The sequence below is a fragment of the Phasianus colchicus genome, chromosome 5 (assembly GCF_987193195.1).
Source record: "Phasianus colchicus chromosome 5, bPhaCol1.hap1.1, whole genome shotgun sequence".
In the NCBI taxonomy this organism is placed as follows: Eukaryota; Metazoa; Chordata; class Aves; order Galliformes; family Phasianidae; genus Phasianus; species Phasianus colchicus.
Window position 1 is genome coordinate 5700436 of NC_143440.1, and position 72089 is coordinate 5772524.

Here is a 72089-nt window from a genome sequence, read left to right on the forward strand (position 1 = left end):
AAAAGCATCCGGCTGAAGTTGCTCTTTCTCGGCATGCGAGAGAGACGAGACCGCTGCTGAAGGCACAAAGCGGCATTCGGGGAGAACCGCGATTTCTCGGCCAGCAACTGCAAACTCTCCGATGCGGTTAACAGAGAGTGGCGCTGTCAACCCACGAGAGCGAAATAGCGAAATTGCTATGCCGAGAACGTGCGATTTCAGAATACTGCATTTCCTGAAAACAGGGGGTTTTTTCTCCGCAGGAAAGAATCCGCATCTCTCCACTTTCTGTAACGTCCTCTCTGAAAGCACAACGTGTGTCGCTCCTGGAACTTCTAGCTGCCTTCTTAGAGGGGCTTTTCCCTTCTACTCTGTTCGTCACAGAATGCTGAAGTGTAGCATCGGAAAAACAGAGAAAAACGAAATGTCGCTAGGAATAAAAGGAAAGGCATAAGAATGAGAGAGAAGCGTAGTGCAGAATGCATGGACACAAGGAGAAGACAGAACCGCTCCTTTGCGATGTGCGCAGAAGAAGCCGCTCGTCCAAGAAAAGCATCCGGCTGAAGTCGCTCTTTCTCGGCATGCGAGAGAGACGAGACCGCTGCTGAAGGCACACAGCGGCATTCGGGGAGAACCGCGATTTCTCGGCCAGCAACTGCAAACTCTCCGATGCGGTTAACAGAGAGTGGCGCTGTCAACCCACGAGAGCGAAATAGCGAAATTGCTATGCCAAGAACGTGCGATTTCAGAATACTGCATTTCCTGAAAACAGGGGGTTTTTTCTCCGCAGGAAAGAATCCGCATCTCTCCACTTTCTGTAACGTCCTCTCTGAAAGCACAACGTGTGTCGCTCCTGGAACTTCTAGCTGCCTTCTTAGAGGGGCTTTTCCCTTCCACTCTGTTCGTCACAGAATGCTGAAGTGTAGCATCGGAAAAACAGAGAAAAACGAAATGTCGCTAGGAATCAAGGGTCAAGAATGAGAGAGAAGCGTGGTGCAGAATGCATGGACACAAGGAGAAGACAGAACCGCTCCTTTGCGATGTGCGCAGAAGAAGCCGCTCGTCCGAGAAAAGCATCCGGCTGAAGTTGCTCTTTCTCGGCATGCGAGAGAGACGAGACCGCTGCTGAAGGCACAAAGCGGCATTCGGGGAGAACCGCGATTTCTCGGCCAGCAACTGCAAACTCTCCGAAGCGGTTAAGAGAGAGTAGCGCTGTCAACCCACGAGAGCGAAATAGCGAAATTGCTATGCCGAGAACGTGCGATTTCAGAATACTGCATTTCCTGAAAACAGGGGGTTTTTTCTCCGCAGGAAAGAATCCACATCTCTCGACTTTCTGTAACGTCCTCTCTGAAAGCACAACGTGTGTCGCTCCTGGAACTTCTAGCTGCCTTCTTAGAGGGGCTTTTCCCTTCCACTCTGTTCGTCACAGAATGCTGAAGTGTAGCATCGGAAAAACAGAGAAAAACGAAATGTCGCTAGGAATCAAGGGTCAAGAATGAGAGAGAAGCGTAGTGCAGAATGCATGGACACAAGGAGAAGACAGAACCGCTCCTTTGCGATGTGCGCAGAAGAAGCCGCTCGTCCGAGAAAAGCATCCGGCTGAAGTTGCTCTTTCTCGGCATGCGAGAGAGACGAGACCGCTGCTGAAGGCACAAAGCGGCATTCGGGGAGAACCGCGATTTCTCGGCCAGCAACTGCAAACTCTCCGATGCGGTTAACAGAGAGTGGCGCTGTCAACCCACGAGAGCGAAATAGCGAAATTGCTATGCCGAGAACGTGCGATTTCAGAATACTGCATTTCCTGAAAACAGGGGGTTTTTTCTCCGCAGGAAAGGATCCGCATCTCTCCACTTTCTGTAACGTCCTCTCTGAAAGCACAACGTGTGTCGCTCCTGGAACTTCTAGCTGCCTTCTTAGAGGGGCTTTTCCCTTCTACTCTGTTCGTCACAGAATGCTGAAGTGTAGGATCAGAAAAACAGAGAAAAACGAAATGTCGCTAGGAATAAGAGAAAAGGTATAAGAATGAGAGAGAAGCGTAGTGCAGAATGCATGGACACAAGGAGAAGACAGAACCGCTCCTTTGCGATGTGCGCAGAAGAAGCCGCTCGTCCGAGAAAAGCATCCGGCTGAAGTCGCTCTTTCTCGGCATGCGAGAGAGACGTGACCGCTGCTGAAGGCACAAAGCGGCATTCGGGGAGAACCGCGATTTCTCGGCCAGCAACTGCAAACTCTCCGAAGCGGTTCACCGCGGGAGCCGCTTTAGACGTGCGTGAGCGAAATAACGGAAGTATGATGCCGATAACGTGCGATTTCAGAATACTGCATTTCCTGAAAACAGGGGGTTTTTTCTCCGCAGAAAAGAATCCACATCTCTCCACTTTCTGTAACGTCCTCTCTGAAAGCACAACGTGTGTCGCTCCTGGAACTTCTAGCTGCCTTCTTAGAGGGGCTTTTCCCTTCTACTCTGTTCGTCACAGAATGCTGAAGTGTAGCATCGGAAAAACAGAGAAAAACGAAATGTCGCTAGGAATCAAGGGTCAAGAATGAGAGAGAAGCGTAGTGCAGAATGCATGGACACAAGGAGAAGACAGAACCGCTCCTTTGCGATGTGCGCAGAAGAAGCCGCTCGTCCAAGAAAAGCATCCGGCTGAAGTTGCTCTTTCTCGGCATGCGAGAGAGACGAGACCGCTGCTGAAGGCACAAAGCGGCATTCGGGGAGAACCGCGATTTCTCGGCCAGCAACTGCAAACTCTCCGATGCGGTTAACAGAGAGTGGCGCTGTCAACCCACGAGAGCGAAATAGCGAAATTGCTATGCCGAGAACGTGCGATTTCAGAATACTGCATTTCCTGAAAACAGGGGGTTTTTTCTCCGCAGGAAAGAATCCGCATCTCTCCACTTTCTGTAACGTCCTCTCTGAAAGCACAACGTGTGTCGCTCCTGGAACTTCTAGCTGCCTTCTTAGAGGGGCTTTTCCCTTCTACTCTGTTCGTCACAGAATGCTGAAGTGTAGGATCAGAAAAACAGAGAAAAACGAAATGTCGCTAGGAATAAGAGAAAAGGGATAAGAATGAGAGAGAAGCGTAGTGCAGAATGCATGGACACAAGGAGAAGACAGAACCGCTCCTTTGCGATGTGCGCAGAAGAAGCCGCTCGTCCGAGAAAAGCATCCGGCTGAAGTCGCTCTTTCTCGGCATGCGAGAGAGACGAGACCGCTGCTGAAGGCACAAAGCGGCATTCGGGGAGAACCGCGATTTCTCGGCCAGCAACTGCAAACTCTCCGATGCGGTTAACAGAGAGTGGCGCTGTCAACCCACGAGAGCGAAATAGCGAAATTGCTATGCCGAGAACGTGCGATTTCAGAATACTGCATTTCCTGAAAACAGGGGGTTTTTTCTCCGCAGGAAAGAATCCGCATCTCTCCACTTTCTGTAACGTCCTCTCTGAAAGCACAACGTGTGTCGCTCCTGGAACTTCTAGCTGCCTTCTTAGAGGGGCTTTTCCCTTCTACTCTGTTCGTCACAGAATGCTGAAGTGTAGGATCAGAAAAACAGAGAAAAACGAAATGTCGCTAGGAATAAGAGAAAAGGTATAAGAATGAGAGAGAAGCGTAGTGCAGAATGCATGGACACAAGGAGAAGACAGAACCGCTCCTTTGCGATGTGCGCAGAAGAAGCCGCTCGTCCGAGAAAAGCACCCGACTGAAGTCGCTCTTTCTCGGCATGCGAGAGAGACGTGACCGCTGCTGAAGGCACAAAGCGGCATTCGGGGAGAACCGCGATTTCTCGGCCAGCAACTGCAAACTCTCCGAAGCGGTTCACCGCGGGAGCCGCTTTAGACGTGCGTGAGCGAAATAACGGAAGTATGATGCCGATAACGTGCGATTTCAGAATACTGCATTTCCTGAAAACAGGGGGTTTTTTCTCCGCAGAAAAGAATCCACATCTCTCCACTTTCTGTAACGTCCTCTCTGAAAGCACAACGTGTGTCGCTCCTGGAACTTCTAGCTGCCTTATTAGAGGGGCTTTTCCCTTCTACTCTGTTCGTCACAGAATGCTGAAGTGTAGCATCGGAAAAACAGAGAAAAACGAAATGTCGCTAGGAATCAAGGGTCAAGAATGAGAGAGAAGCGTAGTGCAGAATGCATGGACACAAGGAGAAGACAGAACCGCTCCTTTGCGATGTGCGCAGAAGAAGCCGCTCGTCCAAGAAAAGCATCCGGCTGAAGTTGCTCTTTCTCGGCATGCGAGAGAGACGAGACCGCTGCTGAAGGCACAAAGCGGCATTCGGGGAGAACCGCGATTTCTCGGCCAGCAACTGCAAACTCTCCGATGCGGTTAACAGAGAGTGGCGCTGTCAACCCACGAGAGCGAAATAGCGAAATTGCTATGCCGAGAACGTGCGATTTCAGAATACTGCATTTCCTGAAAACAGGGGGTTTTTTCTCCGCAGGAAAGAATCCGCATCTCTCCACTTTCTGTAACGTCCTCTCTGAAAGCACAACGTGTGTCGCTCCTGGAACTTCTAGCTGCCTTCTTAGAGGGGCTTTTCCCTTCTACTCTGTTCGTCACAGAATGCTGAAGTGTAGGATCAGAAAAACAGAGAAAAACGAAATGTCGCTAGGAATAAGAGAAAAGGGATAAGAATGAGAGAGAAGCGTAGTGCAGAATGCATGGACACAAGGAGAAGACAGAACCGCTCCTTTGCGATGTGCGCAGAAGAAGCCGCTCGTCCGAGAAAAGCATCCGGCTGAAGTCGCTCTTTCTCGGCATGCGAGAGAGACGAGACCGCTGCTGAAGGCACACAGCGGCATTCGGGGAGAACCGCGATTTCTCGGCCAGCAACTGCAAACTCTCCGATGCGGTTAACAGAGAGTGGCGCTGTCAACCCACGAGAGCGAAATAGCGAAATTGCTATGCCGAGAACATGCGATTTCAGAATACTGCATTTCCTGAAAACAGGGGGTTTTTTCTCCGCAGGAAAGAATCCGCATCTCTCCACTTTCTGTAACGTCCTCTCTGAAAGCACAACGTGTGTCGCTCCTGGAACTTCTAGCTGCCTTCTTAGAGGGGCTTTTCCCTTCTACTCTGTTCGTCACAGAATGCTGAAGTGTAGCATCGGAAAAACAGAGAAAAACGAAATGTCGCTAGGAATAAGAGAAAAGGTATAAGAATGAGAGAGAAGCGTAGTGCAGAATGCATGGACACAAGGAGAAGACAGAACCGCTCCTTTGCGATGTGCGCAGAAGAAGCCGCTCGTCCGAGAAAAGCACCCGACTGAAGTCGCTCTTTCTCGGCATGCGAGAGAGACGTGACCGCTGCTGAAGGCACAAAGCGGCATTCGGGGAGAACCGCGATTTCTCGGCCAGCAACTGCAAACTCTCCGAAGCGGTTCACCGCGGGAGCCGCTTTAGACGTGCGTGAGCGAAATAACGGAAGTATGATGCCGATACCGTGCGATTTCAGAATACTGCATTGCCTGAAAACAGGGGGTTTTTTCTCCGCAGAAAAGAATCCACATCTCTCCACTTTCTGTAACGTCCTCTCTGAAAGCACAACGTGTTTCGCTCCTGGAACTTCTAGCTGCCTTCTTAGAGGGGCTTTTCCCTTCTACTCTGTTCGTCACAGAATGCTGAAGTGTAGCATCGGAAAAACAGAGAAAAACGAAATGTCGCTAGGAATCAAGGGTCAAGAATGAGAGAGAAGCGTAGTGCAGAATGCATGGACACAAGGAGAAGACAGAACCGCTCCTTTGCGATGTGCGCAGAAGAAGCCGCTCGTCCAAGAAAAGCATCCGGCTGAAGTTGCTCTTTCTCGGCATGCGAGAGAGACGAGACCGCTGCTGAAGGCACAAAGCGGCATTCGGGGAGAACCGCGATTTCTCGGCCAGCAACTGCAAACTCTCCGATGCGGTTAACAGAGAGTGGCGCTGTCAACCCACGAGAGCGAAATAGCGAAATTGCTATGCCGAGAACGTGCGATTTCAGAATAATGCATTTCCTGAAAACAGGGGGTTTTTTCTCCGCAGGAAAGAATCCGCATCTCTCCACTTTCTGTAACGTCCTCTCTGAAAGCACAACGTGTGTCGCTCCTGGAACTTCTAGCTGCCTTCTTAGAGGGGCTTTTCCCTTCTACTCTGTTCGTCACAGAATGCTGAAGTGTAGGATCAGAAAAACAGAGAAAAACGAAATGTCGCTAGGAATAAGAGAAAAGGTATAAGAATGAGAGAGAAGCGTAGTGCAGAATGCATGGACACAAGGAGAAGACAGAACCGCTCCTTTGCGATGTGCGCAGAAGAAGCCGCTCGTCCGAGAAAAGCACCCGACTGAAGTCGCTCTTTCTCGGCATGCGAGAGAGACGTGACCGCTGCTGAAGGCACAAAGCGGCATTCGGGGAGAACCGCGATTTCTCGGCCAGCAACTGCAAACTCTCCGAAGCGGTTCACCGCGGGAGCCGCTTTAGACGTGCGTGAGCGAAATAACGGAAGTATGATGCCGAGAACGTGCGATTTCAGAATACTGCATTTCCTGAAAACAGGGGGTTTTTTCTCCGCAGAAAAGAATCCACATCTCTCCACTTTCTGTAACGTCCTCTCTGAAAGCACAACGTGTGTCGCTCCTGGAACTTCTAGCTGCCTTATTAGAGGGGCTTTTCCCTTCTACTCTGTTCGTCACAGAATGCTGAAGTGTAGCATCGGAAAAACAGAGAAAAACGAAATGTCGCTAGGAATCAAGGGTCAAGAATGAGAGAGAAGCGTAGTGCAGAATGCATGGACACAAGGAGAAGACAGAACCGCTCCTTTGCGATGTGCGCAGAAGAAGCCGCTCGTCCAAGAAAAGCATCCGGCTGAAGTTGCTCTTTCTCGGCATGCGAGAGAGACGAGACCGCTGCTGAAGGCACAAAGCGGCATTCGGGGAGAACCGCGATTTCTCGGCCAGCAACTGCAAACTCTCCGATGCGGTTAACAGAGAGTGGCGCTGTCAACCCACGAGAGCGAAATAGCGAAATTGCTATGCCGAGAACGTGCGATTTCAGAATACTGCATTTCCTGAAAACAGGGGGATTTTTCTCCGCAGGAAAGAATCCGCATCTCTCCACTTTCTGTAACGTCCTCTCTGAAAGCACAACGTGTGTCGCTCCTGGAACTTCTAGCTGCCTTCTTAGAGGGGCTTTTCCCTTCTACTCTGTTCGTCACAGAATGCTGAAGTGTAGGATCAGAAAAACAGAGAAAAACGAAATGTCGCTAGGAATAAGAGAAAAGGTATAAGAATGAGAGAGAAGCGTAGTGCAGAATGCATGGACACAAGGAGAAGACAGAACCGCTCCTTTGCGATGTGCGCAGAAGAAGCCGCTCGTCCGAGAAAAGCACCCGACTGAAGTCGCTCTTTCTCGGCATGCGAGAGAGACGTGACCGCTGCTGAAGGCACAAAGCGGCATGCGGGGAGAACCGCGATTTCTCGGCCAGCAACTGCAAACTCTCCGAAGCGGTTCACCGCGGGAGCCGCTTTAGACGTGCGTGAGCGAAATAACGGAAGTATGATGCCGAGAACGTGCGATTTCAGAATACTGCATTTCCTGAAAACAGGGGGTTTTTTCTCCGCTGAAAAGAATCCACATCTCTCGACTTTCTGTAACGTCCTCTCTGAAAGCACAACGTGTGTCGCTCCTGGAACTTCTAGCTGCCTTCTTAGAGGGGCTTTTCCCTTCTACTCTGTTCGTCACAGAATGCTGAAGTGTAGCATCGGAAAAACAGAGAAAAACGAAATGTCGCTAGGAATCAAGGGTCAAGAATGAGAGAGAAGCGTAGTGCAGAATGCATGGACACAAGGAGAAGACAGAACCGCTCCTTTGCGATGTGCGCAGAAGAAGCCGCTCGTCCGAGAAAAGCATCCGGCTGAAGTCGCTCTTTCTCGGCATGCGAGAGAGACGAGACCGCTGCTGAAGGCACAAAGCGGCATTCGGGGAGAACCGCGATTTCTCGGCCAGCAACTGCAAACTCTCCGAAGCGGTTAACAGAGAGTAGCGCTTTCCACCCACGAGAGCGAAATAGCGAAATTGCTATGCCGAGAACGTGCGATTTCAGAATACTGCATTTCCTGAAAACAGGGGGTTTTTTCTCCGCAGGAAAGAATCCACATCTCTCGACTTTCTGTAACGTCCTCTCTGAAAGCACAACGTGTGTCGCTCCTGGAACTTCTAGCTGCCTTCTTAGAGGGGCTTTTCCCTTCCACTCTGTTCGTCACAGAATGCTGAAGTGTAGCATCGGAAAAACAGAGAGAAACGAAATGTCGCTAGGAATCAAGGGTCAAGAATGAGAGAGAAGCGAAGTGCAGAATGCATGGACACAAGGAGAAGACAGAACCGCTCCTTTGCGATGTGCCCAGAAAAAGCCGCTCGTCCGAGAAAAGCATCCGGCTGAAGTTGCTCTTTCTCGGCATGCGAGAGAGACGAGACCGCTGCTGAAGGCACAAAGCGGCATTCGGGGAGAACCGCGATTTCTCGGCCAGCAACTGCAAACTCTCCGATGCGGTTAACAGAGAGTGGCGCTGTCAACCCACGAGAGCGAAATAGCGAAATTGCTATGCCGAGAACGTGCGATTTCAGAATAATGCATTTCCTGAAAACAGGGGGTTTTTTCTCCGCAGGAAAGAATCCGCATCTCTCCACTTTCTGTAACGTCCTCTCTGAAAGCACAACGTGTGTCGCTCCTGGAACTTCTAGCTGCCTTCTTAGAGGGGCTTTTCCCTTCTACTCTGTTCGTCACAGAATGCTGAAGTGTAGGATCAGAAAAACAGAGAAAAACGAAATGTCGCTAGGAATAAGAGAAAAGGTATAAGAATGAGAGAGAAGCGTAGTGCAGAATGCATGGACACAAGGAGAAGACAGAACCGCTCCTTTGCGATGTGCGCAGAAGAAGCCGCTCGTCCGAGAAAAGCACCCGACTGAAGTCGCTCTTTCTCGGCATGCGAGAGAGACGTGACCGCTGCTGAAGGCACAAAGCGGCATTCGGGGAGAACCGCGATTTCTCGGCCAGCAACTGCAAACTCTCCGAAGCGGTTAAGAGAGAGTGGCGCTGTCAACCCACGAGAGCGAAATAGCGAAATTGCTATGCCGAGAACGTGCGATTTCAGAATACTGCATTTCCTGAAAACAGGGGGTTTTTTCTCCGCAGGAAAGAATCCACATCTCTCGACTTTCTGTAACGTCCTCTCTGAAAGCACAACGTGTGTCGCTCCTGGAACTTCTAGCTGCCTTCTTAGAGGGGCTTTTCCCTTCCACTCTGTTCGTCACAGAATGGTGAAGTGTAGCATCGGAAAAACAGAGAAAAACGAAATGTCGCTAGGAATCAAGGGTCAAGAATGAGAGAGAAGCGTGGTGCAGAATGCATGGACACAAGGAGAAGACAGAACCGCTCCTTTGCGATGTGCGCAGAAGAAGCCGCTCGTCCGAGAAAAGCATCCGGCTGAAGTTGCTCTTTCTCGGCATGCGAGAGAGACGAGACCGCTGCTGAAGGCACAAAGCGGCATTCGGGGAGAACCGCGATTTCTCGGCCAGCAACTGCAAACTCTCCGAAGCGGTTAAGAGAGAGTGGCGCTGTCAACCCACGAGAGCGAAATAGCGAAATTGCTATGCCGAGAACGTGCGATTTCAGAATACTGCATTTCCTGAAAACAGGGGGTTTTTTCTCCGCAGAAAAGAATCCACATCTCTCGACTTTCTGTAACGTCCTCTCTGAAAGCACAACGTGTGTCGCTCCTGGAACTTCTAGCTGCCTTCTTAGAGGGGCTTTTCCCTTCCACTCTGTTCATCACAGAATGCTGAAGTGTAGCATCGGAAAAACAGAGAAAAACGAAATGTCGCTAGGAATCAAGGGTCAAGAATGAGAGAGAAGCGTAGTGCAGAATGCATGGACACAAGGAGAAGACAGAACCGCTCCTTTGCGATGTGCGCAGAAGAAGCCGCTCGTCCGAGAAAAGCATCCGGCTGAAGTTGCTCTTTCTCGGCATGCGAGAGAGACGAGACCGCTGCTGAAGGCACAAAGCGGCATTCGGGGAGAACCGCGATTTCTCGGCCAGCAACTGCAAACTCTCCGATGCGGTTAACAGAGAGTGGCGCTGTCAACCCACGAGAGCGAAATAGCGAAATTGCTATGCCGAGAACGTGCGATTTCAGAATACTGCATTTCCTGAAAACAGGGGGTTTTTTCTCCGCAGGAAAGAATCCGCATCTCTCCACTTTCTGTAACGTCCTCTCTGAAAGCACAACGTGTGTCGCTCCTGGAACTTCTAGCTGCCTTCTTAGAGGGGCTTTTCCCTTCTACTCTGTTCGTCACAGAATGCTGAAGTGTAGGATCAGAAAAACAGAGAAAAACGAAATGTCGCTAGGAATAAGAGAAAAGGGATAAGAATGAGAGAGAAGCGTAGTGCAGAATGCATGGACACAAGGAGAAGACAGAACCGCTCCTTTGCGATGTGCGCAGAAGAAGCCGCTCGTCCGAGAAAAGCATCCGGCTGAAGTCGCTCTTTCTCGGCATGCGAGAGAGACGAGACCGCTGCTGAAGGCACAAAGCGGCATTCGGGGAGAACCGCGATTTCTCGGCCAGCAACTGCAAACTCTCCGAAGCGGTTCACCGCGGGAGCCGCTTTAGACGTGCGTGAGCGAAATAACGGAAGTATGATGCCGATAACGTGCGATTTCAGAATACTGCATTTCCTGAAAACAGGGGGTTTTTTCTCCGCAGAAAAGAATCCACATCTCTCCACTTTCTGTAACGTCCTCTCTGAAAGCACAACGTGTGTCGCTCCTGGAACTTCTAGCTGCCTTCTTAGAGGGGCTTTTCCCTTCTACTCTGTTCGTCACAGAATGCTGAAGTGTAGCATCGGAAAAACAGAGAAAAACGAAATGTCCCTAGGAATCAAGGGTTAAGAATGAGAGAGAAGCGTAGTGCAGAATGCATGGACACAAGGAGAAGACAGAACCGCTCCCTTGCGATGTGCGCAGAAGAAGCCGCTCGTCCAAGAAAAGCATCCGGCTGAAGTTGCTCTTTCTCGGCATGCGAGAGAGACGAGACCGCTGCTGAAGGCACAAAGCGGCATTCGGGGAGAACCGCGATTTCTCGGCCAGCAACTGCAAACTCTCCGATGCGGTTAACAGAGAGTGGCGCTGTCAACCCACGAGAGCGAAATAGCGAAATTGCTATGCCGAGAACGTGCGATTTCAGAATACTGCATTTCCTGAAAACAGGGGGTTTTTTCTCCGCAGGAAAGAATCCGCATCTCTCCACTTTCTGTAACGTCCTCTCTGAAAGCACAACGTGTGTCGCTCCTGGAACTTCTAGCTGCCTTCTTAGAGGGGCTTTTCCCTTCTACTCTGTTCGTCACAGAATGCTGAAGTGTAGGATCAGAAAAACAGAGAAAAACGAAATGTCGCTAGGAATAAGAGAAAAGGGATAAGAATGAGAGAGAAGCGTAGTGCAGAATGCATGGACACAAGGAGAAGACAGAACCGCTCCTTTGCAATGTGCGCAGAAGAAGCCGCTCGTCCGAGAAAAGCACCCGACTGAAGTCGCTCTTTCTCGGCATGCGAGAGAGACGTGACCGCTGCTGAAGGCACAAAGCGGCATTCGGGGAGAACCGCGATTTCTCGGCCAGCAACTGCAAACTCTCCGAAGCGGTTCACCGCGGGAGCCGCTTTAGACGTGCGTGAGCGAAATAACGGAACTGTGATGCCGAGAACGTGCGATTTCAGAATACTGCATTTCCTGAAAACAGGGGGTTTTTTCTCCGCAGAAAAGAATCCACATCTCTCCACTTTCTGTAACGTCCTCTCTGAAAGCACAACGTGTGTCGCTCCTGGAACTTCTAGCTGCCTTATTAGAGGGGCTTTTCCCTTCTACTCTGTTCGTCACAGAATGCTGAAGTGTAGCATCGGAAAAACAGAGAAAAACGAAATGTCGCTAGGAATCAAGGGTCAAGAATGAGAGAGAAGCGTAGTGCAGAATGCATGGACACAAGGAGAAGACAGAACCGCTCCTTTGCGATGTGCGCAGAAGAAGCCGCTCGTCCGAGAAAAGCATCCGGCTGAAGTTGCTCTTTCTCGGCATGCGAGAGAGACGAGACCGCTGCTGAAGGCACAAAGCGGCATTCGGGGAGAACCGCGATTTCTCGGCCAGCAACTGCAAACTCTCCGATGCGGTTAACAGAGAGTGGCGCTGTCAACCCACGAGAGCGAAATAGCGAAATTGCTATGCCGAGAACGTGCGATTTCAGAATACTGCATTTCCTGAAAACAGGGGGTTTTTTCTCCGCAGGAAAGAATCCGCATCTCTCCACTTTCTGTAACGTCCTCTCTGAAAGCACAACGTGTGTCGCTCCTGGAACTTCTAGCTGCCTTCTTAGAGGGGCTTTTCCCTTCTACTCTGTTCGTCACAGAATGCTGAAGTGTAGGATCAGAAAAACAGAGAAAAACGAAATGTCGCTAGGAATAAGAGAAAAGGTATAAGAATGAGAGAGAAGCGTAGTGCAGAATGCATGGACACAAGGAGAAGACAGAACCGCTCCTTTGCGATGTGCGCAGAAGAAGCCGCTCGTCCGAGAAAAGCACCCGACTGAAGTCGCTCTTTCTCGGCATGCGAGAGAGACGTGACCGCTGCTGAAGGCACAAAGCGGCATTCGGGGAGAACCGCGATTTCTCGGCCAGCAACTGCAAACTCTCCGAAGCGGTTCACCGCGGGAGCCGCTTTAGACGTGCGTGAGCGAAATAACGGAAGTATGATGCCGATAACGTGCGATTTCAGAATACTGCATTTCCTGAAAACAGGGGCTTTTTTCTCCGCAGAAAAGAATCCACATCTCTCGACTTTCTGTAACGTCCTCTCTGAAAGCACAACGTGTGTCGCTCCTGGAACTTCTAGCTGCCTTCTTAGAGGGGCTTTTCCCTTCTACTCTGTTCGTCACAGAATGCTGAAGTGTAGCATCGGAAAAACAGAGAAAAACGAAATGTCGCTAGGAATCAAGGGTCAAGAATGAGAGAGAAGCGTAGTGCAGAATGCATGGACACAAGGAGAAGACAGAACCGCTCCTTTGCGATGTGCGCAGAAGAAGCCGCTCGTCCGAGAAAAGCATCCGGCTGAAGTTGCTCTTTCTCGGCATGCGAGAGAGACGAGACCGCTGCTGAAGGCACAAAGCGGCATTCGGGGAGAACCGCGATTTCTCGGCCAGCAACTGCAAACTCTCCGATGCGGTTAACAGAGAGTGGCGCTGTCAAACCACGAGAGCGAAATAGCGAAATTGCTATGCCGAGAACGTGCGATTTCAGAATACTGCATTTCCTGAAAACAGGGGGTTTTTTCTCCGCAGGAAAGAATCCGCATCTCTCCACTTTCTGTAACGTCCTCTCTGAAAGCACAACGTGTGTCGCTCCTGGAACTTCTAGCTGCCTTCTTAGAGGGGCTTTTCCCTTCTACTCTGTTCGTCACAGAATGCTGAAGTGTAGGATCAGAAAAACAGAGAAAAACGAAATGTCGCTAGGAATAAGAGAAAAGGGATAAGAATGAGAGAGAAGCGTAGTGCAGAATGCATGGACACAAGGAGAAGACAGAACCGCTCCTTTGCGATGTGCGCAGAAGAAGCCGCTCGTCCGAGAAAAGCATCCGGCTGAAGTCGCTCTTTCTCGGCATGCGAGAGAGACGAGACCGCTGCTGAAGGCACACAGCGGCATTCGGGGAGAACCGCGATTTCTCGGCCAGCAACTGCAAACTCTCCGATGCGGTTAACAGAGAGTGGCGCTGTCAACCCACGAGAGCAAAATAGCGAAATTGCTATGCCGAGAACGTGCGATTTCAGAATACTGCATTTCCTGAAAACAGGGGGTTTTTTCTCCGCAGGAAAGAATCCGCATCTCTCCACTTTCTGTAACGTCCTCTCTGAAAGCACAACGTGTGTCGCTCCTGGAACTTCTAGCTGCCTTCTTAGAGGGGCTTTTCCCTTCTACTCTGTTCGTCACAGAATGCTGAAGTGTAGGATCAGAAAAACAGAGAAAAACGAAATGTCGCTAGGAATAAGAGAAAAGGTATAAGAATGAGAGAGAAGCGTAGTGCAGAATGCATGGACACAAGGAGAAGACAGAACCGCTCCTTTGCGATGTGCGCAGAAGAAGCCGCTCGTCCGAGAAAAGCACCCGACTGAAGTTGCTCTTTCTCGGCATGCGAGAGAGACGTGACCGCTGCTGAAGGCACAAAGCGGCATTCGGGGAGAACCGCGATTTCTCGGCCAGCAACTGCAAACTCTCCGAAGCGGTTCACCGCGGGAGCCGCTTTAGACGTGCGTGAGCGAAATAACGGAAGTATGATGCCGAGAACGTGCGATTTCAGAATACTGCATTTCCTGAAAACAGGGGGTTTTTTCTCCGCAGGAAAGAATCCACATCTCTCCACTTTCTGTAACGTCCTCTCTGAAAGCACAACGTGTGTCGCTCCTGGAACTTCTAGCTGCCTTATTAGAGGGGCTTTTCCCTTCTACTCTGTTCGTCACAGAATGCTGAAGTGTAGCATCGGAAAAACAGAGAAAAACGAAATGTCGCTAGGAATCAAGGGTCAAGAATGAGAGAGAAGCGTAGTGCAGAATGCATGGACACAAGGAGAAGACAGAACCGCTCCTTTGCGATGTGCGCAGAAGAAGCCGCTCGTCCAAGAAAAGCATCCGGCTGAAGTTGCTCTTTCTCGGCATGCGAGAGAGACGAGACCGCTGCTGAAGGCAGAAAGCGGCATTCGGGGAGAACCGCGATTTCTCGGCCAGCAACTGCAAACTCTCCGATGCGGTTAACAGAGAGTGGCGCTGTCAACCCACGAGAGCGAAATAGCGAAATTGCTATGCCGAGAACGTGCGATTTCAGAATACTGCATTTCCTGAAAACAGGGGGTTTTTTCTCCGCAGGAAAGAATCCGCATCTCTCCACTTTCTGTAACGTCCTCTCTGAAAGCACAACGTGTGTCGCTCCTGGAACTTCTAGCTGCCTTCTTAGAGGGGCTTTTCCCTTCTACTCTGTTCGTCACAGAATGCTGAAGTGTAGGATCAGAAAAACAGAGAAAAACGAAATGTCGCTAGGAATAAGAGAAAAGGGATAAGAATGAGAGAGAAGCGTAGTGCAGAATGCATGGACACAAGGAGAAGACAGAACCGCTCCTTTGCGATGTGCGCAGAAGAAGCCGCTCGTCCGAGAAAAGCATCCGGCTGAAGTCGCTCTTTCTCGGCATGCGAGAGAGACGAGACCGCTGCTGAAGGCTGCAAGCGGCATTCGGGGAGAACCGCGATTTCTCGGCCAGCAACTGCAAACTCTCCGATGCGGTTAACAGAGAGTGGCGCTGTCAACCCACGAGAGCGAAATAGCGAAATTGCTATGCCGAGAACGTGCGATTTCAGAATACTGCATTTCCTGAAAACAGGGGGTTTTTTCTCCGCAGGAAAGAATCCGCATCTCTCCACTTTCTGTAACGTCCTCTCTGAAAGCACAACGTGTGTCGCTCCTGGAACTTCTAGCTGCCTTCTTAGAGGGGCTTTTCCCTTCTACTCTGTTCGTCACAGAATGCTGAAGTGTAGGATCAGAAAAAGAGAGAAAAACGAAATGTCGCTAGGAATAAGAGAAAAGGGATAAGAATGAGAGAGAAGCGTAGTGCAGAATGCATGGACACAAGGAGAAGACAGAACCGCTCCTTTGCGATGTGCGCAGAAGAAGCCGCTCGTCCGAGAAAAGCACCCGACTGAAGTCGCTCTTTCTCGGCATGCGAGAGAGACGTGACCGCTGCTGAAGGCACAAAGCGGCATGCGGGGAGAACCGCGATTTCTCGGCCAGCAACTGCAAACTCTCCGAAGCGGTTCACCGCGGGAGCCGCTTTAGACGTGCGTGAGCGAAATAACGGAAGTATGATGCCGAGAACGTGCGATTTCAGAATACTGCATTTCCTGAAAACAGGGGGTTTTTTCTCCGCAGAAAAGAATCCACATCTCTCGACTTTCTGTAACGTCCTCTCTGAAAGCACAACGTGTGTCGCTCCTGGAACTTCTAGCTGCCTTCTTAGAGGGGCTTTTCCCTTCTACTCTGTTCGTCACAGAATGCTGAAGTGTAGCATCGGAAAAACAGAGAAAAACGAAATGTCGCTAGGAATCAAGGGTCAAGAATGAGAGAGAAGCGTAGTGCAGAATGCATGGACACAAGGAGAAGACAGAACCGCTCCTTTGCGATGTGCGCAGAAGAAGCCGCTCGTCCGAGAAAAGCATCCGGCTGAAGTCGCTCTTTCTCGGCATGCGAGAGAGACGAGACCGCTGCTGAAGGCACAAAGCGGCATTCGGGGAGAACCGCGATTTCTCGGCCAGCAACTGCAAACTCTCCGAAGCGGTTAACAGAGAGTGGCGCTTTCCACCCACGAGAGCGAAATAGCGAAATTGCTATGCCGAGAACGTGCGATTTCAGAATACTGCATTTCCTGAAAACAGGGGGTTTTTTCTCCGCAGGAAAGAATCCACATCTCTCGACTTTCTGTAACGTCCTCTCTGAAAGCACAACGTGTGTCGCTCCTGGAACTTCTAGCTGCCTTCTTAGAGGGGCTTTTCCCTTCCACTCTGTTCGTCACAGAATGCTGAAGTGTAGCATCGGAAAAACAGAGAGAAACGAAATGTCGCTAGGAATCAAGGGTCAAGAATGAGAGAGAAGCGTAGTGCAGAATGCATGGACACAAGGAGAAGACAGAACCGCTCCTTTGCGATGTGCGCAGAAGAAGCCGCTCGTCCGAGAAAAGCATCCGGCTGAAGTTGCTCTTTCTCGGCATGCGAGAGAGACGAGACCGCTGCTGAAGGCACACAGCGGCATTCGGGGAGAACCGCGATTTCTCGGCCAGCAACTGCAAACTCTCCGATGCGGTTAACAGAGAGTGGCGCTGTCAACCCACGAGAGCGAAATAGCGAAATTGCTATGCCGAGAACGTGCGATTTCAGAATACTGCATTTCCTGAAAACAGGGGGTTTTTTCTCCGCAGGAAAGAATCCGCATCTCTCCACTTTCTGTAACGTCCTCTCTGAAAGCACAACGTGTGTCGCTCCTGGAACTTCTAGCTGCCTTCTTAGAGGGGCTTTTCCCTTCTACTCTGTTCGTCACAGAATGCTGAAGTGTAGGATCAGAAAAACAGAGAAAAACGAAATGTCGCTAGGAATAAGAGAAAAGGTATAAGAATGAGAGAGAAGCGTAGTGCAGAATGCATGGACACAAGGAGAAGACAGAACCGCTCCTTTGCGATGTGCGCAGAAGAAGCCGCTCGTCCGAGAAAAGCACCCGACTGAAGTCGCTCTTTCTCGGCATGCGAGAGAGACGTGACCGCTGCTGAAGGCACAAAGCGGCATGCGGGGAGAACCGCGATTTCTCGGCCAGCAACTGCAAACTCTCCGAAGCGGTTCACCGCGGGAGCCGCTTTAGACGTGCGTGAGCGAAATAACGGAAGTATGATGCCGATAACGTGCGATTTCAGAATACTGCATTTCCTGAAAACAGGGGTTTTTTTCTCCGCAGAAAAGAATCCACATCTCTCCACTTTCTGTAACGTCCTCTCTGAAAGCACAACGTGTGTCGCTCCTGGAACTTCTAGCTGCCTTCTTAGAGGGGCTTTTCCCTTCTACTCTGTTCGTCACAGAATGCTGAAGTGTAGCATCGGAAAAACAGAGAAAAACGAAATGTCGCTAGGAATCAAGGGTCAAGAATGAGAGAGAAGCGTAGTGCAGAATGCATGGACACAAGGAGAAGACAGAACCGCTCCTTTGCGATGTGCGCAGAAGAAGCCGCTCGTCCGAGAAAAGCATCCGGCTGAAGTCGCTCTTTCTCGGCATGCGAGAGAGACGAGACCGCTGCTGAAGGCACAAAGCGGCATTCGGGGAGAACCGCGATTTCTCGGCCAGCAACTGCAAACTCTCCGAAGCGGTTAACAGAGAGTGGCGCTTTCCACCCACGAGAGCGAAATAGCGAAATTGCTATGCCGAGAACGTGCGATTTCAGAATACTGCATTTCCTGAAAACAGGGGGTTTTTTCTCCGCAGGAAAGAATCCACATCTCTCGACTTTCTGTAACGTCCTCTCTGAAAGCACAACGTGTGTCGCTCCTGGAACTTCTAGCTGCCTTCTTAGAGGGGCTTTTCCCTTCCACTCTGTTCGTCACAGAATGCTGAAGTGTAGCATCGGAAAAACAGAGAGAAACGAAATGTCGCTAGGAATCAAGGGTCAAGAATGAGAGAGAAGCGTAGTGCAGAATGCATGGACACAAGGAGAAGACAGAACCGCTCCTTTGCGATGTGCGCAGAAGAAGCCGCTCGTCCGAGAAAAGCATCCGGCTGAAGTTGCTCTTTCTCGGCATGCGAGAGAGACGAGACCGCTGCTGAAGGCACACAGCGGCATTCGGGGAGAACCGCGATTTCTCGGCCAGCAACTGCAAACTCTCCGATGCGGTTAACAGAGAGTGGCGCTGTCAACCCACGAGAGCGAAATAGCGAAATTGCTATGCCGAGAACGTGCGATTTCAGAATACTGCATTTCCTGAAAACAGGGGGTTTTTTCTCCGCAGGAAAGAATCCGCATCTCTCCACTTTCTGTAACGTCCTCTCTGAAAGCACAACGTGTGTCGCTCCTGGAACTTCTAGCTGCCTTCTTAGAGGGGCTTTTCCCTTCTACTCTGTTCGTCACAGAATGCTGAAGTGTAGGATCAGAAAAAGAGAGAAAAACGAAATGTCGCTAGGAATAAGAGAAAAGGTATAAGAATGAGAGAGAAGCGTAGTGCAGAATGCATGGACACAAGGAGAAGACAGAACCGCTCCTTTGCGATGTGCGCAGAAGAAGCCGCTCGTCCGAGAAAAGCACCCGACTGAAGTCGCTCTTTCTCGGCATGCGAGAGAGACGTGACCGCTGCTGAAGGCACAAAGCGGCATGCGGGGAGAACCGCGATTTCTCGGCCAGCAACTGCAAACTCTCCGAAGCGGTTCACCGCGGGAGCCGCTTTAGACGTGCGTGAGCGAAATAACGGAAGTATGATGCCGAGAACGTGCGATTTCAGAATACTGCATTTCCTGAAAACAGGGGGTTTTTTCTCCGCAGAAAAGAATCCACATCTCTCGACTTTCTGTAACGTCCTCTCTGAAAGCACAACGTGTGTCGCTCCTGGAACTTCTAGCTGCCTTCTTAGAGGGGCTTTTCCCTTCTACTCTGTTCGTCACAGAATGCTGAAGTGTAGCATCGGAAAAACAGAGAAAAACGAAATGTCGCTAGGAATCAAGGGTCAAGAATGAGAGAGAAGCGTAGTGCAGAATGCATGGACACAAGGAGAAGACAGAACCGCTCCTTTGCGATGTGCGCAGAAGAAGCCGCTCGTCCGAGAAAAGCATCCGGCTGAAGTCGCTCTTTCTCGGCATGCGAGAGAGACGAGACCGCTGCTGAAGGCACACAGCGGCATTCGGGGAGAACCGCGATTTCTCGGCCAGCAGCTGCAAACTCTCCGATGCGGTTAACAGAGAGTGGCGCTGTCAACCCACGAGAGCGAAATAGCGAAATTGCTATGCCGAGAACGTGCGATTTCAGAATACTGCATTTCCTGAAAACAGGGGGTTTTTTCTCCGCAGGAAAGAATCCGCATCTCTCCACTTTCTGTAACGTCCTCTCTGAAAGCACAACGTGTGTCGCTCCTGGAACTTCTAGCTGCCTTCTTAGAGGGGCTTTTCCCTTCTACTCTGTTCGTCACAGAATGCTGAAGTGTAGGATCAGAAAAACAGAGAAAAACGAAATGTCGCTAGGAATAAGAGAAAAGGTATAAGAATGAGAGAGAAGCGTAGTGCAGAATGCATGGACACAAGGAGAAGACAGAACCGCTCCTTTGCGATGTGCGCAGAAGAAGCCGCTCGTCCGAGAAAAGCACCCGACTGAAGTCGCTCTTTCTCGGCATGCGAGAGAGACGTGACCGCTGCTGAAGGCACAAAGCGGCATGCGGGGAGAACCGCGATTTCTCGGCCAGCAACTGCAAACTCTCCGAAGCGGTTCACCGCGGGAGCCGCTTTAGACGTGCGTGAGAGAAATAACGGAAGTATGATGCCGATAACGTGCGATTTCAGAATACTGCATTTCCTGAAAACAGGGGTTTTTTTCTCCGCAGAAAAGAATCCACATCTCTCCACTTTCTGTAACGTCCTCTCTGAAAGCACAACGTGTGTCGCTCCTGGAACTTCTAGCTGCCTTATTAGAGGGGCTTTTCCCTTCTACTCTGTTCGTCACAGAATGCTGAAGTGTAGCATCGGAAAAACAGAGAAAAACGAAATGTCGCTAGGAATCAAGGGTCAAGAATGAGAGAGAAGCGTAGTGCAGAATGCATGGACACAAGGAGAAGACAGAACCGCTCCTTTGCGATGTGCGCAGAAGAAGCCGCTCGTCCAAGAAAAGCATCCGGCTGAAGTTGCTCTTTCTCGGCATGCGAGAGAGACGAGACCGCTGCTGAAGGCACAAAGCGGCATTCGGGGAGAACCGCGATTTCTCGGCCAGCAACTGCAAACTCTCCGATGCGGTTAACAGAGAGTGGCGCTGTCAACCCACGAGAGCGAAATAGCGAAATTGCTATGCCGAGAACGTGCGATTTCAGAATACTGCATTTCCTGAAAACAGGGGGTTTTTTCTCCGCAGGAAAGAATCCGCATCTCTCCACTTTCTGTAACGTCCTCTCTGAAAGCACAACGTGTGTCGCTCCTGGAACTTCTAGCTGCCTTCTTAGAGGGGCTTTTCCCTTCTACTCTGTTCGTCACAGAATGCTGAAGTGTAGGATCAGAAAAACAGAGAAAAACGAAATGTCACTAGGAATAAGAGAAAAGGGATAAGAATGAGAGAGAAGCGTAGTGCAGAATGCATGGACACAAGGAGAAGACAGAACCGCTCCTTTGCGATGTGCGCAGAAGAAGCCGCTCGTCCGAGAAAAGCATCCGGCTGAAGTCGCTCTTTCTCGGCATGCGAGAGAGACGAGACCGCTGCTGAAGGCACACAGCGGCATTCGGGGAGAACCGCGATTTCTCGGCCAGCAACTGCAAACTCTCCGATGCGGTTAACAGAGAGTGGCGCCGTCAACCCACGAGAGCGAAATAGCGAAATTGCTATGCCAAGAACGTGCGATTTCAGAATACTGCATTTCCTGAAAACAGGGGGTTTTTTCTCCGCAGGAAAGAATCCGCATCTCTCCACTTTCTGTAACGTCCTCTCTGAAAGCACAACGTGTGTCGCTCCTGGAACTTCTAGCTGCCTTCTTAGAGGGGCTTTTCCCTTCTACTCTGTTCGTCACAGAATGCTGAAGTGTAGGATCAGAAAAACAGAGAAAAACGAAATGTCGCTAGGAATAAGAGAAAAGGGATAAGAATGAGAGAGAAGCGTAGTGCAGAATGCATGGACACAAGGAGAAGACAGAACCGCTCCTTTGCGATGTGCGCAGAAGAAGCCGCTCGTCCGAGAAAAGCACCCGACTGAAGTCGCTCTTTCTCGGCATGCGAGAGAGACGTGACCGCTGCTGAAGGCACAAAGCGGCATTCGGGGAGAACCGCGATTTCTCGGCCAGCAACTGCAAACTCTCCGAAGCGGTTCACCGCGGGAGCCGCTTTAGACGTGCGTGAGCGAAATAACGGAAGTATGATGCCAATAACGTGCGATTTCAGAATACTGCATTTCCTGAAAACAGGGGTTTTTTTCTCCGCAGAAAAGAATCCACATCTCTCCACTTTCTGTAACGTCCTCTCTGAAAGCACAACGTGTGTCGCTCCTGGAACTTCTAGCTGCCGTATTAGAGGGGCTTTTCCCTTCTACTCTGTTCGTCACAGAATGCTGAAGTGTAGCATCGGAAAAACAGAGAAAAACGAAATGTCGCTAGGAATCAAGGGTCAAGAATGAGAGAGAAGCGTAGTGCAGAATGCATGGACACAAGGAGAAGACAGAACCGCTCCTTTGCGATGTGCGCAGAAGAAGCCGCTCGTCCAAGAAAAGCATCCGGCTGAAGTTGCTCTTTCTCGGCATGCGAGAGAGACGAGACCGCTGCTGAAGGCAGAAAGCGGCATTCGGGGAGAACCGCGATTTCTCGGCCAGCAACTGCAAACTCTCCGATGCGGTTAACAGAGAGTGGCGCTGTCAACCCACGAGAGCGAAATAGCGAAATTGCTATGCCGAGAACGTGCGATTTCAGAATACTGCATTTCCTGAAAACAGGGGGTTTTTTCTCCGCAGGAAAGAATCCGCATCTCTCCACTTTCTGTAACGTCCTCTCTGAAAGCACAACGTGTGTCGCTCCTGGAACTTCTAGCTGCCTTCTTAGAGGGGCTTTTCCCTTCTACTCTGTTCGTCACAGAATGCTGAAGTGTAGGATCAGAAAAACAGAGAAAAACGAAATGTCGCTAGGAATAAGAGAAAAGGGATAAGAATGAGAGAGAAGCGTAGTGCAGAATGCATGGACACAAGGAGAAGACAGAACCGCTCCTTTGCGATGTGCGCAGAAGAAGCCGCTCGTCCGAGAAAAGCATCCGGCTGAAGTCGCTCTTTCTCGGCATGCGAGAGAGACGAGACCGCTGCTGAAGGCACACAGCGGCATTCGGGGAGAACCGCGATTTCTCGGCCAGCAACTGCAAACTCTCCGATGCGGTTAACAGAGAGTGGCGCTTTCCACCCACGAGAGCGAAATAGCGAAATTGCTATGCCGAGAACGTGCGATTTCAGAATACTGCATTTCCTGAAAACAGGGGGTTTTTTCTCCGCAGGAAAGAATCCGCATCTCTCCACTTTCTGTAACGTCCTCTCTGAAAGCACAACGTGTGTCGCTCCTGGAACTTCTAGCTGCCTTCTTAGAGGGGCTTTTCCCTTCTACTCTGTTCGTCACAGAATGCTGAAGTGTAGGATCAGAAAAACAGAGAAAAACGAAATGTCGCTAGGAATAAGAGAAAAGGGATAAGAATGAGAGAGAAGCGTAGTGCAGAATGCATGGACACAAGGAGAAGACAGAACCGCTCCTTTGCGATGTGCGCAGAAGAAGCCGCTCGTCCGAGAAAAGCACCCGACTGAAGTCGCTCTTTCTCGGCATGCGAGAGAGACGTGACCGCTGCTGAAGGCACAAAGCGGCATTCGGGGAGAACCGCGATTTCTCGGCCAGCAACTGCAAACTCTCCGAAGCGGTTCACCGCGGGAGCCGCTTTAGACGTGCGTGAGCGAAATAACGGAAGTATGATGCCAATAACGTGCGATTTCAGAATACTGCATTTCCTGAAAACAGGGGTTTTTTTCTCCGCAGAAAAGAATCCACATCTCTCCACTTTCTGTAACGTCCTCTCTGAAAGCACAACGTGTGTCGCTCCTGGAACTTCTAGCTGCCGTATTAGAGGGGCTTTTCCCTTCTACTCTGTTCGTCACAGAATGCTGAAGTGTAGCATCGGAAAAACAGAGAAAAACGAAATGTCGCTAGGAATCAAGGGTCAAGAATGAGAGAGAAGCGTAGTGCAGAATGCATGGACACAAGGAGAAGACAGAACCGCTCCTTTGCGATGTGCGCAGAAGAAGCCGCTCGTCCAAGAAAAGCATCCGGCTGAAGTTGCTCTTTCTCGGCATGCGAGAGAGACGAGACCGCTGCTGAAGGCAGAAAGCGGCATTCGGGGAGAACCGCGATTTCTCGGCCAGCAACTGCAAACTCTCCGATGCGGTTAACAGAGAGTGGCGCTGTCAACCCACGAGAGCGAAATAGCGAAATTGCTATGCCGAGAACGTGCGATTTCAGAATACTGCATTTCCTGAAAACAGGGGGTTTTTTCTCCGCAGGAAAGAATCCGCATCTCTCCACTTTCTGTAACGTCCTCTCTGAAAGCACAACGTGTGTCGCTCCTGGAACTTCTAGCTGCCTTCTTAGAGGGGCTTTTCCCTTCTACTCTGTTCGTCACAGAATGCTGAAGTGTAGGATCAGAAAAACAGAGAAAAACGAAATGTCGCTAGGAATAAGAGAAAAGGGATAAGAATGAGAGAGAAGCGTAGTGCAGAATGCATGGACACAAGGAGAAGACAGAACCGCTCCTTTGCGATGTGCGCAGAAGAAGCCGCTCGTCCGAGAAAAGCATCCGGCTGAAGTCGCTCTTTCTCGGCATGCGAGAGAGACGAGACCGCTGCTGAAGGCACACAGCGGCATTCGGGGAGAACCGCGATTTCTCGGCCAGCAACTGCAAACTCTCCGATGCGGTTAACAGAGAGTGGCGCTTTCCACCCACGAGAGCGAAATAGCGAAATTGCTATGCCGAGAACGTGCGATTTCAGAATACTGCATTTCCTGAAAACAGGGGGTTTTTTCTCCGCAGGAAAGAATCCGCATCTCTCCACTTTCTGTAACGTCCTCTCTGAAAGCACAACGTGTGTCGCTCCTGGAACTTCTAGCTGCCTTCTTAGAGGGGCTTTTCCCTTCTACTCTGTTCGTCACAGAATGCTGAAGTGTAGGATCAGAAAAACAGAGAAAAACGAAATGTCGCTAGGAATAAGAGAAAAGGGATAAGAATGAGAGAGAAGCGTAGTGCAGAATGCATGGACACAAGGAGAAGACAGAACCGCTCCTTTGCGATGTGCGCAGAAGAAGCCGCTCGTCCGAGAAAAGCATCCGGCTGAAGTCGCTCTTTCTCGGCATGCGAGAGAGACGAGACCGCTGCTGAAGGCTGCAAGCGGCATTCGGGGAGAACCGCGATTTCTCGGCCAGCAACTGCAAACTCTCCGATGCGGTTAACAGAGAGTGGCGCTGTCAACCCACGAGAGCGAAATAGCGAAATTGCTATGCCGAGAACGTGCGATTTCAGAATACTGCATTTCCTGAAAACAGGGGGTTTTTTCTACGCAGGAAAGAATCCGCATCTCTCCACTTTCTGTAACGTCCTCTCTGAAAGCACAAAGTGTGTCGCTCCTGGAACTTCTAGCTGCCTTCTTAGAGGGGCTTTTCCCTTCTACTCTGTTCGTCACAGAATGCTGAAGTGTAGGATCAGAAAAAGAGAGAAAAACGAAATGTCGCTAGGAATAAGAGAAAAGGTATAAGAATGAGAGAGAAGCGTAGTGCAGAATGCATGGACACAAGGAGAAGACAGAACCGCTCCTTTGCGATGTGCGCAGAAGAAGCCGCTCGTCCGAGAAAAGCACCCGACTGAAGTCGCTCTTTCTCGGCATGCGAGAGAGACGTGACCGCTGCTGAAGGCACAAAGCGGCATGCGGGGAGAACCGCGATTTCTCGGCCAGCAACTGCAAACTCTCCGAAGCGGTTCACCGCGGGAGCCGCTTTAGACGTGCGTGAGCGAAATAACGGAAGTATGATGCCGATAACGTGCGATTTCAGAATACTGCATTTCCTGAAAACAGGGGGTTTTTTCTCCGCAGAAAAGAATCCACATCTCTCGACTTTCTGTAACGTCCTCTCTGAAAGCACAACGTGTGTCGCTCCTGGAACTTCTAGCTGCCTTATTAGAGGGGCTTTTCCCTTCTACTCTGTTCGTCACAGAATGCTGAAGTGTAGCATCGGAAAAACAGAGAAAAACGAAATGTCGCTAGGAATCAAGGGTCAAGAATGAGAGAGAAGCGTAGTGCAGAATGCATGGACACAAGGAGAAGACAGAACCGCTCCTTTGCGATGTGCGCAGAAGAAGCCGCTCGTCCGAGAAAAGCATCCGGCTGAAGTCGCTCTTTCTCGGCATGCGAGAGAGACGAGACCGCTGCTGAAGGCACAAAGCGGCATTCGGGGAGAACCGCGATTTCTCGGCCAGCAACTGCAAACTCTCCGAAGCGGTTAACAGAGAGTGGCGCTTTCCACCCACGAGAGCGAAATAGCGAAATTGCTATGCCGAGAACGTGCGATTTCAGAATACTGCATTTCCTGAAAACAGGGGGTTTTTTCTCCGCAGGAAAGAATCCACATCTCTCGACTTTCTGTAACGTCCTCTCTGAAAGCACAACGTGTGTCGCTCCTGGAACTTCTAGCTGCCTTATTAGAGGGGCTTTTCCCTTCCACTCTGTTCGTCACAGAATGCTGAAGTGTAGCATCGGAAAAACAAAAAAAACCGAAATGTCGCTAGGAATCAAGGGTCAAGAATGAGAGAGAAGCGTAGTGCAGAATGCATGGACACAAGGAGAAGACAGAACCGCTCCTTTGCGATGTGCGCAGAAGAAGCCGCTCGTCCGAGAAAAGCATCCGGCTGAAGTCGCCCTTTCTCGGCATCCGACAAGACCGCTGTTGAAGTCTGAAAGTGGTATACGGGGAGAGAAGCGATTTAACGGGCAGCAACTGCAAACTCTCCGTAGAGATAATGTCATTGGATTGGAGAAATGTGGTATTTCGGGGAGATAATGTCCTAATTTGGGGAGAAGATGCCGTTCTGTGAGGGGGAAGCATGCATTTCTGAGAGAAAATCTCCTATTTAGGGTGAAAGTGTCATCTTGCTAACGAACTTCATGGAGAAATTATGAGGTATTTTTATGAAACCTGGTATTCCCTTGAAAGAGTATATCTGTGATCAAATGCCATATTTCTGGGAGGGAACATCTGATGTGGGGGGGAGAAGGTGATGTATGTGTGAGAAAGCTGGTGTTTCTGGGAGAAAATGCCAGGTATTGGTGAGGAAACAGATGCTAGAGAGGGAAAAGTCCATCCCTTTGGGAGAGAAGTTGTATTTCTGGGAGAAAATGCCCCAAATCGGGGAGTAAGTGTCATCCTGAGGCGTGTCATGGAGTAGATTTGGGAGGAAATGGAGGTGTTTCACAGAGTAGCGGCACTTCTGGGAGAAAATGTCCTCAGTGGGAAAGACAATGTCCTCTTGAGGGAAGAAAACAGGTCTTTCTTACAGCAAATGTCATCCAATTGGGAGAAAATCTCCTCTCTTGGGGAGAAAAGTGGTCTTTCTGAGAGAAGGTGTCCTCTTCTTGGCTGCAAGTGTCCCATTTGGCATTGTCATGGAGGCTTTTTGGGGAGAAAGCGTGTGGCAGTTGTAAGAGAAGGGGTATTTCTGGGAGCAAATCTCCTCTTTTTGGAAGAGAAGGTGAAATTTCCAAGGGAAAAGTGGCATTTCTGGGAGGAAATGACATAGCTGGGGGAGAAAAGTGGGAACCGGTGGGAAAGAAGATCTTGTACTGGAGAGCAACGGTGGTCTTTTTGGTGTGCCAAGTGGTCTCTTGGGGAGACAACGTGGTAAATAGGGGAGACAATGTCCTCTGGAGGAGTGTCAAGTAGTATTTGGGAGAGCAAACGTCAGGTATTTCTCGGAAACCGGCTGTTTCTGGGAGATAGTAGCAGACTTGGTTGGAAAATGACAGGTGTTTGTGAGAAAGCTGGTATTTTGGGAAAAAAAGGCCGTTTTTTAAAGAATAAGCTGGCATTTCTGGGAGAATATGTCCCATCTTTGGGAGAAAACGGGTGTATGTGGGAGAAAATGTCGTGTATTTGGGAGAAAGCTGGTGTATGTGGGAGAAAAGGCCATTGTGATGGGAGTCAGTGTGATCTTGAGGAGTGGAAAGCAGTATTCTTGAGATGAAACGTGAGGTATTTCTAAGAGTCCTGGTATTTCTGGGAGAAAATGTCTTGTTTTGTTTTATTGTTTTTAATATTTATATATTTTTTTTGTTGCAATTTCAAGGAAACACTTCGATAGAAATTCCTTTAATTCTTTTGGCATACATAGAAGATGCGAAAATGCACATCATATTTTCACATGAATGTAGTAACACAAAAAATGTTCAAAGCAGTAACTGATACACTCAATTATAAAAGCTGCCCTTCCTGTGCAAGAAATGTAACTCAGCCCTTGGGCTAGATGCCATTCTGTGTCATTGATGTAAACCTGGCGGACAGTACAAATACTCTGAATTTAAAATGGCATGACTAAAAATGGAGTCTTTCCTCTAGCTTTTAAGTTTTAAGAAACATAAAATATGTACGTATGCTTGGCAACTTTTCCTTTCATTATATACAAAAGTGACTCTCTCTAAAATAACTGTCAAACCAGGAGGGACTGTCAGAAACCTATCACAGGAGGTAATCTATTTGCTCAGGTTGCTGAAGAGCAATGAAAAAGTAGATATTGAGTTTCAGTTTTCAGCACATCCATTAAAGTCCCATGCCTGTAATTAGGTCTCCTACCTTCCAAATAGAATTTTAAAAAAGTTTGATACATGATTATTTTAAATTATTTTTCTATAATTGGTTAGTGGTATTGTGGAACACATATTTAAGGATTAATGATGAGAAAGATTAGAAATCCAAAAAGTGTAAAATTCCATGCAAACTCAATTAAGTTTCAAGGACATTTCCATCAGAAAGAATGGAAATGAAGAAAGAACGGAGCCCCCAGGCTGGTTGTTGAGTGAGAATTACTGCTTACCCAGCATCCGTTTGCTTCATCAAATGTCCCCCATCTGCTCACAGAAACCTCTCTAAGATGCTTTTCTGAAGAATATTTGGCAGCATGTTTCCCAGGGCTGATGCCTAGAGGAGAGGGTTACATGGAGACTTGCTGTCTATCTTGATGGCAAACCCCTCCTAAGTAGGAATCCAGAGCTGGTGACTCACTTTGTAGTCTTGTATAGGTCTGGGGCAAGACAACATTATGGCAGTGGGGAGATATTCATGGTCAGGCTGGACAGGCCTCTGAGGTCTCTGACCTCTGTGGGTGTCCCTGTTCATTACTGGGGAACTGGACTCAATGGTCTGTAAGAGTCCCTTCCAACTCAAAAAAAAATTCTATGATTCTACGATTCTATGAATATTCCTGGTTTTATTACAAGTACAAATACTGATAAAGCCTACATTCAAATTGTTTATTCCTTGCTTTTGGAGAAGCTAAAACACTAGCACTAAGAGTTTTAATCAACGTAGATAATAGCTTGTCAGTTGTTATGCACAGTGGTACGTGCACCCAGTTTGAAATTTCAGTGGCATTAATGTTTTTAATTTTTTAAGTGATATGACACAGTACATGCAATCAACAATAATGAACATACCATGGTTCAGGACCCCTGATCTCTCAGCTAGTAATTTAAAATATTTTCATGTGTAGAGACAAGACAAGTATTATGTCCTAAATGGAGTCTAGGTCCCCAGCACTATTTCTCTCTCTATTTGATCCCTAAAAACAACTGTTTTCTTGCCAAAGATTTTGCATCGTTAAATCTCCTTTCTGAAACAATGAATATTGTGTAGTTGCAGGCCACTTTTTCAAACCTGTGGACATTCCCTTTGCTTCTACTTCTTTAAGCAACCTGCAGTTGCAATACACTTTTGCAGTACAGTCTTGAACCTCTTTATTCCTTGTTTTTCAGTCACCATGGGCTGTGTCTGTGCTGTCTTTGTAACCAGGACCAGGGAATGACCTCTTTTCTCCCAGTCAGTTTTCTCAACACATCTACTGGTGTGGATGAAGCAAGCAAAGGCAACAAGAAAAGCAAATACAATTATACTAGCAAGCAGGAGTATCATTTATTATAGATGATAATCACATGTTGGTTTGTCACTAGGTGTGTTTAATCAACAACTTTCTTTTTGAAATAAGAGTGAAGATAAAAGAAAAGTTCAAATAGGATTCCTACATGTCTCGTTTTCATTAAAGATTAGATCTGCTACAACACGATGAACTGAGGATAATATAATGTAACGTCCAAACACTTTTTTTCAAGTAATGTTAACACTGAATGAAAGGTATACAGGCTTCAATGAAATTAGGCAGTTGAGGCCTAGTTGAATGCTATTTGTTGTTGAATGGTATTTGTGACAGTGTTGAAAGAAATGGCTGATATTACTGTAAAGTTACTGTCTGTCATCTATGAAAAACGGTGTTCTGCACAGGTCTGTGAGTGTTAGAAATGGGCTTTCTTGAAGAGCTGTCTTTATGGAAAAGGAGGCATTGCTTGCAAACTGGTAAATTGGGAAAAAAAAAAAAAAAAAAAAAGTAACATTTCTGATTTCCAATTTAGTTATTAGAAAATCCCCATCATCTCTCTTTATATTATATGAATACTCCATGGTGTCCTTGGGATGACAAGATGCCTGTACTGCTATTTAGATATGCACAAATACAACAAATCCATGGGCAGATCTTTCCCCTACTGCATTTTTTTAATGTATTTCTTTATTGCTAAACTAAAAGGAAAATAATAGTAGAAAAAATTCAATCACCTTAATCAGCACATGCAAGTCTTAAAAATCTTTTTCTTGCTCTGTAATACTGAAAAGACCTGATGGGAAATGTTACCTTCCAAATTTTGCTCTGTGTATATGCATTTCCTATTTAAACCCTCACTCAGCAAGAGAAGGAAAAACACTTCTCAGTTTCAGTGTAAGTGCCCCATGGAATTTTCTACAGGGAAAATATCACTTCAGATCTGTCAGACAATAACATTTTATTACCTCAAGGATGTTATCTGAACCTGAGGTCTAATATCTAAATGAACTGCAGTTCAGATTATTTGAGATTTAGCAGAAAGACAGAGGGATGGAAAGTTTCATAGAAAGATTCTATGGGGAGAAGTCTCATTCATTTATTGTGGATAAATATGATGAAAAGGTATTCATATACCAAGTTTTAATAACTGTATGGTTAACAGGAGGAACAGTAGACAGCTTTGAGCAGTAGCTGACATACAGAACAGGAGAGTTGGAAGAGTAATATTTCCAAGAAGATTAATTTAATTTAAAGGCAGAATGTTTTTTGGCTATTGGAAAGTTCTCTGTTGTGTTGAGCAAAAGGATATATATACTGGCTGAAAATAAACCTGTAAAAGTGAGGTAATGCATTTACTAAAACAACAATAATTGCTATATCAGGATGGATCATATATTAAAGGCAATAAAACTCTGATTAATAGCTGTCAGGTTATTTCTTTATTTTCTCAAATATTTATTTGAGCGCAACATACTATAAATACTTTAAAGAAAATGTTTATCTTATATTTGTACATGATTGCACTCAGTAATACATGGAAGAGCAGCCACTGAAGTGGGAGGATCATAAGCCCAATGTATGTGAAGAGAGAGAGCAATAAATTTGATTCTTCTCAGCATTTTTCTGTTACAGGTTTTGAGAAACTTGTTAGATTTTAGTACCTGCAAATGTAAATGAAACCAACATAAAATACCATACATAACCTTATTACTTTAAATAACATAGAAAATATGGATTGGAAGACTCGTGTGCATGTTCTTTTTTTCTGTCTTAGACCTGAATAAAGCTGTAAAGAAGAAATTAATGCTCTAGTAAGTCACTGTCAACTCTTGCAAGTCCATTTGGGAGAGAATTTGACACTCCATTTTTTTTTTTCTTGTTGTCCTTCTATCTCCTACTCTCCTTTCTGTGTATGTTTATTATTTGCCTCATTTCTGTGAAAACAAATCAGGCTCCATTAATAAAAGCAAAAACTGTTTAAGGCCATCCATCTTACTCTTTCTCCTCAAAGGTTTGCTGCCACTTGTTCTATCACAGAGGACTGCAAAACCTCTTTGCTCCACATTGTTACCCTCGAAAGATAAAATGGATAAATTGCTTAAGAAGATGTTGAAAGACTCTTAATGGTGCATTTATGATCATAACATACGTATTTGTGAGACCTAAGGATTTTTATTCATTCTGATTTTGTTCAATGTAAAATCAAGATTAACTTCTTAGATTTTCTGGACATCCTCGTTGTATAAATTCAATTTTTTACTCCTTTTCCTTGTACAACTTCTGAAATCTGACAGTAAGAACATTTTTATTTTTGTCTCAAACCTCTTTTTTATTCTTTGTCCATCTATTTTTTTTTTCCCCCTATGATGCTTCTTATAACTTTACCAATTACTTTGTGTTCCATTTCATTACGTTATTTATTTTTGCTTTTTCTTTAGGGCAGGATATGTCTACTGCTATGCATCTGCACAGTTCCTACAATGGAGCTTTGATCCTGGTTGGATTGCTTAAGTGCCATTAACATAAACGTGGTTAACAAAAATAGTAGTTTCAGCTTAGTATTTTTCATGCTAAATCAGGTTCAAAACTAGAAGAATAAAAGTTTTTTTGTAAGAAACATAAACATCCATGTTGATTTCATAAGTGAAACTGATTCTGTTTTTGAAGAGCGGAAGAAATTTAAATAATTCATCTGAAAGCAAAGTTCACTTCTGTTTTTATATTCTCAGAAGTGAATCATCAGATTAAACTAGCATGCCGCAGTTTAGTGGTAAACCTCTAACACTACCAAATCTACATATGTAGATTTTGCTTTAATGTCACAGGCAACAGAATGTAATCAACTAACAAACAAAACAAGCAAACAGAAAATTCACATCCAAATAAACCAGAAAGAGGAGTTTATAGACACTCTACAGAACTGTTAGCTGTGCTATGCTTTTCAAAAGCTGGAATTTGTCCTACAGACATCTCAGAAGTTGCACATCTGTCCAAGAAGAATCATTGCACTTTATTTCTACTGTACATGTTTATCTTATATCTTATTCTTCATTACTGTTATGTACTATGCAAAATACATAAAGAAAAAAAGCAGTAATCAAACTATACGTACTGTGAGCAGGGCTTTGTGAAGGCTGCAGTACTGTACAGAAGAAAGCCTTGAACAGATCTATCTCAAATTCAGGGTCATAATACATTTATTTCCTACCCACATTGCTCATGTAATCCACCAACTATTTTAGGAACGCCTAGATTCTTAAAAATACAGAAATTAAAGTGATTTCCTGATCAACCCTTACAGAAAGACACAAGTTTAAACATGAAAGCAACTATGAATGCTTTGGAGAGAAAAAAATAGAATGTAATGTTAATAAGCTAAATAACAGTTTCAAAGTTTAGTATCTTGATGCTTTACGGAGCTCCCATAAAATGGCTCTGAGCCTTCCCTTTCTAATGATTTTGCACACCCACGCAACTTGCTCTGTGGGGATGGAAGATAACAGGATTTAGATCCTTGACACACTGCAATTGATTTAACAATAAATATTGTCCATCCTAGTTTTGGGTTACTATAAGATGAAAGCAAAAATGTATATACTGATCTACTGGTTTTCTTTTAAAAAACATTCATCTGATGCTGAAGGCTAATTCTGTAAAGCTGAAACTTAAATCCCAGCAGAAACAGGTTCCCAGATATTAAAAACAAACAAACAAAAAAATCATAAAAGTATGTATAATGAAATCTTTAGGCATGTGACAAACTTTGTTTTATATATTATATGATTTCAGAACATCTGTCACACACACTCACAAACTTTCCTTAGAAGGAGAAGCAGAAGTTTAGATGATGATAAAGTTATGTTCTTACCACATTAGAAGGTTCCAATTTCTTCCTTCTAGCAAGGTCAGTGATATTATTGCCATTGTAGTTGATGCTCTCCATACAGCCTTTGAAATTTTTTTCTGCTGTTAGAACTTGGCTTCCCAGAAAAAGGCATGCCTCCAAAGGTTATCTTTGAATGTATCAGAAAATGAAAGACAGTTACTGGAGGACAAGGGCTTAGAATTTTTGCTTACTAGAAAAAGAAAGTATCAAACAAGTACTGGAAAAGTAGGAAAAAGTCTATGATGAAGTCATGACTGCAAATATTTTTGGTGGTAAATTGTATCTGTTATTAGGTTTTCCCAAATACAGAGAAAATATGTATCACAGTTACATATAGACTGTAACGAAGAGAAGGTCTCTAAAAGGAATGCAGTTTTAAATGCTTGGCAGAGCAAAATGTCAGTATTGTTAAGAAACAAGAATTTGTTGGCCAAAGAATGTGCTGTCTGTCTGATCTTGGAGAAGAAAAGTCTGCCTTTCTTTACAAACCTGAATGCAGAAAGTTTGAGAAGTAAAGGTGCCCAGTAAAACCTATTTCAAGATGTAGACTGAAACAAACATTAAAATAAAAAAAAAAATCTACTAAATCAAAAGGGAAGAAGGAAAGTGTTGCTTTATGTAGAACATCCATCAGTTTGGTAGAGTGTCAGAAGTGAGAAGTGGTTGGTGGCAAGTAAGGAAAATAATTCTTCTCTATTATGATGCTAAAACTAACTAAAAATTGATGATAAGAAAAGAGAAGCAACTGGCACCTATAGAGAGCTTCCCTGTTATAATATTAGCCTAGAACATGGCTTTGAGAGCACAGGGTTGTCAGCAAAAATGAGTCTGAGGGCAGGAGGGAAAACGTGAAAGAGCAAAAATGTTACAGCATTTACAAAAATACATTGTTGGGGAAAAATAATTCCCTCCTCCCCCTTCACCCCCCTTCCATATTATAGTATGTATATAGTTATCTTAATCAAAAAAGTAACCAAGGAACAAAGGCTATAAAATACAGGTGTTGTGCTGTTTCCTGTTCAATCATCCCTTCCCTAGGGAACAATCTAAATACTAAATACTATTACTAAAATTCTGAAAAATGAAAGTAGTATTTCTGACCCTTATTACTACTTGGGAGAAAAAGGAGATATCATATGAAGGACGTGGAATGGGAAACTCGAAGTTACTGTAGACAAATTGTTGGATAGCAAAAAATACAGTGAGTTGTGGCCAGTTTACCAGGCAAAACGTTTACTCTTTACATATTAAATTGCATGGACAAGACAGTGTTATACTACTTTGCATGCCCAGAATGGGAAAAAGCAGATTTCAATTCAAAACTTAAATATCAATAATAAATGGAGACAATTGTGAATTAATTTCTTTTTTATTTAGTTTAAAAACAAAAACAACAGCACAAAAATGTTTCTAAAAATCTGTTTTTACTCATGACTGGAAAATCCAAATGTGATTTCCATGCATCTCGTGGGCCTGAGATAAAGACAATTTAAAAGGAAAGAAAGAAAAAATAAAGGGGGGGGGGGGGGGGATGCTATGATGGTAATGTTTAATATTCGTGTGGGGGGTGAAAGGTGTACTTGAGTTGCCTAAGCACAAGCTTCTACTGCTATTGGTGATACCTGGGGTAGTGTGCCTTAGTAACCTCTGCTTTCTGCTTGAGGAGGTATGCATCTCTATGAATTCTCTGCCATTTCTGCCAACACCATGGGAGTGCTGCAGATATCTGGGAGATATATGTATATAAGCTGCTCATTCAGTTTACGTGTTTGTCTTTTTCTTGGATGAGAAATAGTTGCTGTTTATTATTTCCTTAAATGCAACACAAGCATTTACTCATAATATCCAATCTGAGAACACCGTTCTTGTAACTGCTTATGAAAATCATAGATACAGAAATCAAAAGAAACTGTTTCAATCTGCTTGCATTTAAGGAAATAGGAAGTCTCTTTCCACCCTTGCGCATATTTAAGACTGTTTTCTGACAAACTGCTAGCTAAAGGCTTCAGTCTTTCTTTTTGTGCTTACTCCCTCAATGGAATAGCTGAGCTTTTGTAACTGTCCCTACTTTGAAGTTTTCTAGTGGATCCAGGTTGGTTTAAGTATCCTCTATTCCTCACTTCTTTCTTTTCTACCATTTTCTTCAAAAAGGAGCATGTTAAGAACATAAATTTCTATTCTGTTAAGAGTCTTCTCCTGCAGTTAGCTGGTTAGTAAATAATACTTTGCTTTCAGAAGATAGGAAATGGATTTGTGGTCATTCTAGATGTTTCTTATCAGGTAAACTCTCATATGTATGTGCTGGAGAAATTCTAATCAGTTCTTCAGTAAAGGTATTATGAAAGCTCAGACAGACTGTTCTGTCATTATTTACCAAGAGATCTGTCTCTTCCTAAAAATAAACAAGACTTTTTGAATTAGGATGTAATTTCCTTTTAAACTGAAAAATTGGAGAAAGACATTTTCTCAAGGGGGAACTGCAGTGGTTGGAAAGAATCTCTGCAAGTCATTGAGTCTAACAAAGCTGGTTCCCTACAGTAAGTTACAGGAAAACGTCCAGATGAGTTTTGAATATCTCCAGAGGAGACTCCACCACCTCTCTGGGCAGTCTGTTCCTGGGCACTGTCACCCTCACAGTAAAGAAGTTCTTCCTTGTGTTCAAATGGAACGTCATTTATTCCAGTTTGTGTCCCCTGCTCCTTGTTCTGTCACTGGGCTCCACAGGCAAGAGCCTGGCCCCATCTGCTTGACTCCCACCCTTTTGGTATTTATAAGCATTGATAAATACATGCCATAATTATTATAAACGTGGTTAACAAAAATAGTAGTTTCAGCTTAGTATTTTTCATGCTAAATCAGGTTCAAAACTAGAAGAATAAAATTTTTTTTTAAGAAACATAAACATCCATGTTGATTTCATAAGTGAAACTGATTCTGTTTTTGAAGAGCGGAAGAAATTTAAATAATTCATCTGAAAGCAAAGTTCACTTCTGTTTTTATATTCTCAGAAGTGAATCATCAGATTAAACTAGCATGCCACAGTTTAGTGGTAAACCTCTAACACTACCAAATCTACATATGTAGATTTTGCTTTAATGTCACAGGCAACAGAATGTAATCAACTAACAAACAAAACAAGCAAACAGAAAATTCACATCCAAATAAACCAGAAAGAGGAGTTTATAGACACTCTACAGAACTGTTAGCTGTGCTATGCTTTTCAAAAGCTGGAATTTGTCCTACAGACATCTCAGAAGTTGCACATCTGTCCAAGAAGAATCATTGCACTTTATTTCTACTGTACATGTTTATCTTATATCTTATTCTTCATTACTGTTATGTACTATGCAAAATACATAAAGAAAAAAAGCAGTAATCAAACTATACGTACTGTGAGCAGGGCTTTGTGAAGGCTGCAGTACTGTACAGAAGAAAGCCTTGAACAGATCTATCTCAAATTCAGGGTCATAATACATTTATTTCCTACCCACATTGCTCATGTAATCCACCAACTATTTTAGGAACGCCTAGATTCTTAAAAATACAGAAATTAAAGTGATTTCCTGATCAACCCTTACAGAAAGACACAAGTTTAAACATGAAAGCAACTATGAATGCTTTGGAGAGAAAAAAATAGAATGTAATGTTAATAATCCCTGTAATGTTAATAAGCTAAATAACAGTTTCAAAGTTTAGTATCTTGATGCTTTACGGAGCTCCCATAAAATGGCTCTGAGCCTTCCCTTTCTAATGATTTTGCACACCCACGCAACTTGCTCTGTGGGGATGGAAGATAACAGGATTTAGATCCTTGACACACTGCAATTGATTTAACAATAAATATTGTCCATCCTAGTTTTGGGTTACTATAAGATGAAAGCAAAAATGTATATACTGATCTACTGGTTTTCTTTTAAAAAAACATTCATCTGATGCTGAAGGCTAATTCTGTAAAGCTGAAACTTAAATCCCAGCAGAAACAGGTTCCCAGATATTAAAAACAAACAAACAAAAAAATCATAAAAGTATGTATAATGAAATCTTTAGGCATGTGACAAACTTTGTTTTATATATTATATGATTTCAGAACATCTGTCACACACACTCACAAACTTTCCTTAGAAGGAGAAGCAGAAGTTTAGATGATGATAAAGTTATGTTCTTACCACATTAGAAGGTTCCAATTTCTTCCTTCTAGCAAGGTCAGTGATATTATTGCCATTGTAGTTGATGCTCTCCATACAGCCTTTGAAATTTTTTTCTGCTGTTAGAACTTGGCTTCCCAGAAAAAAGGCATGCCTCCAAAGGTTATCTTTGAATGTATCAGAAAATGAAAGACAGTTACTGGAGGACAAGGGCTTAGAATTTTTGCTTACTAGAAAAAGAAAGTATCAAACAAGTACTGGAAAAGTAGGAAAAAGTCTATGATGAAGTCATGACTGCAAATATTTTTGGTGGTAAATTGTATCTGTTATTAGGTTTTCCCAAATACAGAGAAAATATGTATCACAGTTACATATAGACTGTAACGAAGAGAAGGTCTCTAAAAGGAATGCAGTTTTAAATGCTTGGCAGAGCAAAATGTCAGTATTGTTAAGAAACAAGAATTTGTTGGCCAAAGAATGTGCTGTCTGTCTGATCTTGGAGAAGAAAAGTCTGCCTTTCTTTACAAACCTGAATGCAGAAAGTTTGAGAAGTAAAGGTGCCCAGTAAAACCTATTTCAATATGTAGACTGAAACAAACATTAAAATAAAAAAAAAAAATCTACTAAATCAAAAGGGAAGAAGGAAAGTGTTGCTTTATGTAGAACATCCATCAGTTTGGTAGAGTGTCAGAAGTGAGAAGTGGTTGGTGGCAAGTAAGGAAAATAATTCTTCTCTATTATGATGCTAAAACTAACTAAAAATTGATGATAAGAAAAGAGAAGCAACTGGCACCTATAGAGAGCTTCCCTGTTATAATATTAGCCTAGAACATGGCTTTGAGAGCACAGGGTTGTCAGCAAAAATGAGTCTGAGGGCAGGAGGGAAAACGTGAAAGAGCAAAAATGTTACAGCATTTACAAAAATACATTGTTGGGGAAAAATAATTCCCTCCTCCCCCTTCACCCCCCTTCCATATTATAGTATGTATATAGTTATCTTAATCAAAAAAGTAACCAAGGAACAAAGGCTATAAAATACAGGTGTTGTGCTGTTTCCTGTTCAATCATCCCTTCCCTAGGGAACAATCTAAATACTAAATACTATTACTAAAATTCTGAAAAATGAAAGTAGTATTTCTGACCCTTATTACTACTTGGGAGAAAAAGGAGATAGCATATGAAGGACGTGGAATGGGAAACTCGAAGTTACTGTAGACAAATTGTTGGATAGCAAAAAATACAGTGAGTTGTGGCCAGTTTACCAGGCAAAACGTTTACTCTTTACATATTAAATTGCATGGACAAGACAGTGTTATACTACTTTGCATGCCCAGAATGGGAAAAAGCAGATTTCAATTCAAAACTTAAATATCAATAATAAATGGAGACAATTGTGAATTAATTTCTTTTTTATTTAGTTTAAAAACAAAAACAACAGCACAAAAATGTTTCTAAAAATCTGTTTTTACTCATGACTGGAAAATCCAAATGTGATTTCCATGCATCTCGTGGGCCTGAGATAAAGACAATTTAAAAGGAAAGAAAGAAAAAATAAAGGGGGGGGGGGGGGGATGCTATGATGGTAATGTTTAATATTCGTGTGGGGGGTGAAAGGTGTACTTGAGTTGCCTAAGCACAAGCTTCTACTGCTATTGGTGATACCTGGGGTAGTGTGCCTTAGTAACCTCTGCTTTCTGCTTGAGGAGGTATGCATCTCTATGAATTCTCTGCCATTTCTGCCAACACCATGGGAGTGCTGCAGATATCTGGGAGATATATGTATATAAGCTGCTCATTCAGTTTACGTGTTTGTCTTTTTCTTGGATGAGAAATAGTTGCTGTTTATTATTTCCTTAAATGCTACACAAGCATTTACTCATAATATCCAATCTGAGAACACCGTTCTTGTAACTGCTTATGAAAATCATAGATACAGAAATCAAAAGAAACTGTTTCAATCTGCTTGCATTTAAGGAAATACGAAGTCTCTTTCCACCCTTGCGCATATTTAAGACTGTTTTCTGACAAACTGCTAGCTAAAGGCTTCAGTCTTTCTTTTTGTGCTTACTCCCTCAATGGAATAGCTGAGCTTTTGTAACTGTCCCTACTTTGAAGTTTTCTAGTGGATCCAGGTTGGTTTAAGTATCCTCTATTCCTCACTTCTTTCTTTTCTACCATTTTCTTCAAAAAGGACCATGTTAAGAACATAAATTTCTATTCTGTTAAGAGTCTTCTCCTGCAGTTAGCTGGTTAGTAAATAATACTTTGCTTTCAGAAGATAGGAAATGGATTTGTGGTCATTCTAGATGTTTCTTATCAGGTAAACTCTCATATGTATGTGCTGGAGAAATTCTAATCAGTTCTTCAGTAAAGGTATTATGAAAGCTCAGACAGACTGTTCTGTCATTATTTACCAAGAGATCTGTCTCTTCCTAAAAATAAACAAGACTTTTTGAATTAGGATGTAATTTCCTTTTAAACTGAAAAATTGGAGAAAGACATTTTCTCAAGGGGGAACTGCAGTGGTTGGAAAGAATCTCTGCAAGTCATTGAGTCTAACAAAGCTGGTTCCCTACAGTAAGTTACAGGAAAACGTCCAGATGAGTTTTGAATATCTCCAGAGGAGACTCCACCACCTCTCTGGGCAGTCTGTTCCTGGGCACTGTCACCCTCACAGTAAAGAAGTTCTTCCTTGTGTTCAAATGGAACGTCATTTATTCCAGTTTGTGTCCCCTGCTCCTTGTTCTGTCACTGGGCTCCACAGGCAAGAGCCTGGCCCCATCTGCTTGACTCCCACCCTTTTGGTATTTATAAGCATTGATAAATACATGCCATAATTATTATAAACGTGGTTAACAAAAATAGTAGTTTCAGCTTAGTATTTTTCATGCTAAATCAGGTTCAAAACTAGAAGAATAAAATTTTTTTTTAAGAAACATAAACATCCATGTTGATTTCATAAGTGAAACTGATTCTGTTTTTGAAGAGCGGAAGAAATTTAAATAATTCATCTGAAAGCAAAGTTCACTTCTGTTTTTATATTCTCAGAAGTGAATCATCAGATTAAACTAGCATGCCACAGTTTAGTGGTAAACCTCTAACACTACCAAATCTACATATGTAGATTTTGCTTTAATGTCACAGGCAACAGAATGTAATCAACTAACAAACAAAACAAGCAAACAGAAAATTCACATCCAAATAAACCAGAAAGAGGAGTTTATAGACACTCTACAGAACTGTTAGCTGTGCTATGCTTTTCAAAAGCTGGAATTTGTCCTACAGACATCTCAGAAGTTGCACATCTGTCCAAGAAGAATCATTGCACTTTATTTCTACTGTACATGTTTATCTTATATCTTATTCTTCATTACTGTTATGTACTATGCAAAATACATAAAGAAAAAAAGCAGTAATCAAACTATACGTACTGTGAGCAGGGCTTTGTGAAGGCTGCAGTACTGTACAGAAGAAAGCCTTGAACAGATCTATCTCAAATTCAGGGTCATAATACATTTATTTCCTACCCACATTGCTCATGTAATCCACCAACTATTTTAGGAACGCCTAGATTCTTAAAAATACAGAAATTAAAGTGATTTCCTGATCAACCCTTACAGAAAGACACAAGTTTAAACATGAAAGCAACTATGAATGCTTTGGAGAGAAAAAAATAGAATGTAATGTTAATAATCCCTGTAATGTTAATAAGCTAAATAACAGTTTCAAAGTTTAGTATCTTGATGCTTTACGGAGCTCCCATAAAATGGCTCTGAGCCTTCCCTTTCTAATGATTTTGCACACCCACGCAACTTGCTCTGTGGGGATGGAAGATAACAGGATTTAGATCCTTGACACACTGCAATTGATTTAACAATAAATATTGTCCATCCTAGTTTTGGGTTACTATAAGATGAAAGCAAAAATGTATATACTGATCTACTGGTTTTCTTTTAAAAAAACATTCATCTGATGCTGAAGGCTAATTCTGTAAAGCTGAAACTTAAATCCCAGCAGAAACAGGTTCCCAGATATTAAAAACAAACAAACAAAAAAATCATAAAAGTATGTATAATGAAATCTTTAGGCATGTGACAAACTTTGTTTTATATATTATATGATTTCAGAACATCTGTCACACACACTCACAAACTTTCCTTAGAAGGAGAAGCAGAAGTTTAGATGATGATAAAGTTATGTTCTTACCACATTAGAAGGTTCCAATTTCTTCCTTCTAGCAAGGTCAGTGATATTATTGCCATTGTAGTTGATGCTCTCCATACAGCCTTTGAAATTTTTTTCTGCTGTTAGAACTTGGCTTCCCAGAAAAAAGGCATGCCTCCAAAGGTTATCTTTGAATGTATCAGAAAATGAAAGACAGTTACTGGAGGACAAGGGCTTAGAATTTTTGCTTACTAGAAAAAGAAAGTATCAAACAAGTACTGGAAAAGTAGGAAAAAGTCTATGATGAAGTCATGACTGCAAATATTTTTGGTGGTAAATTGTATCTGTTATTAGGTTTTCCCAAATACAGAGAAAATATGTATCACAGTTACATATAGACTGTAACGAAGAGAAGGTCTCTAAAAGGAATGCAGTTTTAAATGCTTGGCAGAGCAAAATGTCAGTATTGTTAAGAAACAAGAATTTGTTGGCCAAAGAATGTGCTGTCTGTCTGATCTTGGAGAAGAAAAGTCTGCCTTTCTTTACAAACCTGAATGCAGAAAGTTTGAGAAGTAAAGGTGCCCAGTAAAACCTATTTCAATATGTAGACTGAAACAAACATTAAAATAAAAAAAAAAAATCTACTAAATCAAAAGGGAAGAAGGAAAGTGTTGCTTTATGTAGAACATCCATCAGTTTGGTAGAGTGTCAGAAGTGAGAAGTGGTTGGTGGCAAGTAAGGAAAATAATTCTTCTCTATTATGATGCTAAAACTAACTAAAAATTGATGATAAGAAAAGAGAAGCAACTGGCACCTATAGAGAGCTTCCCTGTTATAATATTAGCCTAGAACATGGCTTTGAGAGCACAGGGTTGTCAGCAAAAATGAGTCTGAGGGCAGGAGGGAAAACGTGAAAGAGCAAAAATGTTACAGCATTTACAAAAATACATTGTTGGGGAAAAATAATTCCCTCCTCCCCCTTCACCCCCCTTCCATATTATAGTATGTATATAGTTATCTTAATCAAAAAAGTAACCAAGGAACAAAGGCTATAAAATACAGGTGTTGTGCTGTTTCCTGTTCAATCATCCCTTCCCTAGGGAACAATCTAAATACTAAATACTATTACTAAAATTCTGAAAAATGAAAGTAGTATTTCTGACCCTTATTACTACTTGGGAGAAAAAGGAGATAGCATATGAAGGACGTGGAATGGGAAACTCGAAGTTACTGTAGACAAATTGTTGGATAGCAAAAAATACAGTGAGTTGTGGCCAGTTTACCAGGCAAAACGTTTACTCTTTACATATTAAATTGCATGGACAAGACAGTGTTATACTACTTTGCATGCCCAGAATGGGAAAAAGCAGATTTCAATTCAAAACTTAAATATCAATAATAAATGGAGACAATTGTGAATTAATTTCTTTTTTATTTAGTTTAAAAACAAAAACAACAGCACAAAAATGTTTCTAAAAATCTGTTTTTACTCATGACTGGAAAATCCAAATGTGATTTCCATGCATCTCGTGGGCCTGAGATAAAGACAATTTAAAAGGAAAGAAAGAAAAAATAAAGGGGGGGGGGGGGGGGATGCTATGATGGTAATGTTTAATATTCGTGTGGGGGGTGAAAGGTGTACTTGAGTTGCCTAAGCACAAGCTTCTACTGCTATTGGTGATACCTGGGGTAGTGTGCCTTAGTAACCTCTGCTTTCTGCTTGAGGAGGTATGCATCTCTATGAATTCTCTGCCATTTCTGCCAACACCATGGGAGTGCTGCAGATATCTGGGAGATATATGTATATAAGCTGCTCATTCAGTTTACGTGTTTGTCTTTTTCTTGGATGAGAAATAGTTGCTGTTTATTATTTCCTTAAATGCTACACAAGCATTTACTCATAATATCCAATCTGAGAACACCGTTCTTGTAACTGCTTATGAAAATCATAGATACAGAAATCAAAAGAAACTGTTTCAATCTGCTTGCATTTAAGGAAATACGAAGTCTCTTTCCACCCTTGCGCATATTTAAGACTGTTTTCTGACAAACTGCTAGCTAAAGGCTTCAGTCTTTCTTTTTGTGCTTACTCCCTCAATGGAATAGCTGAGCTTTTGTAACTGTCCCTACTTTGAAGTTTTCTAGTGGATCCAGGTTGGTTTAAGTATCCTCTATTCCTCACTTCTTTCTTTTCTACCATTTTCTTCAAAAAGGAGCATGTTAAGAACATAAATTTCTATTCTGTTAAGAGTCTTCTCCTGCAGTTAGCTGGTTAGTAAATAATACTTTGCTCACTCACCTCACTCAACCTGCTGGCCACATTCTTTTTAATGCATCCCAGGATACCATTGGCCTTCTTGACCACAAGGCCACATTGCTGGTTTGTGGACACCCTGCTGTCTACAGGGACACCCAGGCCCTGTTTGTAAGAGAATGTGATTGACTTCACTTCTTCTAGCAAAAAAAGAGAAGCAGGTCTAAGACATCTGTTTATCTCCAATTTAAACAACTTAATTTAGGTAGAATTATGTGTTTTACAGCTATTCACGTTGCTGTGAAAAGAAGCGCGGCTATACGAATAAGAAGTCGCGCGGCCCTGCCCTCGCAACTCCCCCCGCCCCGCGCACGGAGGCGGCCCCCAGCCGCAGCCCCCAGCCGCTCCCCCCCTCGCGCAGCGCCACTCCGGGGTGCCACCTGCCGCAGCGACGGCGGCGGGGAGCCCTCGCGCCCAGAGGCGGCCTTCCCGGGGTCTGCCCTCTCCGCCGCCCTCCCACCTACCTGAGGGCAGCCGGCATCCGTCCGCGCGGCGGCGCACAGCCGGTGGCACCGCGCGCACAGCCTGCCTGCCTGCCGCCCTCCCTCGGACGAGGGTCCCCTTAGACGAAAGCACAGCCCCAGCCCGGCCGCTACCGCGAGGGACCGCGCCCGCGGCCGGAGCCCGGGGGCCGCGAGGAGGGAGGGCTGAGCGCCCGGTGACAGGTGAGGACGGCCCCCGCGCCGCTCCCTACCTCGCGCCGCTCTCCTCGCAGCCGGCGGCTCGCTTACCCTCGACCGCCGCCGCCCCCTCGCTCCGTTCCCCCGCCCTAACGCGGCGTTCAACGCGGCCCCGCTAGCCGCGAGGCCCCGCCCCCCGCCCCGCACTGACGGCTCTCTCCGCCAATAGCGAAGAAGACGGCCGTCCTCGAGCTCCGCCCTCACCTCCTTCGACCAATAGGAGCTATCCGTGGTGCTGCCCCTCCGCCTTCCCGGCAGGCTCGGTTGGCTCGCAGCTGCCGAGCAACGGGCGCGGGGCTGCGGGTGGGGCCGCTGCGGGCGGTGGCCGGGTGAGGTCCCGCTGCGGGCCGGGGTTGGTGCCGCGGGATTGTGCCCGGGGCTCCTCGTTCGGGAGCTTTCGCCTCATAGATGGACGTTTTTTGTTCCCCTCCCCTTTTTCCCTCTTGGCTCAGCCATCAGGAGGATGGAAATATCTCCCGCACTCACAAAGCTGTAATCTCGGCTTGCAGAAATGATAACTGGTATGTGAAGATGTTTCTAATTTTTTTGTTTCTTCACTTGTTTGTGAACCTAGGGTAGGGAGAAAGAACTGAAGTAACCTGCAGTGAGATTCTATCACTTTTGTAACTCCTTAAGCATAGTCAAGAATGTATGTTTGTGAACTACTTTATTAAGATAGTCCTGGTGGAGTATACTTTATATCACTGGGAGTCCAGGATTTTCTGAACAGTTCTTAAATCAGAGTCTAGCAATAGCAAAGTTGAATTACATGTACACTGTACAGTTAGGTTGTTGGTAATAAGCAGAGCTTGTGCATCTCAACAGCTGCAGCTATACAAGCTATACATTTGTCAAGTAAGCTCAGTATGAGTGGAGTATCAGCTTTATTAATTCAAGTCATTCTCATAATCTTATCCATACATAATGTTTGTGTTCTTAATACCTTAACCAAGTGAGTGAAAAGTTTCCAGCTAATCTGTTTAGCTTCCAGGCAAGTGATTCCACATGTTAAATTTGCTGCTTCCTCCTTTCTCCCATTCCCTGGTCTCTTAGGTCAGTGTTCGTTCTCTTATGTCCTCTATTAAGGAATAGGTTTAGTTCTGCTACATATTAATGCCATGCCTACAGATAAATTATCCTTACATCTCAAACTGAATAGCTGCTGCTTGACGTTTTTTTTTTTCCTTCTAGGCTAGGAAGTCTCTGTATGGCACGCCAGCAACGTTTTGTTGCAACGTTCTTAAAAGAAGAAATCTTTTACAGCGTGCAAGTTCTTTAAGATATGGTGATGCATTGGGGTTTAACCCAGCAGATCACTGAGCGTCACGTGGCTGTTCATTCACTGCCCCCATCTCAGTGAGATGGAGAGGAGAAATGAGGGAAAAAATGAGATAGAGAAAAAGAAAAGCATAATAATTATGGCATGTATATCTACATATACACACAGATACTTGTAATCTAGATTTATAACAACGGATGCGCAAGCAATTGCTCATCTCCTCTTGAGGTCTTGAAACAGTAAACGTTCGGTGCAGAAAGTCTATACCAAATTAACTTGAAAAACTGATGCTTTCCAGCTTCAGGTGAGACAATTATTCATTGATCTTTTGTACATTTCAAGTGTGCAAAAACTCACCTCTGGAAGACTGATATTTGTAGATAAAATTGATATGGCTTACTGGGCTCTGTTAGTGGCTCTTAGATGTAGTAAATTTGATGTTGTTAATGATCTTCTGCATATGGAAGTTCTACTTCTGCTGAATTTACCTGTCATTAACAGCTTGCTGCATTGTGAAATCATTAAATAGCAGCCTTTAACATATTTAACTCTGGTTTTTGAAAAGCTGAACTTCCTAATTGGGACTCATACATGTATGAACCCTTGGTGTCTGGTGCTGACTTGAGAATAAAACTTCAGTTATTACTTACAGGGCCTGCCTTACAGCATAAGATCACATGGCAGTGCCTTCTGCTTTCAGTATTTTACCAGTGCTGTGGTACAACTGGGTCTGGTTAATACCTGTTCAGATACAAGACAGAGTAAGGAAAATGTGTTTATTATTTCAGATCAGCCCTTTTTTACAAGGCATCGATTGGTTACTTGGTGGTGAATGTTGGGTTCTATTGCAGATGTGATGCCATCCATGCAGTAATGGATGGAAATACATTAAAGGAGCAGCATAACAATTTATTTCACAGGGCAAAGGTCAAGAGAGTGCTGATTCCATATTACAAATCTAACAAAACTGAAGTGGCAGAAGCATTCTTTGAAGGCTTAAGCAGATGAGGGATGTTCAGTTTTCTGTTACAAAACCTAAATCAGAGAGCACTGAAATCTGTTGAATTTTGGAATAGTTGAGAGTAAGAATGTGAATTCTGTTTGTAACAGAAAAAAACTTGTTCTCATTCCATCCCTCTACTACTCGCATCTGCTCCACATGTCGAAGTAGGAAAAGAGTCATTTGTTGCTCCGTTAATTGCAAAACTGTATTTGTCAGACACCAGTTCTGAATCAGCTCTCATACCTGTTACCGTGCTTTCAATAACAAGACTGCAGTTGGGGTTGGTTTGTAGGGAGGCTAGATGAATTGAAAGGGAGTGGATTGGGATAGTATAGCTGCTGGACAGAAACACCTATTTTAAAAGATGATCATCCTATGAAGTATGCCAGTTTTCCCACCTTGTGTATGTGACCTGAGGAGCTATGTTAAGATAAGCTTAAGATAATGGCAGGACAAGGGGAAATGGCTTTAAGTTGAGGGAGGGAGGATTTAGGTTGAGTATCAGGGGAAGTTCTTTACAGAGTGAATGGTGAGGTGCTGGAACAGGCTGCCCAGAGAGGCTGTGGACACCCCTCTTCCTGGAGGTGTTCAAGGCCAGTTGGATGAGGTCCTGGGCAGCCTGGTCTAATATTTAATAGGGAGGTTGGTGGCCCTGCATATGGTGGAGGGGTTGGAGCTTCATGATCTTTGAGGGTCCCTTCCTACCCAAGCCATTCTATGATTTTCTGATTCTAAGCTCAAATGCTAGTGTCTTGGGAATCAAAGCAGAGTTTCTCTTAGCCATCCCTATTTACAGTTGCTTAACTAGGATCTGTAGTATCAGAAAGAAACCTGGGATATAATTGGAGTAAATGCAATTAAATTCTTCTGTAAAATAGTCAATTTAAAACCCTTTATGTCTTGAGCGATCATGGAAAGAGTGACAAAAAATGATTATTTAACGGATGTATTTGGGATCTCTGCTTGATTACTATAAAAAGATTCCTTCATAAGACATTGTATGGAGTTGGCTGATATTTGCTGAAATACTCCTGTTGAAACTTTCTGGTGTGGAATATTGCTTCCAGTATTTCATCATACCTTTAAAAACTTATGAAGTTTCAATCTACAAGTTTTGGACTCCTTCATAGTGCTTTTCTGTAGCCATTTGAAGTATTACTTCTGCCTTTCAGTCTTGCACTGAGACTTCATTTGGTGGTCTCATTCTCTACTGATCTAATTTTCTCATTTGTTTCCTTTAATATTATAGTGCTTATCATTGATTGTGTCTGTTAGTATCTCTGAAATTCTATAGAAAGATGGCTATTGCTTTCCTTTTAGCAAGTTGCTGCAGCTACTTCAAGCCGACAAATAAAAGTTTGCTTTCTCCAAAAACCTCAGTAGCCACTGCTTTGCTTTTTTGATACAGATCAAACTAGAAAGTTTATCATTATTGTCTTGAGGATTGTGTACTTGAAAGAGAAGGGCTTGTGGACTTAAAAGCTTCTTTTTGCCACAAGTGTTGTGTTTAATAGAAGATGTTATGGTGGATTGCATGTCTTGCTTTACTGAATTCACTAAGTAGGGAACCGGTTCTCTGGGTGTCTTTGTTCCACTTTGGGATAATGTTGCCTGAAGATCATAACTGTGAAATACACCTCAAGTTCTTCACTAAACTCCAGTTTTATACAGACTTCAGGAGAGAGAACGTAATTGCTAATAGAACAAGTTAAACGTGCTTAAAAAGCTCTCTGTGTGTTTTTTGTTGCTGTTGTTTGTTTGTTTGTGGAAAATACTCTTCCTTTATTTAATTCTGGAATTTTCCCAAGAAATTATTGGAAGTTGTCATATAAGAAGAGTAATAAAGAGCATATTCTAGGAACTTGTTTCACAGATTGTACCAGTTACCCCCAAGAATATGCTGCTCCACTAGCATATGTTTTATAACTTTCATAGAGTAATTTTCAAGATGGTAATGTGGAGTTTACACTTCTGTGAACCTGTTAGCTATATTTTCCAGCTCTTAACTCTCTTGCCAAAGCAGCATTTGTTTCATGCAGATTTTTGCATCAGGCTTCCAACTTCTTCCTCAGGCTAGATGTTGGCCTAGTGCAAGTGGAGCTGAGAACACACAATGATGAGAGAATGGAGTGGTGTTCCCACTGATGTTTAACGACTCGTAGTTGCAGCATTGTGATCAGACTGTATTGTGTTAGTGTGCATGTGAGTCTAGGATTTACAGCCTTCTGCAGCTCTGCATGTAGTCTCTTCAGTTTTTTGTGATGGCTATTGTCTCCGAACATATGGAGATCTACAGATGATAATTGTCCTCTTGCATATGAAGTTAGAGACTCCCTCTACTGTGTAGAACAAATTAAACATTTGCTAGTTAACATGAGAGGTTTTTTTATGTTAAAAAATTCTTTTTATATTTATAAAAAATAGAAACATAATGCACTCCTAAACAAATTCTCAGAAGATAACCATTAAGAAAGATGATGAAAATGCTTGACTGAGATTGCATATGTGTTAATGCTAATATCAGACAATGAAAAAAAAATCAAACCTTATGTCCACATCCTGCTCATAATATTTAACATATACAGCTGAGATGATTTATGGAAGACTGTCTCAAACTTGTCTATTAGACATTTTACTGGAAATTTTTTAATGTAGTAAAGGACCAGTGATTACTTGAGAATGACTATTCTTCAGTAAGTCTTGTCTCACAGGAGACTTGTTAACAGGCTTGGAGCTTGTTATTATCTTCAAGAGAACATAGCAAGGAATTAAATAACAAAGCTACAAAGCCCATCGTTTTGAACAGATTGATGCTTTTGTTTTCTGTAGCAGAAACGTTACGTATAGAAGAAAACAGCACTTCCAAAGAGCATCGCTTTTCTGAGGACTCTATGGATTCTGCACTTAATTCAGTAAATCTGTCAAGCCCAGCCCGTCGAAATTCCACTGAATATCGTACTTCGGGGAGTGCAGCATATTACAGGAATTCCTTTCAGCCAGTGACTGCTACCTCAAATTCAGCCCCGATCCTGCGCCGGCTGTCACTGAGCTCTGCTGGGAACAGCAGTTACTATGAAGTCAGTAGGAATCGAATACAGAGGAGGATTGAAGGTATGCCTGAACTTTCCAAAGTATGTAACAGCTTTTATGAACATGCAAAGTCCGTGAGTTATGAACAAAGAAGTTCTTTGCCACAGAAAATACGTTACATATGGAGTGAGATGTTGTGCTGTTGCCAAGCACATCAGGCTTGCTAATGTAACTTCAAATGCAGAACTTAAGCGTGCTAGAACTAATACCATGGTACAAGCCAGAGGAGTCTTGTCTGCTGCTCTTTCCTCTCACTGCTGTCGTGGACCCTGCAACAGGCTGGATTGGACAGTGCTGGTTAAACACAGCTTGTTTCCTGAGCATTTTATCAATTATTTCTGTATTGCTGATATACAGATATAGGGTTTTTTCCTGTTCCTCTGCACAGTTGAATTTCCATTTGCCACTTTCCCAGATACTGGCATCTTGGGACCTGGGAACCGAACACAAGTCAAACGAATCCCTCTAGGTATGTCATAATGCTGGTTTTTATGTTGCTGTAATTATCTGCAGTTGTATAGAGTATTTAAGACAAATGGAACTGTTTGGTATTACGGTTTGGTACATGAAAGAAAATAAAACATCCTTTATTTTAACTGGACCAGATCTGAATTCACTTAAAAGGGAACCTTCAAGAATATTGAATAAGGGGGTGGTGATGGTTTACCAAAGCAAATGGTGATGTGGCAAGTTCTGTGATTGACTTATGGTTCCAGTCTGCACAGATACAAAGCTCCAAGGCCAAAATTTTGCTAGAAGAAGTGAAGTCAATCACATTCTCTTCTCATGAATACTATTTACATTTTGTAAAAACAAGTGAGAAGCAAAAACATCTGTGAACTGATCGGTGAACTGTCACCCGGTTATAACAACATTCACACAGTATTACATAATCTTGTATACACCTAAAATACATTGGGAATTTCCCTCAAGAAGCATTGATCAGTTTTTATCTTTCTGCCATTCAACAAGACCTGGACAGGGTGGAAAGGGAGAGAAAAAACCTTATGAGGTTCAACAAGGGCAAGTGCAGAGTCCTACATCTGGGGAAGAGTAACTGCATGTATCAGTACAGGTTAGGGTCTGGCTTGCTGGAAAGAAGCACTGCAGAGAAAGGCCTGGGTGTCCCTGTAGACAGCAGGGTGACCACAAACCAGCAATGTGGCCTTGTGGTCAAGAAGGCCAATGGTATCCTGGGATGCATTAAAAAGAATGTGGCCAGCAGGTTGAGTGAGGTGATCTCCCCTCTCTTCTCTACCTTGGTGAGGCCACATCTGGAGTGCTGTGTCCAGTTCTGGGCTCCTCACTTCAAGAAATACAGAACTTCTGGAGAGAGCCCAGTGGAGGGCCACAGAGATGATGAGGGGCCTGGAACATCTCCTGTATGAGGAAAGGCTGAGACCTGGGGCTGTTCAGCCTGAAGAAGAGAAGGCTGAGAGAGGATATTATCAATGCTTATAAATACCAAAAGGGTGGGAGTCAAGCAGATGGGGCCAGGCTCTTGCCTGTGGAGCCCAATGACAGAACAAGGAGCAGGGGACACAAACTGGAATAAATGACGTTCCATTTGAACACAAGGAAGAACTTCTTTACTGTGAGGGTGACAGTGCCCAGGAACAGACTGCCCAGAGAGGTGGTGGAGTCTCCTCTGGAGATATTCAAAACTCATCTGGACGTTTTCCTGTAACTTACTGTAGGGAACCAGCTTTGTTAGACTCAATGACTTGCAGAGATTCTTTCCAACCACTGCAGTTCACCCTTGAGAAAATGTCTTTCTCCAATTTTTCAGTTTAAAAGGAAATTACATCCTAATTCAAAAAGTCTTGTTTATTTTTAGGAAGAGACAGATCTCTTGGTAAATAATGACAGAACAGTCTGTCTGAGCTTTCATAATACCTTTACTGAAGAACTGATTAGAATTTCTCCAGCACATACATATGAGAGTTTACCTGATAAGAAACATCTAGAATGACCACAAATCCATTTCCTATCTTCTGAAAGCAAAGTATTATTTACTAACCAGCTAACTGCAGGAGAAGACTCTTAACAGAATAGAAATTTATGTTCTTAACATGCTCCTTTTTGAAGAAAATGGTAGAAAAGAAAGAAGTGAGGAATAGAGGATACTTAAACCAACCTGGATCCACTAGAAAACTTCAAAGTAGGGACAGTTACAAAAGCTCAGCTATTCCATTGAGGGAGTAAGCACAAAAAGAAAGACTGAAGCCTTTAGCTAGCAGTTTGTCAGAAAACAGTCTTAAATATGCGCAAGGGTGGAAAGAGACTTCCTATTTCCTTAAATGCAAGCAGATTGAAACAGTTTCTTTTGATTTCTGTATCTATGATTTTCATAAGCAGTTACAAGAACGGTGTTCTCAGATTGGATATTATGAGTAAATGCTTGTGTAGCATTTAAGGAAATAATAAACAGCAACTATTTCTCATCCAAGAAAAAGACAAACACGTAAACTGAATGAGCAGCTTATATACATATATCTCCCAGATATCTGCAGCACTCCCATGGTGTTGGCAGAAATGGCAGAGAATTCATAGAGATGCATACCTCCTCAAGCAGAAAGCAGAGGTTACTAAGGCACACTACCCCAGGTATCACCAATAGCAGTAGAAGCTTGTGCTTAGGCAACTCAAGTACACCTTTCACCCCCCACACGAATATTAAACATTACCATCATAGCATCCCCCCCCCCCCCCCCTTTATTTTTTCTTTCTTTCCTTTTAAATTGTCTTTATCTCAGGCCCACGAGATGCGTGGAAATCACATTTGGATTTTCCAGTCATGAGTAAAAACAGATTTTTAGAAACATTTTTGTGCTGTTGTTTTTGTTTTTAAACTAAATAAAAAAGAAATTAATTCACAATTGTCTCCATTTATTATTGATATTTAAGTTTTGAATTGAAATCTGCTTTTTCCCATTCTGGGCATGCAAAGTAGTATAACACTGTCTTGTCCATGCAATTTAATATGTAAAGAGTAAACGTTTTGCCTGGTAAACTGGCCACAACTCACTGTATTTTTTGCTATCCAACAATTTGTCTACAGTAACTTCGAGTTTCCCATTCCACGTCCTTCATATGATATCTCCTTTTTCTCCCAAGTAGTAATAAGGGTCAGAAATACTACTTTCATTTTTCAGAATTTTAGTAATAGTATTTAGTATTTAGATTGTTCCCTAGGGAAGGGATGATTGAACAGGAAACAGCACAACACCTGTATTTTATAGCCTTTGTTCCTTGGTTACTTTTTTGATTAAGATAACTATATACATACTATAATATGGAAGGGGGGTGAAGGGGGAGGAGGGAATTATTTTTCCCCAACAATGTATTTTTGTAAATGCTGTAACATTTTTGCTCTTTCACGTTTTCCCTCCTGCCCTCAGACTCATTTTTGCTGACAACCCTGTGCTCTCAAAGCCATGTTCTAGGCTAATATTATAACAGGGAAGCTCTCTATAGGTGCCAGTTGCTTCTCTTTTCTTATCATCAATTTTTAGTTAGTTTTAGCATCATAATAGAGAAGAATTATTTTCCTTACTTGCCACCAACCACTTCTCACTTCTGACACTCTACCAAACTGATGGATGTTCTACATAAAGCAACACTTTCCTTCTTCCCTTTTGATTTAGTAGATTTTTTTTTATTTATTTTAATGTTTGTTTCAGTCTACATATTGAAATAGGTTTTACTGGGCACCTTTACTTCTCAAACTTTCTGCATTCAGGTTTGTAAAGAAAGGCAGACTTTTCTTCTCCAAGATCAGACAGACAGCACATTCTTTGGCCAACAAATTCTTGTTTCTTAACAATACTGACATTTTGCTCTGCCAAGCATTTAAAACTGCATTCCTTTTAGAGACCTTCTCTTCGTTACAGTCTATATGTAACTGTGATACATATTTTCTCTGTATTTGGGAAAACCTAATAACAGATACAATTTACCACCAAAAATATTTGCAGTCATGACTTCATCATAGACTTTTTCCTACTTTTCCAGTACTTGTTTGATACTTTCTTTTTCTAGTAAGCAAAAATTCTAAGCCCTTGTCCTCCAGTAACTGTCTTTCATTTTCTGATACATTCAAAGATAACCTTTGGAGGCATGCCTTTTTCTGGGAAGCCAAGTTCTAACAGCAGAAAAAAATTTCAAAGGCTGTATGGAGAGCATCAACTACAATGGCAATAATATCACTGACCTTGCTAGAAGGAAGAAATTGGAACCTTCTAATGTGGTAAGAACATAACTTTATCATCATCTAAACTTCTGCTTCTCCTTCTAAGGAAAGTTTGTGAGTGTGTGTGACAGATGTTCTGAAATCATATAATATATAAAACAAAGTTTGTCACATGCCTAAAGATTTCATTATACATACTTTTATGATTTTTTTGTTTGTTTGTTTTTAATATCTGGGAACCTGTTTCTGCTGGGATTTAAGTTTCAGCTTTACAGAATTAGCCTTCAGCATCAGATGAATGTTTTTTAAAAGAAAACCAGTAGATCAGTATATACATTTTTGCTTTCATCTTATAGTAACCCAAAACTAGGATGGACAATATTTATTGTTAAATCAATTGCAGTGTGTCAAGGATCTAAATCCTGTTATCTTCCATCCCCACAGAGCAAGTTGCGTGGGTGTGCAAAATCATTAGAAAGGGAAGGCTCAGAGCCATTTTATGGGAGCTCCGTAAAGCATCAAGATACTAAACTTTGAAACTGTTATTTAGCTTATTAACATTACAGGGATTATTAACATTACATTCTATTTTTTTCTCTCCAAAGCATTCATAGTTGCTTTCATGTTTAAACTTGTGTCTTTCTGTAAGGGTTGATCAGGAAATCACTTTAATTTCTGTATTTTTAAGAATCTAGGCGTTCCTAAAATAGTTGGTGGATTACATGAGCAATGTGGGTAGGAAATAAATGTATTATGACCCTGAATTTGAGATAGATCTGTTCAAGGCTTTCTTCTGTACAGTACTGCAGCCTTCACAAAGCCCTGCTCACAGTACGTATAGTTTGATTACTGCTTTTTTTCTTTATGTATTTTGCACAGTACATAACAGTAATGAAGAATAAGATATAAGATAAACATGTACAGTAGAAATAAAGTGCAATGATTCTTCTTGGACAGATGTGCAACTTCTGAGATGTCTGTAGGACAAATTCCAGCTTTTGAAAAGCATAGCACAGCTAACAGTTCTGTAGAGTGTCTATAAACTCCTCTTTCTGGTTTATTTGGATGTGAATTTTCTGTTTGCTTGTTTTGTTTGTTAGTTGATTACATTCTGTTGCCTGTGACATTAAAGCAAAATCTACATATTTGGTAGTGTTAGAGGTTTACCACTAAACTGTGGCATGCTAGTTTAATCTGATGATTCACTTCTGAGAATATAAAAACAGAAGTGAACTTTGCTTTCAGATGAATTATTTAAATTTCTTCCGCTCTTCAAAAACAGAATCAGTTTCACTTATGAAATCAACATGGATGTTTATGTTTCTTAAAAAAAATTTTATTCTTCTAGTTTTGAACCTGATTTAGCATGAAAAATACTAAGCTGAAACTACTATTTTTGTTAACCACGTTTATAATAATTATGGCATGTATTTATCAATGCTTATAAATAGCAAAAGGGTGGGAGTCAAGCAGATGGGGCCAGGCTCTTGCCTGTGGAGCCCAATGACAGAACAAGGAGCAGGGGACACAAACTGGAATAAATGACGTTCCATTTGAACACAAGGAAGAACTTCTTTACTGTGAGGGTGACAGTGCCCAGGAACAGACTGCCCAGAGAGGTGGTGGAGTCTCCTCTGGAGATATTCAAAACTCATCTGGACGTTTTCCTGTAACTTACTGTAGGGAACCAGCTTTGTTAGACTCAATGACTTGCAGAGATTCTTTCCAACCACTGCAGTTCCCCCTTGAGAAAATGTCTTTCTCCAATTTTTCAGTTTAAAAGGAAATTACATCCTAATTCAAAAAGTCTTGTTTATTTTTAGGAAGAGACAGATCTCTTGGTAAATAATGACAGAACAGTCTGTCTGAGCTTTCATAATACCTTTACTGAAGAACTGATTAGAATTTCTCCAGCACATACATATGAGAGTTTACCTGATAAGAAACATCTAGAATGACCACAAATCCATTTCCTATCTTCTGAAAGCAAAGTATTATTTACTAACCAGCTAACTGCAGGAGAAGACTCTTAACAGAATAGAAATTTATGTTCTTAACATGCTCCTTTTTGAAGAAAATGGTAGAAAAGAAAGAAGTGAGGAATAGAGGATACTTAAACCAACCTGGATCCACTAGAAAACTTCAAAGTAGGGACAGTTACAAAAGCTCAGCTATTCCATTGAGGGAGTAAGCACAAAAAGAAAGACTGAAGCCTTTAGCTAGCAGTTTGTCAGAAAACAGTCTTAAATATGCGCAAGGGTGGAAAGAGACTTCCTATTTCCTTAAATGCAAGCAGATTGAAACAGTTTCTTTTGATTTCTGTATCTATGATTTTCATAAGCAGTTACAAGAACGGTGTTCTCAGATTGGATATTATGAGTAAATGCTTGTGTTGCATTTAAGGAAATAATAAACAGCAACTATTTCTCATCCAAGAAAAAGACAAACACGTAAACTGAATGAGCAGCTTATATACATATATCCCCTAGATATCTGCAGCACTCCCATGGTGTTGGCAGAAATGGCAGAGAATTCATAGAGATGCATACCTCCTCAAGCAGAAAGCAGAGGTTACTAAGGCACACTACCCCAGGTATCACCAATAGCAGTAGAAGCTTGTGCTTAGGCAACTCAAGTACACCTTTCACCCCCCACACGAATATTAAACATTACCATCATAGCATCCCCCCCCCCCTTTATTTTTTCTTTCTTTCCTTTTAAATTGTCTTTATCTCAGGCCCACGAGATGCGTGGAAATCACATTTGGATTTTCCAGTCATGAGTAAAAACAGATTTTTAGAAACATTTTTGTGCTGTTGTTTTTGTTTTTAAACTAAATAAAAAAGAAATTAATTCACAATTGTCTCCATTTATTATTGATATTTAAGTTTTGAATTGAAATCTGCTTTTTCCCATTCTGGGCATGCAAAGTAGTATAACACTGTCTTGTCCATGCAATTTAATATGTAAAGAGTAAACGTTTTGCCTGGTAAACTGGCCACAACTCACTGTATTTTTTGCTATCCAACAATTTGTCTACAGTAACTTCGAGTTTCCCATTCCACGTCCTTCATATGATATCTCCTTTTTCTCCCAAGTAGTAATAAGGGTCAGAAATACTACTTTCATTTTTCAGAATTTTAGTAATAGTATTTAGTATTTAGATTGTTCCCTAGGGAAGGGATGATTGAACAGGAAACAGCACAACACCTGTATTTTATAGCCTTTGTTCCTTGGTTACTTTTTTGATTAAGATAACTATATACATACTATAATATGGAAGGGGGGTGAAGGGGGAGGAGGGAATTATTTTTCCCCAACAATGTATTTTTGTAAATGCTGTAACATTTTTGCTCTTTCACGTTTTCCCTCCTGCCCTCAGACTCATTTTTGCTGACAACCCTGTGCTCTCAAAGCCATGTTCTAGGCTAATATTATAACAGGGAAGCTCTCTATAGGTGCCAGTTGCTTCTCTTTTCTTATCATCAATTTTTAGTTAGTTTTAGCATCATAATAGAGAAGAATTATTTTCCTTACTTGCCACCAACCACTTCTCACTTCTGACACTCTACCAAACTGATGGATGTTCTACATAAAGCAACACTTTCCTTCTTCCCTTTTGATTTAGTAGATTTTTTATTTATTTATTTTAATGTTTGTTTCAGTCTACATATTGAAATAGGTTTTACTGGGCACCTTTACTTCTCAAACTTTCTGCATTCAGGTTTGTAAAGAAAGGCAGACTTTTCTTCTCCAAGATCAGACAGACAGCACATTCTTTGGCCAACAAATTCTTGTTTCTTAACAATACTGACATTTTGCTCTGCCAAGCATTTAAAACTGCATTCCTTTTAGAGACCTTCTCTTCGTTACAGTCTATATGTAACTGTGATACATATTTTCTCTGTATTTGGGAAAACCTAATAACAGATACAATTTACCACCAAAAATATTTGCAGTCATGACTTCATCATAGACTTTTTCCTACTTTTCCAGTACTTGTTTGATACTTTCTTTTTCTAGTAAGCAAAAATTCTAAGCCCTTGTCCTCCAGTAACTGTCTTTCATTTTCTGATACATTCAAAGATAACCTTTGGAGGCATGCCTTTTTCTGGGAAGCCAAGTTCTAACAGCAGAAAAAAATTTCAAAGGCTGTATGGAGAGCATCAACTACAATGGCAATAATATCACTGACCTTGCTAGAAGGAAGAAATTGGAACCTTCTAATGTGGTAAGAACATAACTTTATCATCATCTAAACTTCTGCTTCTCCTTCTAAGGAAAGTTTGTGAGTGTGTGTGACAGATGTTCTGAAATCATATAATATATAAAACAAAGTTTGTCACATGCCTAAAGATTTCATTATACATACTTTTATGATTTTTTTGTTTGTTTGTTTTTAATATCTGGGAACCTGTTTCTGCTGGGATTTAAGTTTCAGCTTTACAGAATTAGCCTTCAGCATCAGATGAATGTTTTTTAAAAGAAAACCAGTAGATCAGTATATACATTTTTGCTTTCATCTTATAGTAACCCAAAACTAGGATGGACAATATTTATTGTTAAATCAATTGCAGTGTGTCAAGGATCTAAATCCTGTTATCTTCCATCCCCACAGAGCAAGTTGCGTGGGTGTGCAAAATCATTAGAAAGGGAAGGCTCAGAGCCATTTTATGGGAGCTCCGTAAAGCATCAAGATACTAAACTTTGAAACTGTTATTTAGCTTATTAACATTACAGGGATTATTAACATTACATTCTATTTTTTTCTCTCCAAAGCATTCATAGTTGCTTTCATGTTTAAACTTGTGTCTTTCTGTAAGGGTTGATCAGGAAATCACTTTAATTTCTGTATTTTTAAGAATCTAGGCGTTCCTAAAATAGTTGGTGGATTACATGAGCAATGTGGGTAGGAAATAAATGTATTATGACCCTGAATTTGAGATAGATCTGTTCAAGGCTTTCTTCTGTACAGTACTGCAGCCTTCACAAAGCCCTGCTCACAGTACGTATAGTTTGATTACTGCTTTTTTTCTTTATGTATTTTGCACAGTACATAACAGTAATGAAGAATAAGATATAAGATAAACATGTACAGTAGAAATAAAGTGCAATGATTCTTCTTGGACAGATGTGCAACTTCTGAGATGTCTGTAGGACAAATTCCAGCTTTTGAAAAGCATAGCACAGCTAACAGTTCTGTAGAGTGTCTATAAACTCCTCTTTCTGGTTTATTTGGATGTGAATTTTCTGTTTGCTTGTTTTGTTTGTTAGTTGATTACATTCTGTTGCCTGTGACATTAAAGCAAAATCTACATATTTGGTAGTGTTAGAGGTTTACCACTAAACTGTGGCATGCTAGTTTAATCTGATGATTCACTTCTGAGAATATAAAAACAGAAGTGAACTTTGCTTTCAGATGAATTATTTAAATTTCTTCCGCTCTTCAAAAACAGAATCAGTTTCACTTATGAAATCAACATGGATGTTTATGTTTCTTAAAAAAAATTTTATTCTTCTAGTTTTGAACCTGATTTAGCATGAAAAATACTAAGCTGAAACTACTATTTTTGTTAACCACGTTTATAATAATTATGGCATGTATTTATCAATGCTTATAAATAGCAAAAGGGTGGGAGTCAAGCAGATGGGGCCAGGCTCTTGCCTGTGGAGCCCAATGACAGAACAAGGAGCAGGGGACACAAACTGGAATAAATGACGTTCCATTTGAACACAAGGAAGAACTTCTTTACTGTGAGGGTGACAGTGCCCAGGAACAGACTGCCCAGAGAGGTGGTGGAGTCTCCTCTGGAGATATTCAAAACTCATCTGGACGTTTTCCTGTAACTTACTGTAGGGAACCAGCTTTGTTAGACTCAATGACTTGCAGAGATTCTTTCCAACCACTGCAGTTCCCCCTTGAGAAAATGTCTTTCTCCAATTTTTCAGTTTAAAAGGAAATTACATCCTAATTCAAAAAGTCTTGTTTATTTTTAGGAAGAGACAGATCTCTTGGTAAATAATGACAGAACAGTCTGTCTGAGCTTTCATAATACCTTTACTGAAGAACTGATTAGAATTTCTCCAGCACATACATATGAGAGTTTACCTGATAAGAAACATCTAGAATGACCACAAATCCATTTCCTATCTTCTGAAAGCAAAGTATTATTTACTAACCAGCTAACTGCAGGAGAAGACTCTTAACAGAATAGAAATTTATGTTCTTAACATGCTCCTTTTTGAAGAAAATGGTAGAAAAGAAAGAAGTGAGGAATAGAGGATACTTAAACCAACCTGGATCCACTAGAAAAGGATACTTAAACCAACCTGGATCCACTAGAAAACTTCAAAGTAGGGACAGTTACAAAAGCTCAGCTATTCCATTGAGGGAGTAAGCACAAAAAGAAAGACTGAAGCCTTTAGCTAGCAGTTTGTCAGAAAACAGTCTTAAATATGCGCAAGGGTGGAAAGAGACTTCCTATTTCCTTAAATGCAAGCAGATTGAAACAGTTTCTTTTGATTTCTGTATCTATGATTTTCATAAGCAGTTACAAGAACGGTGTTCTCAGATTGGATATTATGAGTAAATGCTTGTGTAGCATTTAAGGAAATAATAAACAGCAACTATTTCTCATCCAAGAAAAAGACAAACACGTAAACTGAATGAGCAGCTTATATACATATATCCCCTAGATATCTGCAGCACTCCCATGGTGTTGGCAGAAATGGCAGAGAACTCATAGAGATGCATACCTCCTCAAGCAGAAAGCAGAGGTTACTAAGGCACACTACCCCAGGTATCACCAATAGCAGTAGAAGCTTGTGCTTAGGCAACTCAAGTACACCTTTCACCCCCCACACGAATATTAAACATTACCATCATAGCATCCCCCCCCCCCCCCCCCTTTATTTTTTCTTTCTTTCCTTTTAAATTGTCTTTATCTCAGGCCCACGAGATGCATGGAAATCACATTTGGATTTTCCAGTCATGAGTAAAAACAGATTTTTAGAAACATTTTTGTGCTGTTGTTTTTGTTTTTAAACTAAATAAAAAAGAAATTAATTCACAATTGTCTCCATTTATTATTGATATTTAAGTTTTGAATTGAAATCTGCTTTTTCCCATTCTGGGCATGCAAAGTAGTATAACACTGTCTTGTCCATGCAATTTAATATGTAAAGAGTAAACGTTTTGCCTGGTAAACTGGCCACAACTCACTGTATTTTTTGCTATCCAACAATTTGTCTACAGTAACTTCGAGTTTCCCATTCCACGTCCTTCATATGATATCTCCTTTTTCTCCCAAGTAGTAATAAGGGTCAGAAATACTACTTTCATTTTTCAGAATTTTAGTAATAGTATTTAGTATTTAGATTGTTCCCTAGGGAAGGGATGATTGAACAGGAAACAGCACAACACCTGTATTTTATAGCCTTTGTTCCTTGGTTACTTTTTTGATTAAGATAACTATATACATACTATAATATGGAAGGGGGGTGAAGGGGGAGGAGGGAATTATTTTTCCCCAACAATGTATTTTTGTAAATGCTGTAACATTTTTGCTCTTTCACGTTTTCCCTCCTGCCCTCAGACTCATTTTTGCTGACAACCCTGTGCTCTCAAAGCCATGTTCTAGGCTAATATTATAACAGGGAAGCTCTCTATAGGTGCCAGTTGCTTCTCTTTTCTTATCATCAATTTTTAGTTAGTTTTAGCATCATAATAGAGAAGAATTATTTTCCTTACTTGCCACCAACCACTTCTCACTTCTGACACTCTACCAAACTGATGGATGTTCTACATAAAGCAACACTTTCCTTCTTCCCTTTTGATTTAGTAGATTTTTTTTTTATTTATTTTAATGTTTGTTTCAGTCTACATATTGAAATAGGTTTTACTGGGCACCTTTACTTCTCAAACTTTCTGCATTCAGGTTTGTAAAGAAAGGCAGACTTTTCTTCTCCAAGATCAGACAGACAGCACATTCTTTGGCCAACAAATTCTTGTTTCTTAACAATACTGACATTTTGCTCTGCCAAGCATTTAAAACTGCATTCCTTTTAGAGACCTTCTCTTCGTTACAGTCTATATGTAACTGTGATACATATTTTCTCTGTATTTGGGAAAACCTAATAACAGATACAATTTACCACCAAAAATATTTGCAGTCATGACTTCATCATAGACTTTTTCCTACTTTTCCAGTACTTGTTTGATACTTTCTTTTTCTAGTAAGCAAAAATTCTAAGCCCTTGTCCTCCAGTAACTGTCTTTCATTTTCTGATACATTCAAAGATAACCTTTGGAGGCATGCCTTTTTCTGGGAAGCCAAGTTCTAACAGCAGAAAAAAATTTCAAAGGCTGTATGGAGAGCATCAACTACAATGGCAATAATATCACTGACCTTGCTAGAAGGAAGAAATTGGAACCTTCTAATGTGGTAAGAACATAACTTTATCATCATCTAAACTTCTGCTTCTCCTTCTAAGGAAAGTTTGTGAGTGTGTGTGACAGATGTTCTGAAATCATATAATATATAAAACAAAGTTTGTCACATGCCTAAAGATTTCATTATACATACTTTTATGATTTTTTTGTTTGTTTGTTTTTAATATCTGGGAACCTGTTTCTGCTGGGATTTAAGTTTCAGCTTTACAGAATTAGCCTTCAGCATCAGATGAATGTTTTTTAAAAGAAAACCAGTAGATCAGTATATACATTTTTGCTTTCATCTTATAGTAACCCAAAACTAGGATGGACAATATTTATTGTTAAATCAATTGCAGTGTGTCAAGGATCTAAATCCTGTTATCTTCCATCCCCACAGAGCAAGTTGCGTGGGTGTGCAAAATCATTAGAAAGGGAAGGCTCAGAGCCATTTTATGGGAGCTCCGTAAAGCATCAAGATACTAAACTTTGAAACTGTTATTTAGCTTATTAACATTACAGGGATTATTAACATTACATTCTATTTTTTTCTCTCCAAAGCATTCATAGTTGCTTTCATGTTTAAACTTGTGTCTTTCTGTAAGGGTTGATCAGGAAATCACTTTAATTTCTGTATTTTTAAGAATCTAGGCGTTCCTAAAATAGTTGGTGGATTACATGAGCAATGTGGGTAGGAAATAAATGTATTATGACCCTGAATTTGAGATAGATCTGTTCAAGGCTTTCTTCTGTACAGTACTGCAGCCTTCACAAAGCCCTGCTCACAGTACGTATAGTTTGATTACTGCTTTTTTTCTTTATGTATTTTGCATAGTACATAACAGTAATGAAGAATAAGATATAAGATAAACATGTACAGTAGAAATAAAGTGCAATGATTCTTCTTGGACAGATGTGCAACTTCTGAGATGTCTGTAGGACAAATTCCAGCTTTTGAAAAGCATAGCACAGCTAACAGTTCTGTAGAGTGTCTATAAACTCCTCTTTCTGGTTTATTTGGATGTGAATTTTCTGTTTGCTTGTTTTGTTTGTTAGTTGATTACATTCTGTTGCCTGTGACATTAAAGCAAAATCTACATATTTGGTAGTGTTAGAGGTTTACCACTAAACTGTGGCATGCTAGTTTAATCTGATGATTCACTTCTGAGAATATAAAAACAGAAGTGAACTTTGCTTTCAGATGAATTATTTAAATTTCTTCCGCTCTTCAAAAACAGAATCAGTTTCACTTATGAAATCAACATGGATGTTTATGTTTCTTAAAAAAAATTTTATTCTTCTAGTTTTGAACCTGATTTAGCATGAAAAATACTAAGCTGAAACTACTATTTTTGTTAACCACGTTTATAATAATTATGGCATGTATTTATCAATGCTTATAAATAGCAAAAGGGTGGGAGTCAAGCAGATGGGGCCAGGCTCTTGCCTGTGGAGCCCAATGACAGAACAAGGAGCAGGGGACACAAACTGGAATAAATGACGTTCCATTTGAACACAAGGAAGAACTTCTTTACTGTGAGGGTGACAGTGCCCAGGAACAGACTGCCCAGAGAGGTGGTGGAGTCTCCTCTGGAGATATTCAAAACTCATCTGGACGTTTTCCTGTAACTTACTGTAGGGAACCAGCTTTGTTAGACTCAATGACTTGCAGAGATTCTTTCCAACCACTGCAGTTCCCCCTTGAGAAAATGTCTTTCTCCAATTTTTCAGTTTAAAAGGAAATTACATCCTAATTCAAAAAGTCTTGTTTATTTTTAGGAAGAGACAGATCTCTTGGTAAATAATGACAGAACAGTCTGTCTGAGCTTTCATAATACCTTTACTGAAGAACTGATTAGAATTTCTCCAGCACATACATATGAGAGTTTACCTGATAAGAAACATCTAGAATGACCACAAATCCATTTCCTATCTTCTGAAAGCAAAGTATTATTTACTAACCAGCTAACTGCAGGAGAAGACTCTTAACAGAATAGAAATTTATGTTCTTAACATGCTCCTTTTTGAAGAAAATGGTAGAAAAGAAAGAAGTGAGGAATAGAGGATACTTAAACCAACCTGGATCCACTAGAAAAGGATACTTAAACCAACCTGGATCCACTAGAAAACTTCAAAGTAGGGACAGTTACAAAAGCTCAGCTATTCCATTGAGGGAGTAAGCACAAAAAGAAAGACTGAAGCCTTTAGCTAGCAGTTTGTCAGAAAACAGTCTTAAATATGCGCAAGGGTGGAAAGAGACTTCCTATTTCCTTAAATGCAAGCAGATTGAAACAGTTTCTTTTGATTTCTGTATCTATGATTTTCATAAGCAGTTACAAGAACGGTGTTCTCAGATTGGATATTATGAGTAAATGCTTGTGTTGCATTTAAGGAAATAATAAACAGCAACTATTTCTCATCCAAGAAAAAGACAAACACGTAAACTGAATGAGCAGCTTATATACATATATCCCCTAGATATCTGCAGCACTCCCATGGTGTTGGCAGAAATGGCAGAGAACTCATAGAGATGCATACCTCCTCAAGCAGAAAGCAGAGGTTACTAAGGCACACTACCCCAGGTATCACCAATAGCAGTAGAAGCTTGTGCTTAGGCAACTCAAGTACACCTTTCACCCCCCACACGAATATTAAACATTACCATCATAGCATCCCCCCCCCCCCTTTATTTTTTCTTTCTTTCCTTTTAAATTGTCTTTATCTCAGGCCCACGAGATGCGTGGAAATCACATTTGGATTTTCCAGTCATGAGTAAAAACAGATTTTTAGAAACATTTTTGTGCTGTTGTTTTTGTTTTTAAACTAAATAAAAAAGAAATTAATTCACAATTGTCTCCATTTATTATTGATATTTAAGTTTTGAATTGAAATCTGCTTTTTCCCATTCTGGGCATGCAAAGTAGTATAACACTGTCTTGTCCATGCAATTTAATATGTAAAGAGTAAACGTTTTGCCTGGTAAACTGGCCACAACTCACTGTATTTTTTGCTATCCAACAATTTGTCTACAGTAACTTCGAGTTTCCCATTCCACGTCCTTCATATGCTATCTCCTTTTTCTCCCAAGTAGTAATAAGGGTCAGAAATACTACTTTCATTTTTCAGAATTTTAGTAATAGTATTTAGTATTTAGATTGTTCCCTAGGGAAGGGATGATTGAACAGGAAACAGCACAACACCTGTATTTTATAGCCTTTGTTCCTTGGTTACTTTTTTGATTAAGATAACTATATACATACTATAATATGGAAGGGGGGTGAAGGGGGAGGAGGGAATTATTTTTCCCCAACAATGTATTTTTGTAAATGCTGTAACATTTTTGCTCTTTCACGTTTTCCCTCCTGCCCTCAGACTCATTTTTGCTGACAACCCTGTGCTCTCAAAGCCATGTTCTAGGCTAATATTATAACAGGGAAGCTCTCTATAGGTGCCAGTTGCTTCTCTTTTCTTATCATCAATTTTTAGTTAGTTTTAGCATCATAATAGAGAAGAATTATTTTCCTTACTTGCCACCAACCACTTCTCACTTCTGACACTCTACCAAACTGATGGATGTTCTACATAAAGCAACACTTTCCTTCTTCCCTTTTGATTTAGTAGATTTTTTTTTTATTTATTTTAATGTTTGTTTCAGTCTACATATTGAAATAGGTTTTACTGGGCACCTTTACTTCTCAAACTTTCTGCATTCAGGTTTGTAAAGAAAGGCAGACTTTTCTTCTCCAAGATCAGACAGACAGCACATTCTTTGGCCAACAAATTCTTGTTTCTTAACAATACTGACATTTTGCTCTGCCAAGCATTTAAAACTGCATTCCTTTTAGAGACCTTCTCTTCGTTACAGTCTATATGTAACTGTGATACATATTTTCTCTGTATTTGGGAAAACCTAATAACAGATACAATTTACCACCAAAAATATTTGCAGTCATGACTTCATCATAGACTTTTTCCTACTTTTCCAGTACTTGTTTGATACTTTCTTTTTCTAGTAAGCAAAAATTCTAAGCCCTTGTCCTCCAGTAACTGTCTTTCATTTTCTGATACATTCAAAGATAACCTTTGGAGGCATGCCTTTTTCTGGGAAGCCAAGTTCTAACAGCAGAAAAAAATTTCAAAGGCTGTATGGAGAGCATCAACTACAATGGCAATAATATCACTGACCTTGCTAGAAGGAAGAAATTGGAACCTTCTAATGTGGTAAGAACATAACTTTATCATCATCTAAACTTCTGCTTCTCCTTCTAAGGAAAGTTTGTGAGTGTGTGTGACAGATGTTCTGAAATCATATAATATATAAAACAAAGTTTGTCACATGCCTAAAGATTTCATTATACATACTTTTATGATTTTTTTGTTTGTTTGTTTTTAATATCTGGGAACCTGTTTCTGCTGGGATTTAAGTTTCAGCTTTACAGAATTAGCCTTCAGCATCAGATGAATGTTTTTTAAAAGAAAACCAGTAGATCAGTATATACATTTTTGCTTTCATCTTATAGTAACCCAAAACTAGGATGGACAATATTTATTGTTAAATCAATTGCAGTGTGTCAAGGATCTAAATCCTGTTATCTTCCATCCCCACAGAGCAAGTTGCGTGGGTGTGCAAAATCATTAGAAAGGGAAGGCTCAGAGCCATTTTATGGGAGCTCCGTAAAGCATCAAGATACTAAACTTTGAAACTGTTATTTAGCTTATTAACATTACAGGGATTATTAACATTACATTCTATTTTTTTCTCTCCAAAGCATTCATAGTTGCTTTCATGTTTAAACTTGTGTCTTTCTGTAAGGGTTGATCAGGAAATCACTTTAATTTCTGTATTTTTAAGAATCTAGGCGTTCCTAAAATAGTTGGTGGATTACATGAGCAATGTGGGTAGGAAATAAATGTATTATGACCCTGAATTTGAGATAGATCTGTTCAAGGCTTTCTTCTGTACAGTACTGCAGCCTTCACAAAGCCCTGCTCACAGTACGTATAGTTTGATTACTGCTTTTTTTCTTTATGTATTTTGCATAGTACATAACAGTAATGAAGAATAAGATATAAGATAAACATGTACAGTAGAAATAAAGTGCAATGATTCTTCTTGGACAGATGTGCAACTTCTGAGATGTCTGTAGGACAAATTCCAGCTTTTGAAAAGCATAGCACAGCTAACAGTTCTGTAGAGTGTCTATAAACTCCTCTTTCTGGTTTATTTGGATGTGAATTTTCTGTTTGCTTGTTTTGTTTGTTAGTTGATTACATTCTGTTGCCTGTGACATTAAAGCAAAATCTACATATTTGGTAGTGTTAGAGGTTTACCACTAAACTGTGGCATGCTAGTTTAATCTGATGATTCACTTCTGAGAATATAAAAACAGAAGTGAACTTTGCTTTCAGATGAATTATTTAAATTTCTTCCGCTCTTCAAAAACAGAATCAGTTTCACTTATGAAATCAACATGGATGTTTATGTTTCTTACAAAAAAACTTTTATTCTTCTAGTTTTGAACCTGATTTAGCATGAAAAATACTAAGCTGAAACTACTATTTTTGTTAACCACGTTTATAATAATTATGGCATGTATTTATCAATGCTTATAAATAGCAAAAGGGTGGGAGTCAAGCAGATGGGGCCAGGCTCTTGCCTGTGGAGCCCAATGACAGAACAAGGAGCAGGGGACACAAACTGGAATAAATGACGTTCCATTTGAACACAAGGAAGAACTTCTTTACTGTGAGGGTGACAGTGCCCAGGAACAGACTGCCCAGAGAGGTGGTGGAGTCTCCTCTGGAGATATTCAAAACTCATCTGGACGTTTTCCTGTAACTTACTGTAGGGAACCAGCTTTGTTAGACTCAATGACTTGCAGAGATTCTTTCCAACCACTGCAGTTCCCCCTTGAGAAAATGTCTTTCTCCAATTTTTCAGTTTAAAAGGAAATTACATCCTAATTCAAAAAGTCTTGTTTATTTTTAGGAAGAGACAGATCTCTTGGTAAATAATGACAGAACAGTCTGTCTGAGCTTTCATAATACCTTTACTGAAGAACTGATTAGAATTTCTCCAGCACATACATATGAGAGTTTACCTGATAAGAAACATCTAGAATGACCACAAATCCATTTCCTATCTTCTGAAAGCAAAGTATTATTTACTAACCAGCTAACTGCAGGAGAAGACTCTTAACAGAATAGAAATTTATGTTCTTAACATGCTCCTTTTTGAAGAAAATGGTAGAAAAGAAAGAAGTGAGGAATAGAGGATACTTAAACCAACCTGGATCCACTAGAAAACTTCAAAGTAGGGACAGTTACAAAAGCTCAGCTATTCCATTGAGGGAGTAAGCACAAAAAGAAAGACTGAAGCCTTTAGCTAGCAGTTTGTCAGAAAACAGTCTTAAATATGCGCAAGGGTGGAAAGAGACTTCCTATTTCCTTAAATGCAAGCAGATTGAAACAGTTTCTTTTGATTTCTGTATCTATGATTTTCATAAGCAGTTACAAGAACGGTGTTCTCAGATTGGATATTATGAGTAAATGCTTGTGTTGCATTTAAGGAAATAATAAACAGCAACTATTTCTCATCCAAGAAAAAGACAAACACGTAAACTGAATGAGCAGCTTATATACATATATCTCCCAGATATCTGCAGCACTCCCATGGTGTTGGCAGAAATGGCAGAGAATTCATAGAGATGCATACCTCCTCAAGCAGAAAGCAGAGGTTACTAAGGCACACTACCCCAGGTATCACCAATAGCAGTAGAAGCTTGTGCTTAGGCAACTCAAGTACACCTTTCACCCCCCACACGAATATTAAACATTACCATCATAGCATCCCCCCCCCCCCCCCTTTATTTTTTCTTTCTTTCCTTTTAAATTGTCTTTATCTCAGGCCCACGAGATGCATGGAAATCACATTTGGATTTTCCAGTCATGAGTAAAAACAGATTTTTAGAAACATTTTTGTGCTGTTGTTTTTGTTTTTAAACTAAATAAAAAAGAAATTAATTCACAATTGTCTCCATTTATTATTGATATTTAAGTTTTGAATTGAAATCTGCTTTTTCCCATTCTGGGCATGCAAAGTAGTATAACACTGTCTTGTCCATGCAATTTAATATGTAAAGAGTAAACGTTTTGCCTGGTAAACTGGCCACAACTCACTGTATTTTTTGCTATCCAACAATTTGTCTACAGTAACTTCGAGTTTCCCATTCCACGTCCTTCATATGCTATCTCCTTTTTCTCCCAAGTAGTAATAAGGGTCAGAAATACTACTTTCATTTTTCAGAATTTTAGTAATAGTATTTAGTATTTAGATTGTTCCCTAGGGAAGGGATGATTGAACAGGAAACAGCACAACACCTGTATTTTATAGCCTTTGTTCCTTGGTTACTTTTTTGATTAAGATAACTATATACATACTATAATATGGAAGGGGGGTGAAGGGGGAGGAGGGAATTATTTTTCCCCAACAATGTATTTTTGTAAATGCTGTAACATTTTTGCTCTTTCACGTTTTCCCTCCTGCCCTCAGACTCATTTTTGCTGACAACCCTGTGCTCTCAAAGCCATGTTCTAGGCTAATATTATAACAGGGAAGCTCTCTATAGGTGCCAGTTGCTTCTCTTTTCTTATCATCAATTTTTAGTTAGTTTTAGCATCATAATAGAGAAGAATTATTTTCCTTACTTGCCACCAACCACTTCTCACTTCTGACACTCTACCAAACTGATGGATGTTCTACATAAAGCAACACTTTCCTTCTTCCCTTTTGATTTAGTAGATTTTTTTTTTTTATTTTAATGTTTGTTTCAGTCTACATATTGAAATAGGTTTTACTGGGCACCTTTACTTCTCAAACTTTCTGCATTCAGGTTTGTAAAGAAAGGCAGACTTTTCTTCTCCAAGATCAGACAGACAGCACATTCTTTGGCCAACAAATTCTTGTTTCTTAACAATACTGACATTTTGCTCTGCCAAGCATTTAAAACTGCATTCCTTTTAGAGACCTTCTCTTCGTTACAGTCTATATGTAACTGTGATACATATTTTCTCTGTATTTGGGAAAACCTAATAACAGATACAATTTACCACCAAGAATATTTGCAGTCATGACTTCATCATAGACTTTTTCCTACTTTTCCAGTACTTGTTTGATACTTTCTTTTTCTAGTAAGCAAAAATTCTAAGCCCTTGTCCTCCAGTAACTGTCTTTCATTTTCTGATACATTCAAAGATAACCTTTGGAGGCATGCCTTTTTCTGGGAAGCCAAGTTCTAACAGCAGAAAAAAATTTCAAAGGCTGTATGGAGAGCATCAACTACAATGGCAATAATATCACTGACCTTGCTAGAAGGAAGAAATTGGAACCTTCTAATGTGGTAAGAACATAACTTTATCATCATCTAAACTTCTGCTTCTCCTTCTAAGGAAAGTTTGTGAGTGTGTGTGACAGATGTTCTGAAATCATATAATATATAAAACAAAGTTTGTCACATGCCTAAAGATTTCATTATACATACTTTTATGATTTTTTTGTTTGTTTGTTTTTAATATCTGGGAACCTGTTTCTGCTGGGATTTAAGTTTCAGCTTTACAGAATTAGCCTTCAGCATCAGATGAATGTTTTTTAAAAGAAAACCAGTAGATCAGTATATACATTTTTGCTTTCATCTTATAGTAACCCAAAACTAGGATGGACAATATTTATTGTTAAATCAATTGCAGTGTGTCAAGGATCTAAATCCTGTTATCTTCCATCCCCACAGAGCAAGTTGCGTGGGTGTGCAAAATCATTAGAAAGGGAAGGCTCAGAGCCATTTTATGGGAGCTCCGTAAAGCATCAAGATACTAAACTTTGAAACTGTTATTTAGCTTATTAACATTACAGGGATTATTAACATTACATTCTATTTTTTTCTCTCCAAAGCATTCATAGTTGCTTTCATGTTTAAACTTGTGTCTTTCTGTAAGGGTTGATCAGGAAATCACTTTAATTTCTGTATTTTTAAGAATCTAGGCGTTCCTAAAATAGTTGGTGGATTACATGAGCAATGTGGGTAGGAAATAAATGTATTATGACCCTGAATTTGAGATAGATCTGTTCAAGGCTTTCTTCTGTACAGTACTGCAGCCTTCACAAAGCCCTGCTCACAGTACGTATAGTTTGATTACTGCTTTTTTTCTTTATGTATTTTGCATAGTACATAACAGTAATGAAGAATAAGATATAAGATAAACATGTACAGTAGAAATAAAGTGCAATGATTCTTCTTGGACAGATGTGCAACTTCTGAGATGTCTGTAGGACAAATTCCAGCTTTTGAAAAGCATAGCACAGCCAACAGTTCTGTAGAGTGTCTATAAACTCCTCTTTCTGGTTTATTTGGATGTGAATTTTCTGTTTGCTTGTTTTGTTTGTTAGTTGATTACATT

General features: G+C 41.9%; 1 long non-coding RNA gene across 5 annotated transcripts; it reads right to left on the minus strand.

Annotated features, from left to right (window-relative positions):
• Positions 1-29297: 29297 nt before the first annotated feature.
• On the minus strand, positions 29298-44792 carry LOC149917672 (uncharacterized). Of its 5 annotated transcripts, none has more exons than XR_016466624.1 (4): positions 44656-44792; positions 43947-44066; positions 33321-33465; positions 30888-31113 (listed from the first exon to the last, which is right to left on the minus strand). It is a non-coding gene; the product is annotated as an uncharacterized LOC149917672 (long non-coding RNA). The 5 variants fall into 5 exon arrangements; XR_016466625.1 differs by lacking the exons at positions 30888-31113; positions 33321-33465 and adding exons at positions 37464-37650; positions 41690-41835; XR_016466627.1 differs by lacking the exons at positions 30888-31113; positions 33321-33465 and adding an exon at positions 29298-29416 and having other exon boundaries at positions 44656-44787.
• Positions 44793-72089: the final 27297 nt, after the last annotated feature.